Raw genomic sequence first — 72,089 nt, 5'->3', positions numbered from 1 at the left:
GACCATTCACTGCCATGCTTTGTGCTGCAATGATTCCAGACTACTTGCTAGTGGCTTGGCGTGGTAAAGTGTCCTACTGCAAAGGCTTTCAGAGTACCTCCAGGAGAGCTTCATGGAGATGTCCCTGGAGGATTCCTGCTCCATCCCCAGACACGTTAACAGACTTTTCCAGTAGCTGTACTGGGTGCGAATGCATCCCAATTCTTCAGGGCAAATCAAACATTAAACACTATTGCTTTTAAATCCTGTAGTGTAGTTACAAATGTGCACTCAACAGAGGTGCCTTCTCCGCCTTCAGGGTCCGGGGACCCACCTTGGGAGGGTATTGGCTCCAGGGTGATGAAAAGGTCCTGGCTGCCAGGGAGAATGATTCTCTGCTTGCCTGTTGCACATTCTCCTCCTCTTCCTCATCCACAAAATCCTCCTCCATGTTGTGTGAGACTCCCTCCTTGCAGGTGTCCATGGACAATGATGGGGTACTCATAGGGTCCCCCCTTAGAATGGCATGTAGCTGATCATAGAAGTGGCATGTATGGGGCTTTGACCCAGAGCGGCCGTTTGCCTCCTTTGTCTTGTAGTAGGCTTACCTGAGCTCCTTAACTTTCACGTGGCACTGCTGTGTGTCCCTGGTGTAGCCTCTCTCCACCATGCCCTGTGCGATTTTGGCATATATATTAGCATTTCTTCTTTTTGATCAGAGTTCTGTCTGCACAGATTCTTCTCCCCATACAGCAAGCAGATCCAGTGTCTCCCGTTCGGACCATGCTGGGTTCGTTTGCGATTCTGGGACTGCATGGTCACCTGTGCTGCTGAGGTTGCCATGCTGACCAAACAGGAAATGAAATTCAACTCCGATGCACTAGCCAGGTACACAGAAAAGGCCCCGGGAACTTTTGAAAGCGCTGTCCAGAGTGGTCACATTGGAGCACTCTGGGATAGCTCCCGGAGGCCAATACCATTGAACTGCACAATGCTGCGTCTACACTACCCCAAACTTGACCCAGGAAGGTCAATTTTATCACTACTCCCCTCGTCAGGGAGGAGTACAGCAGTCAATTTTAAAAGCCCTTTAGGTTGACGGAACGGGGTTGGTTGTGTAGCCGCATTGCTTATAAAATCGACCTAACGCAGCTAAATTCGACCTAACCTCATAGTGTAGACCAGGGCTGAGTAACAAGCAGGCATGTTGCCTGCCCTTAAATCCATCTTGCTGATGTTCAGCAAAGGTCCAATTGTCTGAACCAATCACATCACGTAATGCTGCTTAGCAAGCCTTTGCAGATAGGATTGCTGTTTGTAGTGGAAGAGTGGGATGGACAGTTCAAAGACATTATGTTCTGGGGTCGTTATGTTCTAGATCTGGTAACAGCAGGAGGCAGAGATGTGTTTGTATAATTCCTAGCACAATATGGCCCTGATCCATGACTGCAGCCCATAGGTGCTATCATTGTACAAGTAAATTACACTAACCTGTTGCTGGGACCTAGCTACCTGCTTCTGAACTGAGCCCCAAGTTCATTGTGTAAGACAGGCCAACGACAAGAGAAGGCAGGAGCTGAAAATCAGAGGGAAGCTGGAACAGGTAGTCAGGTCAAGAGGGCACAGGGAAGGGAGTAAATGTTGCACCAGCTTTACTGAGCATGTGTTGTCAGATACCCTCATATAGATTCATCCAGCTAACAAAACATCCATATCCCCTAGTGATAAGTGCCCCTCCCCTCATTTTAGCCATAACATTTCTGTAGACAAAACCTCCCTATCTCCTTCTCTTTTCCAGATGATAAATCTCTTAAGAACTTTGGTCTGTTATAACTGACCAATAGTGTTATTTTCACTTAAAGGGAAACCGTTAAATAGCTTGGACATCAAAACACCTGAGTTCTTCTTCTTATCATTAGCAAATGCACAAGTGGTACAATAAAGATGGAAAAAAGTTCAAAATACAAATTATAAAGTAGAGAAAACAGTGATGTACAAGTCAAAAAAAGAAGAAAATATCCAAAGGGCTTAGGTAGTTATTACACGCTTTAGCCTTGGGGTCAGCTGTGTGGAATCTGGAAAGTCCTTTTGATAGACCAGCACAGGATAAACAGCCATCTAGTAAGTGTGTAGCATCCTCAACCACTTTGCAGCTAATCCAAGTGATGATATCTACTTGCTTTGCGGCCTTGAGCAAAATACTTAATTCCTCTGTTTTAGTTTCCCTATAAAATGGGAATATTGATAAATTCTTTCTATCTTGTTGGTCTGTTGTGAGTATTCATTAGCTAATGTTTGTAAAGGAAAGTGCTATTATTAAGAGGGATTCTTCAAACCCTTTTGTAGAAAAGGTGAATGTTGTTATTTGGTACCAGCATTTTAACATTCCGGACTGCAAATGGCCTGGACTAGTCTATTAATTTTAAGATGCGAATATCTAAAACTGACAAAAGCAGCCTTTTGGAGCTATAGCTTTGGACAAAATTGTAAAATGAACAAATTCAGCCTGCATGGCGTTATCTGTTATTAGAGAGAGGATCAAGTTTTCAAAAATAGATACTTCAGTAACTTACATTTTTGTGGACAAACAGATATTTTAATGTGTAAAACTGGTATCTAATTCCATATGCAAACTGGCACAAACAAAAAAAAGGTGTGCATATAAATTTTGCAGGGCAGTTTAGTTTTCATAAGCACCTGGGGCTTCAATTTAGGTTGACAGTTTTCAAAAACTGACCCAGTGCCTTTTTCTCTTTTTTTGGATTATAATAAAGAATGCAGGAACTAAAGAATATGACAACTCACACACTGTGCCCCTTTCAAAAAAAAAAAAAAAATTAAATCAAATCAATCAAGCCATGGAACTGCTTTAAATTTTCAAATTCAACTCATTCTGCATACCTTCTGTTCATGTGTGGTAGCCCATTCAGTCACCCTAGCTTTCTCACAATTCATGGAGGTTATCTTTCAGTGATTGATACCGCATTCTGTGCCAGGCTGTCAGAACATCTGGGATGCCTTTTACCATCTTGCTATTGCCATCAGCAAAATTGTTTCAGCTGAAAGCATGAGGGTTGTAAGTAACTGCAGCTTGATTGAAGCATTAACTTTTCCAGTGATCAATTTTGTGCAAACCCTGTGGAGTCTTTGACACAGGACTTTTATTGTTAACAAGTAAGAAAAATCACCTGAGTTTTCATCATCGCTTAAGTTTACTCCATAAACAACCTGACCTATCTAGTTTTTTCACCAGAACTTTCAGTATCCTGTTAATTATGAAAGTAAGGGGCTATCCTTAGCAAATACTCTGGAAATCTAATAGTATAGCTTTACTCATTCATAGTGTGGTATCCAGTGAAAAGCTGAACCCATCCCTGAATTCCAAGAGACGAACAAGAACTTGCAAATCTCTCATTCATTTTCATTGCTTTTTTTTTTTTTTAAACAAATGAACTATGTACTATGTTAGCCCTGGATGTGAGCTATTCCAGCACAGGCTAATATTTGACTTGACTCACTAGCGTTGGTTAGTTTGCTTATTTTATGAAATGATCCATTTTACAATGACCTATCCCCATACTGTTTGCAATATCAGGATCCCCATAACCTCTCTTTCCAGTTTGACTAAACCTGAATAACACTAATGTTCTTAAAATGCCATTCTCAAGCTATTGTATACTGGGTGGTCATTTAGCAGTGAGGAACTCTCCTTGGTCACAGCCTACTCTTCCTAACCTAGTGATATCAGCATTTTGTGCTTCCCTGTTTGCCAGTCTATGTAATATTACATGGAAAAATGACATCAAAGTTATGTTAATAGGCTGTAAAGTCAAGCACTCAAAAGTTAGGAAATGCCAGAATTAAGGTTGTCCATGACTTGTGCATACCAATTCTGTTAGTCTTTAATCATATGGTCACATACTATTTTTTTTCACAGAACCCTTGCATCATTCAATACATAGGCTGAACAGTGGGCTGGGGGTGAATCAGGGTTGTATAGTGAAGGAGAAAGTTGTTTGGAGGATCCTCGCACAAGTTGCAAGGAGTATAGTGAATGAGGCAGGTGATAGGCTAAGAAAAGTTGGTCTCATGATTCAAAGCAGTTGAATACCGGCTTAGACAATGGTATTCTATCTTTGCCTCTGCCACAGAGTTCCTGTGTGATGCTGGGCAAGTTACTTAAACCAAACTCTTCACATGTGGTCACTAATGTGCCTCATTTTCTGGGTGCCTGATTGAGACCCTGGTGTCTGATTTGCGCAAGTGCTGAACACTCACTGCTGTAACTGAAGTCAAGGGGAGCTGTGCTTTGAACATATAATGCTAAGTACTCTGGATAAAATCAGGCCCTAGCTGTCTCAAATTGGGCTCCTAAAATTAGTGGACATGTTAAATATTAACTGTGCCTCTATTCCTCATCAGTAAAATGGGAATATTACCATCCCCCCACCTCACAGGGTTGTTGTGAAGATAAATTAATAAATATTTGTGAAGCACTCTGGTACTATAATGAGGAAATTAATAATTCTGTATACAGCACTCCAATTGAATAGTGTGCAGTAAACAAGGCCTGGGGCCACACTTTGAATAATGAGGATAAAACAAATTTTTGAATGGCTGCTCATTCCTTGAGGATCGTCCATGTTATGCTCTGAATGAGGCAGTGGTCCTGTAGAAAAAATAATATAATCTAATTATATAATTAAAAGCTGTTTCACAATTTGGCCTTCTTGTGGTTATGCATTAAGGTTACACAGTCTTAACTTTGGCACTTCCTAACCTTTGAGCACTTGACTTTGCAACCTTAATGTTCTTTTACATAGTATTTGTGTGTGTAATACAATTTAGTCTAGCTTGTACGTACAATATCTACTATATTTAAAATCTGTTGTGAAATATATATACACTAATTTAATAGGTTTCTCTAAGGGTACGTCTATACTTACCTCCGGGTTCGGCGGTAAGCAATCGATCTTCTGGGATCGATTTATCGTGTCTTGTCTAGACGCGATAAATCAATCCCGGAAGTGCTCGCCGTCGACGCCGGTACTCCTGCTCCGCGAGAGGAGTAAGCGGAGTCAACGGGGGAGCCTGCCTGACGCGTGTGGACCCGCGGTAAGTACCTTGTAGTTCGAACTAAGGTACTTAGACTTCAGCTACGTTATTCACGTAGCTGAAGTTGTGTATCTTAGTTCGAACTGGGGGGTTAGTGTGGACCAGCCCTAAGAGTGTATCTTCTTTGAGTATAGATCTTATATTTCCATTGAAATGCCACTGAATTTAAGGTACCAGTTCTTTTATTTTCAGCCACTGATTATGAACACTTTGCTTCACTCCTAATCCAGCAACTTTTGAATTTAGGGGCAGATCAAGCTTCCTAGATAATCTCATGAGCAAATAGCAAGCTGCCTTGGCACTAATCCATCCATTCAGTTTGCCATACAAAGCAATGTCCTCCCAAACCCCACACATTCTTCTGACCATTTCATGCCAACTGAAAGTTGTTTTTGTTTTTTGTTCATTTTTTTTGGGTGGTGGAAGATTTTAGCAACTGTACTATTGCAACAATGTTTAACTTATAGAAACACATACACCTGCACATAAAACTCTGCAAAGCCCATATCAGGGCAGAACACAGCGCTCCTCTACACAGCTGAAATGGAGAAGCACAACACTGGTGCCACCAAGTGGTAAATTCTGAATTATACCAGGAGGTATCCTAAGTTTCCCTTACTGAATGTCTTTGCCTTTCAGTAACACAATACAGCATATTGCTTTGATTTTATATTTCTGTTGTTGAAGAGGGAGAATATTTCTTAATTTTTTAGTCTGGAGTTTCTCACCATTGCATCTGATTAGTAGAAAAAGGAACTTCCCACTAGCTTTCTGTAGGAAGCACAGACATTGCTAAAGGGCAAATCCCAAAGTCAGGTCTGCAACTATTTCATGCTGAAACGTGGCTTAAATGAGGGCTGTGGTGGGTTGAAGCATTTAATGTGTGTAATGCTGGGGGTTGGGGTGAAATCTCTTTGTAGCTCCTTTAGGTTAAATGTAAGACTCAGTTAAGCTCCTTTATGGAATGCGATAGCTGAAACAATAGGAGCCACTGCCCAAACACAGGCCATGTACAAGACAGCCAGCACAAACACTGGGAGCATGGCCCTGAGAAAAAGCCAAGTGAGAGCTTTTTGGGTAGAATGCTGGCTGGAAGGAGACTTGGAACTGTGGTCAAAGAAACTGTCTCCTGCTGTTTTGATTCCTACAGTGTTCAGGGAAACAGAACTTTGTACATCCTCTGTAAATAGGATTGCATCAAATGAAATACCAGACTCCATCAAATGTCTCCTCCTAACAGAAACAACCTTCCAGACCCTGAATATTGGCTAATTCATCAGGTCAAATGGAGTAACAAGTGATATTCTCCAGGCTACTGTCCCATTCCAAAATCCAGTTCCACTTGGCTGCTGTGTAGAGGGAGGACTCTGGAAGTCAGTCCTAGTTAGAGGTGTGTTCTACACAACTCACAACTGAAGCCATTTCAGCTCTTTAAAAACTTCTTAAATGAGGCCCAATAAATAATAATAAATTAGGTGTAGAATAACTTACTTTGCATTTATGATATAAACAAGCATTATCTGACCTGGAATAACAGTTTCTATCCCCCCCTTTTTTTTCATGTGGAGCCAATAGAAAACTGATTGTCAACATGTGGCTTTGTTAGCACACATATAAAACTAAGTTGGACCTTTAAAGCATTGCCCCATAATAAGGGGTTGTTGAGGCCCATGGCCGAGCAGAAGCTCTGGGTACCATATTGCCTTAGGGAGGCACAATTCCTCTCTGGAGCAGCCTCTCCCACAACTATTTAGAGGATGCACCATGTGCATTCCCTATATGTAGGGGCAGCTATGATGGACAGCCTGGAGGAACTCCACCCTCATGTGCCTTTTGGGGAGATCAATGTTGCTGTCAGTGCTAGCCTTGAGCAATCTTTGTACTCCTTGAGTACGAGGAGCAGGATTGTGTCTGCAGGGGGCTGGAGGAGGCAGAAGTGGCATAAATGGTCAGTCGTTACTGTACTATTGGGGAGGACCTTTCATCAGAGTCCTGGAGGCTTCTTTCCTCTAGCAGATCATGGGAAGTGGGGGACTGTGACATTTCCCAGGGTACAATCTGGACTATTGAATAGTGGTGACCCCTTAACTCTCTAGCTTGGGTGCCTTTTACACTGCTTTGCTGCCAGAACAGCCACTCCTGGTCTGCTCACGCAGCCTTCAGCATGTAAATTCACTCACAGCTAAATACAGATGCACTCTTGCCAGTCGCTCATGAATTACATACAGGGCAACATCCGCAAATTGTTAGTACCAGACTTTCCCCCAGAAATGTAGATCTTGTACTGCACAGTATCCTCCTGGACAGTACAAGCTCACAGTAAGTCCATCATTTCATCAAAGGAAAATGATAATGCACCAACCTTTTAATCTCAAGTGAAGTTTCCCACACACTTTAATCCAAACACACTGGTTAATTGATTACAAGTGGTAATGCATAAATGTATTATGCATAAAAGTCAGGATTGGTTACAAAAGAAATAAGAGCAATATGCAAGCTAATACCTAATTTAACAAGCTAAGGGAACTTAAAAGCAAAGGTTTTGTTGTCTCCCAATACACTGTTGTAAATTTCACAGGCTGGGTCTCCTTCCAGCCTGGGACCACTCCCCCTTTAGTTCAGTTCTTTGTGAATTGTTGTCATGAACAGAGAGATGGGAGGAGGAGAGGTGAAGTCAAGTGTTTTCCTCCCCCTTTATAATTCAATTTCTTGTGCTAGAAACATCCTTGCTGAGTCATGGTGACATGTAGTCCGGTGTAGATGTGAGGTTTGAAACATTGCTGTGATGCAATGTAAATTTCTTATTCACACCTTCCCGTTGCTGGAGAATTGCTGCTTAAGTAAGTGATAGCCCACTTAACTTTGTTGATACACTGGCACCCCCAGACAGGTACTTTTGTCTCTGAAAAACTGATATGGACCTGCCTTTCTAACTCAGGAACATGTTATACAGTAGCAACTTATAACTTTACATACAATGTGGATACACATACTTTACCAAGACAATAATGCTCAGCGGATTATGAGTTGTCAAATGAAATACCTCTCAAGGCACACTTTGTATAAAATTTATCATAATCTTGTAAAAGTGGTCACCATAATAGTATAGATCATTACAGGGATGGGATGATCTTTCCTCTCCATGACTGACTGACTTGTAAAACAGAGCTAGAAAGAGAATATATCTCTTCTTCAGACAAGGAGAATAGTCACTGTAGCTTTTGTGCCTATGGCATCACCCATGGAGGATCCTTTTGACTGGATCATCCAAGGCTTGAAGTGGGTCAGTAAACCACAGTGCAGAAAAGGAGTAAAAGGCCTTCAGGGGCTCTGTGCAGGAAAAAGGAGAGATGTGGGAGAAGGAAGCTACAAGAGAGTCTGTGCACTGAAGGCTCAGCAGAAGTGAAAATAGGATGGGAGCTCAAGCCTGGAAGCAGCGAACAACTCCTGTTTATTTGCTTTCGGCATTTGTTAGGCTGATCCTTATGGGGCTAGTTAATTCTCTAGTTAGTTTTGAAACTTTCTGTAGTTATACTCGTTAAAAAACTACTGAAGATTCAAGTCCTACTTATTATTTTAAACACGTTTGTTGTATCTGAACTACAGGAAGAGTGTGATGGCACCAAAATGGTAGAAATAGAAAACAAAGCAAAATTATAATTTTCTAAACAAATGCTTTCATTAAGAATGAATTTCCAGATGGTTCCGGCTGTTTTAGTTGCAGATAATGGTACAAAGCACTCAACAATTCAAAAGAGATTCACTATCTCTTGTGAATAGGAGGAAAAACAGATTAGTAGATGAAATATTCCCAGAATAAACAATATCATTAGAGAAGGGGGTGGGGGAAGTCCTTCTGTCAGCTTCTAATAAAGTTAGAAAATAATTGATTGTTTATTTTAACATTTAATAACACTAGACAAAAACTAGTGTTTTTTTTTAAAACCAAATACTAGTGTTTTTCTATAAAACTTGATCTGTATCTCCTGTGGAAAGATGGACTGGATAGTGCAGGGGGTTGGATATTATATAAACCAAAGGGGGAAAAGGGACTCCTTAACTTTTAGGGCAAAATTTTGCTTTTGGAAGTGTACATCTATCGGAGCAGCAGGTTAAGGGACAGATCCTCAGCTGGTGTGTATTGTCATAGTTTCATTGACTTCAATGGTGCTATGTCAGTGCTGTATATATGGTGCTGAGGCTCTAACCCCATATATAGACATAAGTAACTGACTAGGTTCTATTCCTCTGAACAATGTCCCAATGTAAATACATTTTTTTATTGATGAGGTTAACAATTAATTGTCATAATCACATAAGAAGAAATATATAATTATATGGGCACTTCCTGCTTCCCTGATCCTATTTGGGAAGAGTCCTGGTGAAGATGGAACGATTACTTTTCATTGTCTTAATTAACAAAATGTGGCAGCATGTTAGTGAACACTCACTTGCACATGCCTAATGTGGGCATTAACAGTCACTTAACTAATGTAACATTTAGCCATAATTTATATACAGCCCTAGAGTAGCTCATTAGTTCTTTCCCATTCTTATTTATGTCCCCAATGGCTTTGTGAAAGGCTCTAAGATTGTTTATAGATATTTGTGGAGCAGAAGTCAAACCTATGTAGTGAAACACAGAACATGTCATACAAGGTGGCCTCGTGGTGGCAGCAGTGTCTCAGTTTACAATCTGAACCAACAGCTGTGGCAAAGAGGGAGGATTACTAACTATTCTCTGCAACTGACAAAGATGTGGCAGTATTTATCTGAGCAAAACCAGGATTCTCTAGTTTTTGTAGTAAAACTCACAGCATTTTAGTCACCTTAATTAAATGTCCCAGGCCATATTTCCTTTCTCCTTTAAGATATATTTTTTGTTACATTTTTAAGGCAACCAGAAACCTTTGGTAGCAGGATGCCCTATAAATAAAATGCATTGTGCATTTATTACCATTATGATAATGATGATCAAGAAGTTATTTTCATCACACATAGTATAAGAGTAAAAATGTTTTGTATGGATTATACCTCAGCCTCAGATTTTAGGATGTACTGATTTCTTTTCCCCCTGTGCCTAAGATACTTTATTAAACAAAGTTTAACTCATCATTCTGAAGTTGGAATGAATGATGATGACCTACTATCTATTCCCCTGTAAAGGATTAATACACATGATGAGACACAAATGCTGGGCCTGATTCTGCCTTCAATTACTCTTGTGCAGCCTTCTTGATTTCAGTGTCAAATGCATGATCTTTCAGAGGAAGAGGAAACCCCCACCTGCAGAAATGAACTTGAAATATTGTGAATTTAGGTTTGGCAGCCTTGTTGCCATGATGCCGTGTTGCAATATTGTGTTACAATTGTGTCACTTGCTCAGGAGAATGCAGGCTCCAGAAATTTATCCCTAAAAGAAGGTCCTAGGAGAGAATCCTCCATATGGTGGAAAAGTCAAACCTTTTCCTGTTGTCTACACTCAGATATAGGCTTCCAGCATGATCACATCTCTACTGTCATCCTGACTTTAATGGAGGTTCCATTCCTTCCTCCTACTGGCTCCCACCTGATCTGGATGAAATCCCTACCTGCTTCTCCAATCCCATAGATTGTATAAAGATATTAAAACTTAGTTTCATGTGTCATGTTAGCAAAAGGGATGGGAGGAGGAGAATAACACTCCTGGGACAATCTGCATGGACTCTACTACTGGTGTATGGTGGGAGTGACATTCCCAGGACAGCATGCAGGAGCATCATACCAATAGGAGCTGGCCATCCTTGTGGTAATGTGAGTTACCTTGAGAATTAGCATGGTAGTGTAAGAGCATGTTTGTGGTACTATACTAATGTGGCTGCTGGAGAACACTCCTAGGTTTTCAGTAGATGTCCCTAGAATAAAAGACACTTTTTGTTGTCTGGCTCTTTCCTCCACCTTTGTGCCTTCTTCATTCCAATGCCAATGATGTAATAGACACAAACCAGCCTCACCCCAGATTCTGACCCTTTATTTCTTTTCCTTTTCCTTTCTAATTTGAGAAAGAATAGGCTGGGACGAGGGTGCCCACTCTGCTCTATCTCGAATATCTCTCAGTGTTGGGACAGACCTCTGTTCTTTCTTTCCCTCCTTCTTTTTGTGACAGAATATTTAGTTCCAGGACTCTGAATGACAGTCCAGGGTTATTTTGTTGACTCATCTGGCAGCCAGAGCAGGCAGGTCTCATTAGCTCCAGTTCAGTTGAATTAGAGACTGAGGGCTTGAGGAGGAGCTCTGGGGCAGCTCATCACAGCAACCTTATTCTCAGTCACTTGGCCCCCTGGTACAGGGAGCAGCTTTAATTTATACTATTGAAGTAAGGGCCTCAAGGACTTTTTGTCATTGGAGAATCAGAGGTAGTAGAGCTTCACTCCACCATTGCTCTCCTTCCCTGCCATGTCTCTTCCCTGGCCCTGTTCCAGACCAAAAGACACAGAAGCTGCTTCTGTCAGCTTTATGCCAGTGGAGATTTCTGCGCCAAAAAAAAAAAAAATTAAATTCTGTGCACAATATTTTAAAATTCTGCAAATTTTATTTGTCACATAAATGTGGAGGCTCCAGCATGGCATTGGGGAGCACAGACCACTGGCTGCACAGAGGTGAGTGATCACTGTGCAGCTCCCCCCTGGGACATGGACTCAGCAGTGAGGCTGCACCCAACCCTGACACAGTGCAAGGACCCGGCGTGCCCCAGAAACACCCCAGGGCCCTGCCCCTCTGTATGGCCAGGCAGTTTCAGCAAGGCAGGATCCAAGTGCGGAGGGGCATAATGTGGGGAGATCCAGGTGTGGATTGAGAGGGTTCTGTGTGGGGCAATCTGGGTGCAGGCAGCTCAGTGGGGGATCTGGAGGCACAGGGGCTTGTTAGGGGGTTCTGGGTGCTACAGTAATGGGACTCTACAGGGGGGTCCAGGTGAAGGTTTTTGGGGCTCATTGGGGGGGGTTTGGTGTGGGGGGAATAGAACTTGGCAGGGGGTTCTGGGTGTGGGGGACTTGTGGGGTCCCAGATGCTGGGGGAGTGGGGCCAGGGCCGGCTCTACCATTTTTGCCACCCCAAGACTGTGCCGCCCCAAGAATGGACGGAATGCCCCCCCCTTAGTATGTGCCGCCCCAGGCATGTGCTTCCTCCACTGGTGCCTGGAGCCGGCCCTGGTGGGGCTCAGTGGGGTGGGGATCCAGGTGCAGGTGGCTCATAGGGTGATCCAGGTACAAGGGGAGTGGGGCTCATCAGGGGGCTTCTGAGTGTGGAGGGGTGAGGCTTGGCAGGAGAGTCTGGGTATGAGGGGGTCTAGATGCATGCGGGTTGGGTGGATGGGGGAGCAGCTCCCTGTACAGGGATCCCTCTCCCTGTACAGGGATCCCTCCCCCTGCAGCTAAGGAGCTATGGGTGCAGGAAGCAGGAGAGGGGAGGAGTTTGTAGAGCTTCCTGCAGCTGGCAGAGAAATCTGGGGGTTGCGTCTGACCCAGCCCGGATATTGTGCAGGGGAAGAGCAAGTCCCATCCTCCCCAGCCCAGCCGAGACTAGCAGCTGAGTCTGGCGCAGTGTAGAAGCCACCAGCTGGGTCTTCTGCAGTCCCACCCCCTGCCCCACAGTGATTTACCATTCTGCCGGCTGCCTTGGGCACCCAAAACATACTGCTGGGGAGGGTCGCATGACCGCTCTTGTGGCTTCCTTTTGCTTCCCTGTCAGAAAGTCATTTTTTCTGCAGGGAAGCAAATAAATCTGCAGGGGACATAAATTCTGCGCATGTGCAGTGGTGCAGAATTCCCCCAGGAGTAATACAGATGGCAGTTCACAGGGACAATCTCATGCCTGGGGAGTCTAAGCTAAAATGGGACTAGGAGCTGATATAAGGCTTGTGCGGGGGTGTGGGGGACACAACCTCCCCAGAAACAGGCAGCTAAGGAGGAAACTTGGACTAAGATTTGGGGGGTTTGATCTTAAATAAGGACTAAGGGACAACCCCAGAAAGGGGAATTCGTTTTTTTTTAATGAATTGGGTGTGCATGCGTGCAGAGTTGAGACTAGGGTGACCAGATGTCCCGATAAAATCGGGACTGTCCCGATATTTAGGCGTTTGTCCCGCATCCCGATCGATCTTCAGTCGGAACCCTGCACTCTGCCTTTTTTTTTTTTTCCTCCGCCAGCAGCACTTGGCTGTTCTCGGTTGTTTTTTTTCCCCTCTCCTGAAAACCAGAGGCTCCCCCACTGTAAACTGATCCACACATTGCTACCAGTCTGGACCCAGCTAGACTTGCATGTCAGAATGCAGAGTGAAAGGAAAAGTTACAGCGGTTGTTACTTCTCTGCTCTGTCATTATGGTGATGAGCATGGTGTAAATACCTAGATGCTGGAGGTATGCGTAGCTAAGGGCAGGTGCATAATCTCCGCTGACTGCCCGCAGCACTCGGCTGTTCTCGGCTTTTTTTTTGCTCCCCCTCTCCTCTGCCGGCAGCACTGGGCCACAGTAGGGAATTGGGAGAGGGAGCTATTTGTGTCATTATACCGGCAGAACTTGGCTTTTTTTTTTCTTTTCTCTGCCGGTGACCCCCCCCCCCTTGTGTCCCGATATTTTCTTCCTGTCATCTGGTCACCCTAGTTAAGAGTGGAGTTAGGACTCCAGCCATTCATGCCATTATTTCCCTCCCCCACTTTCAGGCTCTTTCTGCAACAGTTATTTGTTTGGAGAAAACAGTCCAAATTGGAGATTATCCTTTGATAGAATTATCCCCATCCCCATCAAACATACACTAGGAGGAGTTATGCTAATTAGTGGGTGGACCTGGATCCCTTGGATACAGATACAGCACTACTGCTAGTCTAAGCCTTGGTTAGCACTTGAAAACCTCATTTTGTAATAGAACTACACAAGCTTGGTGTGTTGCAGTAAAATATCTTGATGCAGAATGGTTGTTTACCATCCTCTCTTCTCTGCCCCCAGTCATACCAGGAAGTCTGATATCTCGGTCTCCACTGTGACAGTCTGGCACTTAGTCTGACACACTGTACTGTGCAGATCCATTTGTAAATAAAATAAAACTCAAAAAGGGATGTAGGCATTATACAACAGAAATTTAGATGTTTGCTTTTTGCGTGTGAGGAAAATTGTGTCTCAAGGGCTACCAAAAAAAAAAATGGTTCTCAGAATTATACTATAACACTAAAGATTCAGAATCTCAGTGGGGCTCTCCTCTGAATGTATAAAACTGAGAAAATAACTGAAGTTTAGTTATTCTATTCAGATTGTAGAAATCAAAGACCCTTTTACATATGAGGGACCAGATGGGAAAATGTGTGCAGTTGTGTATCTGGAACAAAAGATTCATGTTGCTTATACTATTGGTGGAAAGGCTTGGATATTTGCTTAGGAAAGATGTTCTGGTATTGTTAAAAAAAGTTTGTTTCCTCATTTGAAGGCTGTTACTGATATTGCATTTGCTGGGGTCTGTCATTGCAAAGGAGTTTCACAGGGCAATAGGCTTTACTATAATTTACTGTTGTCAGCTGTGTCATGTAAGAATTTGTCATATTAGCTAACAAACTACAATGACATTGTTAATAATTACTTAGATTAATACTTAACCCAACACCAGAACACACCAGAACATACTTGACATTCTATATCTCTTCTGCACAGGCAGGGTTTTGGAGATATCTGGCCTTTGCACCACCTCTTCCTCTCCCAGCATCAGCATGGGTGGACCCTTACCAACCTCAGTTATCTTGGTAATATCAGGTTTGGACTCTGAGCTGTATTTAGTGGAGCTGGGAATTTGACTGTGGGTATGGGAAAGAGTGGGTAGGTGAGTTAACGGACACAACGGATTATTGAGACAAATCATCACAATGTGGACGCAAGAGGACATCAAGGACAAATAACCAAAGGATGCAGTATATATGTTCCAGAGAAGTTTGCATATAATAAGCCAGACTCTGCTCTCACTTATGTTGGTGTAAATCCAGGGTAACTCCTTTAGAGTAAACTGGAGGTAATTCGGATTTACAGCAATGCAAGTGAGAGCAGCGTCTGCCCCCCTGAATGTACACCTTTTTTTATTATAAAGCTGTGATGACTCATGAGTTTCCCTTATAGCTGTGTTAGGTACCATTGAAAAAGGATATTAATTGGGAGTGTTCTGATTTATCACTCCATAGATTGAGCGTTGGTAGGATGTTTGATTTTTAAATGGGCCAATACCTGGATAACTGAACAGGTAACTGTCATGGTGTCTGCAATGGCTCATGAGCATGAGTGACTCCCTCAGGGTAGACTGTCAAAAACATGGCAGACACCCATCAGCTCAGTAACAAATGTGAGCTCCTGGATCACTAGAACAGTTTTACCATGGAGTCACAGACAGTCCCCATAGTCTATCTTGCCACCCACTCAAGCTGGACTTAGAGACGAATGGTCAATTACATCAAAAAATCACAAAATATTCCTGTGGCTTCCAGTCCCAAGAGACCAGTCACTTACTTCAGATCAATTGGTATCTTAGATCTCACACGAAAGACAATGCCTGAAGCCAATTCTGTAATAAACGAAATAAGGTTTATTAGCAAGGAAAAAGAAATAAAACTCTTATTTACAGGTTCAAGCAAGCATATAACACAAAGGAGTTCCAATCTAAACCCTAAGAGTGACAGAATTTTATAGTGATCTGTCAATTCAAGCTGATAACCCTGAGTGATCTCTTGCTTCAGTTAGAGTCTCTAGCCTCATGATGAGATGCTATGAAGATTTGTCATCTCTCTTGACAACTATTTTTATTTCCCTCTTCCAGCATTCAAACCAATGGGATGAGGCCTTCCACAAATATTTTTCCATGGGTGGATGGGGACATTTAACAAAGCTTTTGTCTTATAATGACCCACTTAATTTTTTATAGTCCTCCTGGATGGGCAGGGAAGGGGAGGAATGATTCCTGTGACTGGGTTCACAAGTTCAGAGCAAACATTTTCAAAGTGATAAAGCAAAACTTACATATTTCCTTATAGCATGGAATACAGACATTACAAGTAAGATTAATGCACGCAGCAATTTACAAGCATTTCATAGAGTCTAAACACTCAGTACATTCTTATGAGGCTAATACCTATTTTGAACAAAACTAACGTATAGATGAGCTGGTTTGGTTTCCAACTGTGAGTTTGTCCATTCTTAGCGAATACCTATGGCCTTGGCCAGAGCTGGCATGTGGTTTACCAGCATCACAGTAATATTTTCCAAAATGCCTAGGTCCCATTTCAAAAGCGATACAGGCATTTAGCCTCATTGAAAATTAATGGAATTTAGGCTCCTAAATATCTGTTGCTTTTGAAAGTGGGTCTTAAATTCCTAAATCACTGAAGCACCTTTGAAAATTCTGCTGTGACTTTTACTGAATGTCGATGGATATTAGACTCTAAATCACACAGGCATTCTTTAAATTTTTACCCCAATTTTTTTATCCCAAATCAGAGGCTTCACTGCCATTGACTGCAGTGGAGTTGCTCCAAATTTACACAGGTGGAGCTGAGATCAGAATCCAGTTCGGTAGTCACACTTGTGGCATTTCTTTTTCTTTATGAAGTCAAAATAATATTTAATGTTGTAAACTGAATTAACTTTTAAAATTATTAGATTGACCAGATCTTTACTTTTGTATTCCAAACACCTTACCTCACAGTTGTGCAGGGGCTTCCTTCAAAACTGCTTCATCTACCCATCATTGAGTAGTTTTTAACTTTCATTCTTAGTTAAAATGCAAATTGGAAAGTGTTCAGCAATCCCTATAAATTATTAAAATGCAAAAACAGGGCTGAGAGACAAAAGAAAAAGGCTTTCTACTAAAAGAAAAAATATTGCCATGTTTGCAAGTTTCACTAGTAGCTCATCAGAGACTACATTGCTTTTTGCTACTTCTTTTTAAATGTCTGTAGTGAGCCAAACTAGGGAAAACTGTAAAAGCTCCTTCATTTTTTAAAAATAAAAATGAAATGTAGTATGATTTCAAGTGAAAAGGTAAGCAGCTTCCTCAACACTGACACTGGGGGAGAGGGCTGAGGAAAGGTTTATTTGTCTACAAATGTAGTTCTGCTGGTGACCTGTGATGTTGCTCTCCGTGTCTGCAGCACTCCTTGTTATGAAGACTGCCAATTTTATCTCATTAGAGAGTACTATTTTATCAGCTCAGATTGTAACATTTGTTAAATCTGAATCAAGATGGCTCAGATCTCATATTGGTTCATAGTTTAGCACATGTTGTTGCACAAGCTCGCAGGTCAATGGGAATCTTACACAAGAAAGAACTGCAGGACTGAGCCCAAGTGAGCATATCTGATTCTTCTGTTTTCTATAATCCGGCAAAAATGCTCTCATGAACAGATTCAGTAATACTAGAATCTCTTTCCAAAAGAATGGTTTTCTTCTCATATGCAAATTTTGTATTACTTGTATCTGGAACATTACAGAAGTTTTCTATATGAGATTTTTCAAGGTCTTAAAATAATGAGGAGTTACTGGTCAAATATGACATTTAGCACATACTGATATAATTTATCATTTAATGTGTGTAGATAGATTCTGGTTGTTATAATGGAAGGATGCATTGCAAAGTTATTTCATACATGGGGTATTTTCAAAGTCCTGCAGTGATGACATTGATGTAGTGCTACTACTCTGTTATAATCTTTGTATATTATTTAAGTGTAACAAATACTTCATTCATTGCCTGCCCTAAACTTTGCATTTGGTGACATTCTTGCTGCTGTGTTAATATCGGGTCTATTAAGCTGGACCTCATGGTCCATTACCCTTTCTTTAGGCCTGACCTCAAGAAGTTTATGGGTCTTGAGCACAGTGTGAAAAAGCAAAGGGTTTCACTCTCACCCAAGGAGCTCATTAGGACTTTATAGAAACACAAAAAATACCCCCACAGTACCAACATTTGCACTGAGGGATACTCACCAGACAAACAGCCTGGTGTCAGGAGGTGTTCATTGTTCTCTTTTTCCAGTCCTGCACACCAATTTAGCAAGCTAACTAAAGGGAGTGCTCATTTGTAATCCAGCATTTCATCCTTTGTGGCAGAGATTCATTTACCAGCATCCCTTAACTTTGCTTCCTGAAATTCCAGTTTCATTTAGAGCAACACTTTAAATTAACTGACATGCTGAGGACAGGACTATGCTGCCACTTGTTAACGCAGGATTTGGTAACTGTGTGTGTTTGTTCTAAAGGCAATAAAACAATAATTCAGAGCCTATTTTTAACAGACTTTTCTGCAGAGCATTTGTAGAGTAAGGGCCATGTTCTGTTGTTTACTCACCTCCAATGGCACTGTACTGCTCCTTGACTTCAATGGGACTATTGCGGAGCCAGTCACTACTAAAGGGGAGTAAGGATCCCAGAATCTGGCCCTGAATATAGTGAGAATATAGAACTGTTCTTCTACCATTAATAAAACAGGCTTTTCCCTTCTTGGTCCATGTTCCATCTTCGCGGTCTCTTTTAAAATATCAACATCTTTGATACATTCAGTGTATGTCATTTTTTAGTATACAGCAAAAGTCACTGTTGGTTTTCATTCACTATAAAAGCCTCTATTTCTAAGGTACTAAGTGCTCTCTGGTGAGGGCATTCAGCCCCATGCAGGGTTGGTTCTCAACTCATAACAGTGTAGTCAATGCCCTAAGTATATTTTGAATTGTGCTTTGATATTTAAGGCACTGAAGAAAGTTCTGGTTTTTAATCAATTACAATATTTTCTTTGAAGGTTGAGCTCATTGCCCTGTAGAGGCAGCTGCTTGCAGGTCCTCTATTATTTTCAGAATTGCCACTCTCTCGGAAGCACAGTCACAACAAATTTGCAAACCCAAGTGGTCTCACTTTTACCAATCAAGCATTAAGTGTTGTGTGTTTGTGGGAAACAAGAAAATGTAAAGATAATTTTGCCTTTAATATTTCAACACAGAGCATCCTTCCCTAATAAAAATTCTATTTACCTGGGATAAGGGTTTTTGTCAAACTCATGCAGCAAGACTGTGATTTAAGAAAATAAAAATGGCCATGGATGTTTATGGGACTGCATTTTAACTTCCCACACTCAGTGAAAAGCGAAATTAGGGAAGTTTTATTTTATGTACAAATCAAAGCTAGATGGGGTAGTTTTCACACCTTTTTATCTCAACATGTATAATATATGGCAAGTGTTTGTTATTCTGTTGAATAGATCTACAACACATATCAAAAATTGAATTACACCTATACGGCCTGAGAGAAAAATAGCTTTGTTATTCCAATTGAAATTATTTTTTTTTACTTCATTAACGTTGCACTATGAATTCGTTTGGCCCAATTAGCACAGTAATCATACAAAATAAACAAACAAAAAAGCTAGACCCAGAATATGCTAGAGGAATGTCAAATCCCTGCAATTACACTGAGATGGAATTGTATCAACCAGAGAGGAGGGATATTGTACACTAACTGACTTATACATTGACATTTATTTCTCGGTCCATGCTCTCTGACTGAGTGGAGCCAATTTGTATAATGACTGTATAATTTATCCTCAATAACTGTATGATACACAAACTCCTGTACACTATCCAGCTGGGAGCCATTATAAACCAGAGTACTAGGATTTGTATAACCAAGTGCGAGGTTAATTTTTAGTAACTATACCATGATTCTACAATTCTCTCTTCTGATACACTGCAGCTCTCAGATTTCCTATCCATCTGCCCATGCAAACATGGCCACCTCAGCTTCCAATTCTCACCCTATCTTTCCATCTAACTCCAGATATTAAATATAATTTTTAAAGGAATTGCACTTAGTGGGAGAGAGGGGCCTTCTTCAAAGGGCAAATACAAGTAAGAGAGAAGTTACTGAGAAGGTCGCTCTTAGATAGAGTGGTGGAGTAAGGACGAGGCCAAAGGTTGACTTGGCCAAGTCTCCTCTAGCTTCATGGATGGAGAATTCTCATGGTAATAGCCAAGTAGTTTTATAGTAGCTAAGAGGAAAACGGGGCTGAAAGGACAGTGTACACAGTTCAGTATAATAATAACTTGAGGGTGCCTCCTTGATTTGGCAATATCTGTATTTTGAGCTAATTAAGTCCTTCACCTTTGACCTTCGAATGTATTTAATCTGAGATGTGGCCATTCCCCTGTAAAGAGGAAGCACCCTCAATTTATCACTTTAATAACGTGGAACTTTCTCTTAGTTCATTTAGGTATAGTGTCAACAAACATTTTTATAAATTGTATTTCCAGCTGCTGTTCCTCTTCAAGACTGAATAAAGACCGAAAGCCAAGTAGTTAATCTAACAGAATCCACTAAAAGTTGTTTTTCCTTTAACAGTAAAATTATCCAACGTGATGGCTTGTTAGATAAAACCTAGCATAAAAACATTAGTAGGTTGTTGATTGTTTTAATGTCTTGTGTTTGAAGTTATTTGCATTCTTGAACATGAAGATGGTGTACTGTTTTTGGACACTTTCAGTGCACTGTAGTTTGGGTAAAATGATTAGTCCGTGTTTCTGGTGAGGGCCCGCTTCTCATTCGGTTGTGGCTTCTAACCACTGCCCCATAGTAGGGTGTGGAGTGGAGCTGTATTAGCTCAGTAGGAACACTGGGTGGCAGTCTCCCTGAATTCCTTAGCATAAAAAGGGAATGCAGCTGCTGCTAAACCTCTGTAGGGGATGTAGTATACTTCTCTCTGCATAGGCTAACCAACTCTATAGCTCCTTTGGGTTAGCTAGCAGCACAGACGCCGACTCCCTGGGTGCTCCGGGGCTGGAGCACCCATGGTAAAAAAATAGTGGGTTTTCAGCACCTACCGGCAGCCCCCCCAATCAGTGCCTCCCCATCCCTTCCAGCGCCTCCTGCCCGCTGGCAGCCCCATCAATCAGCACCCCCCGCGCACTGCTGCCCACCGCGGATCAGCTGTTTAGTAGAGTGGAGGAGGCGCTGAGGAAGGAGGGGGAGGAGCGAGGGTGGGGCACGTTCAGGGGAGGGGGTGGAACAGGGCAGGAAGAGGAGGGGCAGAGGTGCAGGCTTGGGGGAAAGGGTGGAGTTCGGGCAGGGCTTGGGGTGGAGTGGGGGTTGAGCACCCTCCCGGGAAAGGACAAAGTCGACCCCTGTGGTTAGCAGTGCTGGCCTTGCACTCCCTGAACACAACAACTGTCATTTTGCTTAGCCCTTGCACCTGGGTGAGGGTCCTTGTGCTCTTTCCCTGTGCACACTTGGGCAAGGCACAATCTATCCTTGGGTCAGCAAGATAAATCATGTAAGGGAGAGGAGCTCACCAAGGTGAAGCAATGCAAGAGAACATCAGAGTGAAATCCTGGCCCTATTGAAGTCAATGTCAAAAACTCACATTAACTTCAATGGTGCCAGAGTTTCACCTCAGAAATATTGGGGCAGTGAATGGTAAAAATGGAGGTGCAAAAACAAGTCTGAAAATTAACGCAAATTGCCAATAGCTGTAATACACAAGAATAAAATTGTACAAATAAGATGGGGCCGACTGCCAGGTTTTGAAGATCCATGCTGTACTGTAGGACTTCATATGTTGTTTCATGTTTAATTTCTTGAAATAGAAATGTTTTAAAATATCATCCTTGGGACATCTAGAACAATGCACCTATCATTGAGTAATACTTCTAAGGACTGTCATTTTCTATTTGTACAGTGCCTTGCACAATGGGGCTCTGACCTAGCTAACCTGCAGGTGTTACCAGGATGTAAATGTTAAATAGTAATAATAATAGAGAAACTAAGATATGTTTTAAGAGAAATATGAGCCTGCAAGGGCCGCAAAGGTTAACCGTAGGGAGAACAACTAAAGCACTGAACATTGAATAGAACTAATACACATAACCAGAAAAATATCGCAAGTGATCAAAGAAAAATAAGATGAGTCTAAAAGGCATAATGATATAAAACTACTAAAATCCATGGTAGAATGTAATACTTAAGAGAAGAAAGGATTTTAATAAGGTCAGAAAGAGAGGTCACTGCATAAGATGTGAATGGAAAGACAAGTACATTGTATGAGGAGCAAGAGGATGGTGAGAGAAACTTAAGGTTCCCCTGTGAAGAAAGGGTGAATGTTGCAGGTATGGTGAATACTTCTTCACATCAAGGTTTGCCAAGCAGAGATGTAAAAATATGCTACAATACAGATACATTTTTGGCAGCTGGGGAAGAAAACAAACAACAACAAAAAATCTGGAAATGAGTCAAACCAGAATAAGAGAAGTTTAACAGTAAACAATAATAAAACGGACCACCTGGAAACAGATGAGGCTACAGCAGTGGATGATCTGTACCCTGTAACTGTCAAAGGGAAGTCACTGTAGAGGTGATCTTTAACTCCATACCACATAGTAGCTGGAGAGAAGCTAACATGATACCTCTGAGGCAGGCATGAATGACACAACCAGACAACTAAATACATATAAACCTGGACTTATAGAGCTGGTCAAAATCAGAATTTCTGTTCTGTGGGAAATTCTGACATTTTGAAATTTTCTTTGATCTCAACCTGGAACAAAAAAAGTCAAAACTTCCTGTTAAATGAAATTTCTGGAAACCTTTGCAAATATTGAAATGATCTTATCAGAGCATTTGTTTTCGATAAAATTGAATATAATAGTTGAAATAAAGTCAAAATGAAGTGCTTTGACCTTATTGAAATGAAACATTCTGATGATTTTTTCATTGAAATTTTTGACTAAATTGATAAGTTACTACAAAACAGTCAACTGCAGGTTCAAGGCTTAAACAAACCAGACAGACTGACAAACAGTAATAGATAAACACACATTCAATCAAAATATCAAAACATTCATTGTCACGTTTTAAAAAATTAATTCTCTCTCCCCCTCCCCCCCCCAGTCTTTCACCACAACACAATGCTATTCCATATAGCCTCTACATCCCTACTGGATAACAAATCTCATCAGCCTTAAAATATTTAAGGAGCTCAACCTCAACAACCTGACTGAAAGAAAGTTGTCTCAGAAAAGCGTCCTCAAGGTTTTAAGACAAACAATAGTCACCGAAAAGATGGGCCAAGCATTTAGGCAATACATTGATTAACCAACCAGTTTTGTAGACTTTTTTTAAACAAACCAGTTATTTGTATTCAAATGTCAAAATGGCTAACACCCAAAGTTAAAAGGCAGAGCGAGGTCTTTAGCTTTCACCTTTGCCTTAGTAAAGGCTGTGAAACTGTGTTTATTTACACTGGTGAGCCTGAAAAGCACTAATGCTCATTCAGGCTGAAAGTACATTGATATTATTTATATATAACTTAAATGTACACATTCTGGTGATTATGACACAACAAAGATAGATAGGGACTATGTTAATGCCCCATATGGAGCTTTTAGTGTGCACCAGCAGGGTCCATGCAGCCTTGTTAGTGCACAACCCACTGATTAGAATTTCTCCCCACCTGGTGTGGACTAAGGCACCATAGAATCATAGAATATCAGGATTGGAGGGGATCTCAGGAGATCATCCAGTCCAACCTACTGCTCAAAGCAGGACCAGTCCCCAGGCAGATTTTTGCCCCAGATCCCTAAATGGCCCCCTCAAGGATTAAACTCACAGTCCTGGGTTTAGCAGGTTAATGCTCAAACCACTGAGCTTTCCCTCCGCCCATGTAGCCAAGACCTCAGATTACTTGCCCACACATAAAGGGATTAAGAACCTTTAGGCTACTGAGAATTTAGGTCTGGGCACTCAGGGGTAAGTGTGGCTATTTGCTCACTTAGTTCTTCCCTGGAGTAGGTGGGGAGTGGTAGAAATGGGTTGGAGTCTTGGCTACTCCCTTTCCCCTCCCACCCCATCTGCTTTCCAAAGTAGTTGAGCCAACATGCAGGGAGCAACTAGTTCCCAGCTGGAATAGGCAAGCAGTGAATGACTACTCTCTGGGAGCAAGGATAAAACAGGGATTGTGCTGGGTAGCACACATCAATGGTGTGTCTGAGAGTATGTTTATGCAGCAATCACAGGGCGAGATTGCAGTTTGAATAGGACATACCTGAGTTACCTTTAATCTACTTAGCTTGGGTCCCAGAGCAGTGAAGCTGCAGCAACAAGTGCTTCAGCACAGGCTTTACAAGCCCACCTGGAAGCCTGGGTAATTACTGACAGGCTAGCCCATGCTGAAGCATGAGCTACTGTGGTGTCGCTACTCCAGTACCCAAGCTAGATTAAAGCAATCTTGTGTATGACTACTCAAATCACAATTGCACCTCATGATTGCAATATACAAGGCTAATCCTGGAGTGCTTCAATTTATGCACCACCCCTTGCTTAGGTTTGTGCCTAAAGTCAAAATCTAGCCCAAAAAGGTTTTTAAGGGAAAGATTCTTGGTTGAAAGTCTCTCACGGGGTATGAAATGTCCTTAATGGGGAAAAAAAGTTGGGTATAGGTGGTAGCTCTCAGGTTCTATTGTTTTAAGTCCAGTGCTGTTTCTTCCTAAAACTAAACAAGATAAATGCACACAAAGAGGGAGAGAGAAATGAATGGCAAATGACAGGACCATGCAACTTCAGTCTCTGAGGCTTTCAATTACTGGAAGACCATAGGCACAGCATATAACCTATTTAGCCACTCCTAGACCCCAGGTTTGCTTCTCTGGCTCAGGAAGATATTTGGCTAGGCTGCCCTTGTTTTCCTTTGGCTAGGGTGTGGCAAACAAAGCTTATTACAAAGTTCTGTTTGCTTGGCAATCATTTTAGTAGAAGCCATGATATATCTTTTGATACAGCCCCACTTAACACTGTCATAAGCAAACTAAGGAACTGTGTTGATGAAATTACTACAAGGTGGATGCATGACTGGTTGAAAAACTGTACTCAGAGAGCAGTTATTAATGGTTCACTGTCAAACGGGGAGGACATAGCCAGTGGGGTGTGTCCTGGATCCAGTACTAGTCAACATTTTCATTAATGACTTTGATAATGAAGTGGAGAGTATGTTTATAACATTTGCGGATGACACCAAATTGGGAAGAGTTGCAAGCACGTTGGAGAACAGTCTTAGATGATCTTAATAAATTGGAGAATTGGTCTGAAATCAACAAGATTAAATTCAATAAAAACAAGTGCAAACTTCTATACTTAGGGAGGAAAAATCAAAGCACAAATACAAAATGGGAAGTAACTGGCTGGGTAGTAGCACAGCAAAAAAGGCTCTGTGGTTTATAGTGGATTCCAAATTGAATATGAGCCAACAATGTGGTGCAGTTGCAAAAAAAGGCTATTATTCAGGGGTGTATTAACAGGAGTGACATATATAAAGCATAGGAGGTAATTGTTCCATTATATTCAGCATTGGTCAGGCCTCAGCTGGAATATTGTGTCCAATTTTGGGCACCACACCACAGAAAGAGTCCAGAGGAGGGCAACAAAAATGATAAAAGATTTAGAAAACCTGACCTGTTAAGAAAACTCAGCTTGTTTAGTCTCGAGAAAAGAAGACTGAGAGGGGACCTGAAATAGTCTTCAAATATGTTAAGGGCTATTATAAAGAGAACAGTGATCAATTGTTCTCTATATACACTAAAGGTAGAACAAGAAGCAATAGGCTCAGGCTGCAGAAAGAGAGATAAAGATTAGATATTAGGAAAAGCTTTCTAACTGTAAGGATTACTAAGGGAGATTGTGGAATCCTCATTACTGGAGGTGTTAAAGAACAGGTTAGATAAACACCTGTCTGGGAATATGGTAGGTTTACTTTGTCCTGCTTCAGCACAGGGGTCTGGACTAGATGAGCTCATAAGGTCCCTTCCAGGCCTACTTTTCTATGATTTTTAACTAGCCAAATTTACCATGGCAAACTGTTAAAGTTAGATTTGTCCTGCTTGCCTAACTAGGATTATTATTAGACAGAAGGCAAAAAGAGAGGAGAGAATGAGGTGGGAGAAATAATGTGAAGGTGGAAATTGACACGATAGGGGTTCACATCTTGGATACTGCTGAGACCACAACCCTGGAGATGGTCATCTGGTCCAGTCAAAACATATTTCTAGATCTGGAAAAACAGTCACAAGGTCCCAGTGTGGAATAGTGGTGCACAAATGATGATGCCAGTGCTGATCAGTATGGTGAGGTTGCTGCTATTCAAAGCTCCCTGCCATGTTCAGTAAATCACCAAATGTTCCACCCAAAATAAATGCCCCAAAAGGTGGCAAACTAGTTGCATTAACATTGTACAATTAAAGCACATTCTGGTAGGCTATATAAGATTTCCTCTCATCCTGACACAATTCTGCTTTGTTGGTAGAACAGCTTTGCAGAGTTTTGCCAGATATCTTGAAAATCCCAGATTAACAGCTTTTTTCATCCAGACAAGCTCAGAGCACACTATTTATTGGAGTTCATTCCATGTTTTCTTTCAATGACAATTGTACTTAACATATGTATAGATTAAAATAACATCCTGCCACATTTCACGTATGCTGGACAATTTATTTTTTAACCAAAGTTTGGGTTCAACACAACACTGTTTCCCCCAAGCCCCGCTTTCAGCAAAGATTGAAATATTCTGCCATATGGAGGACCCCAGTTACAACATTATTAAAACTCGGTTCTGTCCCGTAGTGTAGATTAGACTGAAGTATATCTAGCCCTGCTCCTGAATCATGGTACATCCTTCAACTTTTAGCAAGGTTTAGGACCCAAGTTAAAATAGGGTTTGCAAGACCAAACCATGGGTTAACTACATCAGGGGACAACACGTTGTAACTGGGCCTTGAAACACAATGGGTGAAATCCTAGTTCCACTAAAGTCCATGGCAGAACTCCCATTGCTGACAAAGGGGCCAAGATTTCACGTCACAGGATTTACAATGTAGTTGGGATTTGACTTCATTGCTTTGAAGCATTATCAGTAAAACTGAACTACTTTGTAAAAATAAATTAATAAAGTATTTTTGATTTTTATAAGTCATGTTTGTTCACACAGGGCCTGATCCAAAGCCCATTAAAGTCAGTGGAAAAATTCCTGTTGGTTCCAATGAATATTGGATTTAACTCTTTCTTTGCAAATTCCCGTATTTAACTAGTTGTACTTTTATAATCTGCAATGGTCTCCCATTCATTACACCAAGTAACTGCGGTTCTGCTGTACTGTGACATACTTCTCTCTATTATTTTGCATTCATTTGTCTGCAGGAGATTTTCAAAAGAGAATAATTTTGAGCTGGTTCAGTATTTTCCCAGTTAACCTCAATCTAAATCTAAAATCTTTAGATTTTATTTTTGGGGGAATGCTTGTGCTTATTGCATTTGTTTTACCTTTTTAAAATCTAAATGCTCTTGTTTCTGAAATTGTCTTTCTACCTAGCAGCAAAAGAAATCCTGGGTTCCTGTAAGGATTAAGTCAGGAAGCAGTTTTTAACAACAAATTGAAACGTTTACATAAGGAAGTGTTGCTTTTATAAGTGATGGGAAACTTCAAATTTGATTACAAGCAACCTTTGGCTTCCTATCTGTTCAACAATAGGCCATGTTGTTAAGGGCAATTTCCATGCACAGCATGTGGGTCCCATTTTTTCATCCTTAGACATGGTTGTTTACTGTTCAGAACTGTTTATGCATTTTAATCAGGCTTATTCAGCAGCCCTTAATAAATCACTACTAAGTGAATGTACCAAAATAAGAACTATTATGCAGTTTTTGTTGCCCTTATGCAGTATTCGCTGCCCTCAGTTTCCAGTGGATATGAAAATAAAAAGCAGAAGGGTAAAGGAGTCAAAAGAATAATTATTAGACATATGATTTTAATGCCTCTTTCTGAACAATCATTTCCAGCTACTTCTGTTAACGACGGGAGCCTGACTTTAAATTCAGTCCAGGCAAGAATGACTTAACAATTGGAACCTGCCTTCAGCTCATGGCACTGAAAGTATTTTTGATGGGATGAAGCTGACAGGCCAGTTCCTGCCTGGCAGACGTTCTCTTGAGACATGGCTGTATTTGTATAGATAAATGCTTAAACATTCAGGTATCTTGGTGTCTGGAGACAATTGAAAAGAATATTATTGGTAAGACATTGATTTGCAGAAGTAAATATGTTTTTTCTGTCATTCATATTAGTAGCAAGCAGGACAATAACTGCCTTCTACTATTTGGCAAATACGCAGTACAAGAGAAACAGTTGAATCAATGCAACAGGGTTTCTGTGGTAGTTAAAGTTAATTAAATGTAAAGCACATCCAAAAATAGTGTTATTTAATTGTAAATCAGTTATAAATGAGCAATTAGCTTTGAAAGGTTTTCCCACATATTTAATGCCAAAGTTCTTACTGTGAAAAATAGGGGATTTTAAATATATTTTGAACATATACAGAAAATATCTGGAGCTAACCCCACATGGGGCATTATGTCATCAAAATAATTGTTGGTGCAAAATAAAACAAATGAAGTTTGGAAAAAATGTGCAGATTTACCCAGAAAGTGGGAGTTGAATTGCAAAACATCCTTTCAGGATTGTTCAATAGCATCTAATCCTGTTCCCTTTACTCTAGTGGTTAGTCCCACTGAAATCAATGAGATGAACTTAGAGAAGCTGTATTTGATCCCTATGATCTTCGTTTTCAGAAAAACTTTGTCTTCTTAAAGGCATTACCTGGTCAGTTCTGTGTTTGTGGAAATAATAGCCTTGTACAGGTGGCAGGTGTTATGCAAGATCCCCAACCTATTCTACTGTTCAACCTCAATTGTGACCAGAACTTTACAATAGTTTTTTTTCACTGCTCATGAAATATTTGTACTTGCTTCTTAAGAAGCAAGACATATTTGGTCTCTGCCTCAAGTCTTTGCTTGCTTGCCATGAAAATGAAAAGCAGCTTTGTGAGGGGGAAAAAACTGCTTTATGTAGCAAAACAACTATGAACGCAAAATTGTGAGATTTCCTTTGGGAAATTATAAGACCCAGTCTTGCAAAGCCGAACTCACATGAGTTAGTCCCATTGACTCTAATAGTGTTCAAATGCCTTGATAAGTATGGTATAAACTAGTTAGCTAGATAAGATATGTTTGGGTCTTTCGTATGTGCCAGAGAAAAACATTACTATTTTCTCATGGACCAAAAAGATGGCCCTGAATTTGCAGATACAGTGATCAGTTATTACCTTAGCAATTGCACCATACTCACTTTGAAAATGTATCCCAGTTTGTTCGCTTGCAGTAACAGAAAAACCTTGTGCTGGGTCAAATGAGTGGATTATTATGAAAAAATTGTGCAGACTTCAGCTTTCACATGCAAAATTCACAAAGAGAAAATAGCTCATTTTGTCCATCTCAGCTCCCACTGTCCTGTTTGCTCTGATCTTTGCCAACCATCACCTGCTATTCTGGTAGTGGACTTCTCTAGAGAAAAAATGCCAACATGCTAAGTTAGAGACAGGGTGGATGAGGTACTATATATGATTGGACCAACTTCTGTTGGTGAAAGAGAAAAACTTTTGAGCTCCACAGAGATCTTCATCAGGGCTGGGAAAGGTAATCATACAACATGCTAAATTGTATGATAGATTCGTGGTACAGAGAAATGCTCACCAAGGGCCCAATCCTGCAGTTCTTTACTCAGGGTAAACTCCCACTGATTTCAGTGAGAATTTTGTCTGAGGAAGGGTTGCACCATTGGGCACTAAAGACTGGGATGAGATCCGACTCTCAAAGTTTTGTTTCCTTTGGCAAATTGCAAGTCACAAAATAAAGAGTTATCTGCCTTTGCCACTCTCCATTATTCTTCCCAAGTAGTAAAACCTGCCACCTCCAAACCCATAGCCATTTGGGACCTAATCAAAATTTGAACCTGGATCTCTAAAGGTGAAATGCTAATACAGTAACCCGCCTACAGTAGCTCCCTAGCATTATGTTACTAAATTTAACATAAATTAATTAAGTAGGTCAAATAAAGCAAGCTAATGTTCTCCTTTTACCACAGATAGACTTTGATTCTGTGCTATTTTGGGAAAGAATTATTTCCAACATTTAAAGGTGTTTTAAAAAATAAATTAACCATGACTGTTTCAAAGAAACTGTGAACAGTTTATCCGCTCTGAGAAGCAGCCATGCACACACAAATCATAAAAGACGTATAGTGGGAAGATGAAGTATGGAGCATGCATATACTTAACACAAGATGTAATTTTTCTAATAAGTTTCCTCTGAAAAGTTAAGCACCTGTGGAGAACTTTCTTCATATTAAAAATCCATGGGTTATGTATGGAATCTTACATGTCCCACTCTATACCTTACCTTTATTGGCAACAATCCTATTAACCTTACTCAGGCAAATTTTCAAGTTCCTTCAGTGGGAATTTTGCCTGATGACATGCAACATAGGCTGAGAAAATGTAAATAGAAATTGTCTACCTTGCTGTATTGATCTGGATACTTTGGTCCAATCAGAAAGGGTCCTAGGTATTTGTGAACAGTGCAATAGCCCACAGAGCCCTCTTGTCTCCTGAGCCTTGAGTGTGGCTAAAGCTCAGGAAATGGTAGCTGTGGTGATAAAATAGATCATTTTGGAATCAGGAAGAAGATGGAATGAGCAAGAGCACTGGAGAAAGGCAGTAGAACGAGATGGGGACTGGAGACATTGGTGATTCTAACACTTCCTCCACACTATTTGAATCTGGCACAGATTATTATAAGTATGTTTAATAATTCATATATGGCTAAAAATACAGTAAAAGATACATTCCTCTAGAAAATTGCCCTGCCCTGACTACAAGCACAATGCTACATGTACTTCATCCAATTAGTCCAATATCTAAAATACCTTCACTAAAACAATCACACACGCTTGCAACAGCTTCACTTTCCTCAGAGTGAAAGGTAAACAGTACTAGCTTCTTGAAATACATGAGACACTGAAAACCTTCAGGAAATGTTTTCTTATACATCAGCAGACTAGTGGGAAAAACAACACACCTCTATGTTGGTAGTAATTCATACTGGTGTATATTAGGCTATACTGAAGGCTGTCACATAAATGTTCCTATTTTTGACTCTACTGACATGAAATGCAGTTACTATTGAGAATGTAACTCATCTTCAGGAACAAACTGTATGTTTCAAAGACTGTCTACTGAGCTCTTTATGTTATAGTTGGAATAGCAGATCTTGCTATAGTTAAAATTGGAATGCAACTTCCATATATAACCTCCTTTTCAGTTGATCATATTATTCTGATGTAAAATCCTTTTGTACTGAAATTTTCCATATGTGGTTTTTGCCCAGAGGTGCATATTTTTAAAAGATTCAGCAACATCCATGTCGCTACAGTTCCATGTGTGTTAAAATCACACAATAAACTTGTTTCATGTTTCAGTAAGAAATATTGTGCATATATAATACACCACCAGGGAACCAATTTTTTTTCAAACTTGGATTCTTTCTTGTTGTTTACAATTTGTTGAGATCTAAGAAACAAGCCAAGTTTGAAGGAAATTGATTCCATCATTTGAAATTAAGAGTACTGGAAGTTTATCATGGAATTGCAGTAGGAGTTCCTGTTAAGTATATTTGTTCAGGTGGAATCTGACACTTTTGGAGTCTCCCGTCCCCAGTAGAATTTCTTGTCCAGTTTTTCTGTTCATCCCAAAGTGGGTATGCTACCTGGGGTGATGTGAAATGCTTCAGCTAAATCTAACCTTTCAAGGGCTTGACAAACCTGGCAAACCTTATACAGATTTCAACATATCAGGGCTGTAAAATCCAGGCAGGGACTAGGAAGGGAAGGAAGAAGAGGGGCATAAATCAAGAACAACGCTCTAGAAATTATATTGCCTACAGGAATAACTACAGGGCATTGAGAGCCCAGATTTCTTGAATTATATTCACATTTGCCACTGACTGAGCTGAATAAAAGTTTGGGTGTATTGATATCACTTTACAAACATTAATTGGGTAGGTCTGACAACGTCTCTATAAAACAGATACATAATATTATCCTCATTTTACAGTTAGGGAAACTGAGGCTTGGAGACCTGCTAAAGATAATATAGCAACTCAGTGTTAGAGCCCTAAACACATGACTAATCTACTACATAACAATGCCTCACTGACAAGCTGTTTAATTTTCCTGTACCTCACCTTTCAACAGCTGTAAAATGGGACTGATGCTACTTTGTTATCTAGCCCACCAGGGTAGCCACTCCACGACTCCTTTGCTTAATGGAAAGCTGGAATTCACTTTGTTCTCATATACTGACTTAGTGTATGTCTACATAGCAAAAGCCTGAGTTAACTTGAATCCAGCTAGCTCAGATAACAGTAGCAGCAGGTTTCAGTGCAGGTAGTTCAAGCCTGACAGTGATCCTGTGTATGTATTCTACTCACGCTGAAGCCCATGCTGTGCTAACTTTTCACCTCTGAGCACACATGTAGATCAGTTGTCAGGTCACTGACCCTATGGTCCTGATTTTCAGGAAGGTCTCAAGCCAGCCTTTAGTACTGCAAGCCTAGTTTGAGGCTCACAAATCAAACATCTGAAATAAACCCTGGGACTAGATTAAAAAATCATTTTCAAAGTTGTTCACAAAATCCTGTTAACAGGTTATAAATATATAATAGTGGTCAGTGCTATTTCAGAGAAGGTTCCATACTGATTTCCAGTCCTGCTTTTACTCTTTCATAACTTTCTGAAATTCTCACCTTTCATCCTGATATTTTTCAGGCTTGGTATTTTACCAATGGTACATTTTTGGGGAAGTTTGAGCAAAAACATTCCAGATATTTGTATATAATAGAAAAATATAGTATTATATAAAATAAATAGTTGCAACCTATTGCAGCAAGTGAGGTTTAGGTTGGACATTAGGAAAAACTTCCTAACTGTCAGGGTGCCTAGGGAGGTTGTGGAATCTCCATCATTGAGATTTTTAAGAGCAGGTTAGACAAATACCTGTCAGGAATGGTCTAGATAATACTTAGTCCCGCCATGAGTGCAGGGGACTGGACTAGATGACCTCTCGAGGTCCCTTCCAGTGCAATGATGCTATGATTTTTGAATAGCTATACAGTTGAAATGGTTGAGATTTGAAAGCTGAAATTTCGTAGGGACATAGCTCTCTATAAGGATCCATGCACAACCTTGTTTCAGAGTAATTGGTTTTGATTTGACCAAATCATGAAAATTTAATAATTCCCTACTGAGCATGCATAATATTTGTATTAAGCTTGTTAAATTACATCAAAGGCACAATTAATTTAGCTGTGCAGTGGATTATATCATTGTCAGAATGACTCCAAACTGTCCAGGGGAAACCAAAAGTTTTGGCAAATGAGATCCACTCCTGTGTATGGATAAGCTCCTGAGAAGTTCCTAAGCACTGCTGGAGCAAATTTCCTCTACTGTTTTGCAGGATTTTAGCTTCAGCTCTGCAGAGTGAGGAGCATTGAATTGAAGCATGCAGGTAAATTACTGCCCAGATCCTAAAGTCTTCAGTAACAGGAGTGTAGTTTCAATCCTGAGGGCTTAATGAGCCATTGAAGCATCCAGGTAAGTGAAGAGTTCCTAGGCTCGGCAGGGGCAGAGCTCCTCAAGGCCTTTGGATGGAGACTCTGCAGCAGTGATGCATGAAGATAAACTCCTGACCAAATGCTAAATTCCTCAAGTGCAGGAGTTTAGCTTTGACACTGGTCTGCCAAGTACCTGTGCTAATGTTGCTATGTTCACTCTATTATACTTCATCTGTAGTATATTGTGTAAGGTACTTCTTCACTGCAGAGTTAGCCTGGGTGAGCTGCATCTGGGTTAGTCTAGTTTGGGTGTGAGCAGCCACACTGCATAACCGTACCTGAGTTACTGTGCCCTAATTGCTGCTACACTTTGCCATGTATGTTGCTAGAACATCCGGGAATCCCATGATGCTTTGTGCTGCAGTATGCTGAACTCCAACAGCAGGGAACTGACAGAACTTTTCCCTGCTGCCTCCCCACTGCCAGAGCCTTTCACTGCAACACCGAAAGGCTCTGGCAGCAGGGAAGCAGTGGGACACTACACTGCTAAAAACTGCTGTGTAGATGTGGGAGTCTTGGGCATGTAGTGTGCCGTGTTGGGTATCTACTTTATGGTTCTGGCATCTCTCTCCTAAGCAGTGCCTCATTATCTACACTGCCATTTGTACACATGCTAGCTAGGTGTGCTGTGTTTGTACTCTACATGCCACTGTAAGTGTAGACGTAGCCTATGATTCTTTCCCAGTGAATTGTGGGGAGAACTTATCTGTCCTTCGAGGCATGTGGGGGGAATTATGTGAAGGCATTGGATGACTATCAGCAACTAAATGATTTAGCCCCATCCTCATTGCAAAGCGAATGTGTTAACAGCCCAACTGAAAATGAAACCAGAGCTCTAATCCATATGCACAGCCATGCTGGTTACCCTGTGTTGAAAGCACCACCAAACTCAGATGAGAGGTTTTTGTGTATGGATGGGAGGCGGGGTTAGAGGCAATGCCTGAGGAAGAGCCCAGACTAACTTTGCCGTATAGACATACATTAAGTATGGTATTATTTGTGCTTTTTTAAAATAAATTACTCTTGCAGACTTTGTCCAGTCCCCTCAGAGCAGTGTACTGCAAGAGGATACAAATACTCTTGAGGCTACAGTTAAATGGTATGATATCTTACTTGGGAAATAGTATGTGATCATGTTATAAACAACAGTACTATAATGCATATGTACAAGGCATTTTTGTGACAGAATCGCCATGATAAGCACCAAGATGTTCTGATACAATTTGATGGGAAATATGTATTGCTGGTTTGGCTGGTATATGTGAAGCTTACTTGCAGGAAAAAAGACACATATTTCTGCAGGAGAGACAGTGCTATACCCTATCAGGAATCCTTGATGGTTAAGAGAAAATATAGGGGTAATAAAATGTAATGCAAATAATCCATTAAAAACTCTGAGTCCGGGTAGGGTAGTCATTAGTGTTTCTAGGCACAAGAAACATTAGAAAGTCCCCATTACCTCATCTCTGTCTTTCTGTTGTCTCTCTCTTTCATCTATCTATCCCCCCACTTTTGGCCCTACCAAATGACACATCAGTTTGAGAACCTGAGTCTGCCAAAGGGGAGTGTTGTGTGGTGGCAGAAAGCTCCCATCACAGATGCCAGTGGGAGCTAGGCCAGTGTATCTGTGGGCTAGATGTGGCAGAGTGTAAAGAGCATTTAAATTATTTAACGCTTATGAAATTATGATTTTTGGTGGTGACATTTTATCCACAACTCTTGGAGGTTTACAATCGGAGAAAACTGCGTAGGTAAGATGCTGAGGCTTGGATTTGGACTGGATGAGGTAGGCCTACTCCGATTTGCTGGTGATGTCATGTTTTATTCATGAGTATTTTTTATGACTGCATTCAGAGACACATTAGGTGAGTTCTAAAAGTATCTTCTAAAAGAATCTTCCCAAGTGCTGAGTTGTGTGTTTTTAGAGACTTTCAATGTATCAGCCCCCTAATGGGAGTTTGAACTATGGAAGAAAGGCAAGGATAAATCTTTCAATGTGAACAGATTCATGAGGGTTAGTTGGTAAGGCAGCTAGCTACCTGTCTTGTTCAACACCACATGCTCTCCTGGGAAGACTTGTATCTCCAGGCTTTTAAAAATGATAAAAATAAGTCTGTCTATTATTATTTATATTACAATAGCATTTAGAGCTTCCCCTCCACATAGGATCAAGTTAGGTTCTGTTGAAGTCAATGGCAACCCCTCCCCCTGACTTCAGTAGGGACAGGCTCTTACCCAAAGTGCCCCAGGACACATAAGGAGCCTTTGAGAGAGCTAGGAATTGAACACACTTCTTGTGAGTCCTAAGCCAGTGCCTTAACAATGAGGCCATCCTTCTTCTCACCTACCTAAAGATATAGCTGAGTCCACTATTGGGGTGATTATTGTTATTTGGTGTGATAATGCCTGGAGACCCCAGTCAGGCATCATGGTCCAATTATTGTTTAAATATCTATTAAAAGACAGTCCTTATCCAGAGTAGCTTACAAGGAAGGACTATAACAGGAGAGATATTTTGCTGCTGCTTGAAGTAAAAGAGTTCACATGAGTTTGGTGATCCCCTTCATTCCACTTTATTAACCTTGGGAACAGATTGCGTTTTGGCTCTCTTTGTGTCTTTTAACTAAGAAATTATTGTAGATTGTTGCCAAGTTTTCCTTTATATACCCTCAAACAATGGGAATCAGACAAGATTGCTGAGGATTATTAATAATGTAGTTTTGATTTTATTAGGTTTATTGATACGAATGTTTAAAAAGTAAACTAGATGTAGCAAGCAAATATAAATACCCAGAAGGAGAGAACTGTTTGCGAGATCATGAGCTTGAAGCAAGATCACTTCTTTGCTCCTTATAGATCATCCATTTTTAAACTAGTAACAGAGGCATCTTCCCATAATGATGGGGGGGGGGGGGGGAGGCAATGCCCATCTCAGCTACAAAGGTGGACACCAGGAGTAGTTCCTTTGGAGTTACTCTGGATTAAGTGAGGTGAAGATTTTGGCCAGGTTTTAAAATGTCAAGACACAGAGGATGTGAAGGGATTACATCTACTGGATCTTGATATAAAACAGGGAAATCCCCCCTCTCCTTCCTATCTTCTTGTAGAAACAAGCTTGCCAGGGAGCTAGGGCGAGTATGACCCGTGTCCTGTACCTCCCCCAGCCTTTGCTTCATAACGGGTTTGAGCCAGTTTCGGAACCCGATTGTTGTTGCCTGGACTTTGACACGTCGCTGCCCATCTTGCCCCGCAGGAGCATTTCCCCCAAGCCGCGATCGCTGCTGTCGCTGCCACTCCCAGGGGAGGGCGGGGGGACAGCAGCAGTTCAGCTCTCGGGGGAAGCCCCAGCAGTCCGGCGCGGTCGGCTCTGCCTGAGCTGGGCAAGGCCGGGGTTGTCCTGGGCGCTCGTGCCAGCGGCCCCGCTCCCGCCCAGCGCGAAGGCCCGTGGAGGGGCTGGACGAGCCCAATCGCTCCCTCCCCCCCAGGGCTCGGGCAGCCCTTTATTGTGGGCTGCGACCCTCCTGCCCCCGCGCCGCAGACACGCCGGCTGCGCGCGGACACACCTTCCCGCCCCTGCGCCTCCCCAGAGCGGCCCCCGGCCCATGCCTGCCCCCGACTCCTCAGCCCAGGGGCCGGGGCCGCGTGGCGGCCGGATCGGGCCCCGGGTGCTGGGCGAGGCGAGGCCAGCGCAGCCCCGCGATGCTGCCCACCGCCCTGGGCTGGGGCGTCGCGGGCTCCTCGGCGCTGCTCGACCTACCGGCGCCGCCTGGCTCCGGCAACCTGGGCAAAAGTTTCCTGATTGAGAACTTGCTGCGGGCGGCCCCGCCGAGCCCCGCCTGCCCCCTCCCCGGCCCGCTCACGCTGTGCCCGGCGGCGGAACCAGCCAGCCCCGCGGGGGGGCCCGGCCCGGCCCGATGGGCTTGTCCCCGGCTTCACCCCTCCGCCGCGGCCAGCAGCGGGCTGCCAGCGCGGGCTCCGGACAGAGCCACCGGCATCTTCCCTCCTGCAGCCACAGGTGAGCGCGCTCCCCTCGCCCCGCAGCAGCGCCCCGCCCGGGGTACACCGGCCCCCGACAGCGCCGGCCGGCAAAACTTCCCCTTGGGAGCTCGCTGGGCAGCGGGCGGAGTCATTCATCGATTAGAGACACCCTAGACTCCAGCCCGGTCCAGAGGCTGAAAGCCTGGCTCTGCCGCAGCCTATGGGGCTGGGATGTCCCCGAGGGTATTTCGCAAGTTCATCGCCCCCCCGCACAGAATAAGCTGTGGTTTAATGTTTTTAAATTGCTCAGTTCAAGCCCCCGACCCTTGTGCCCAGCTGTGTAATTGCCCACCTCTTGTCTTCCATTTAGCTGCTAATGTTGATGGCTGGTGATTTACTTGTGTGGCAAACACCTTGATAGGAGCGTTTGCGGAGTGTGGTTGGCCAATTCCAAAGTACTGGTATAAAGTTATACAATTCAAAGAAGTGCAACTGCATTTTAAAAAGCATTTTTTTTTGCATCAATTGGAAGATCAATACTCAATTGCAGTAAATTCCCCCCGGTTGTTCCCTTAGAAATATCGAAATAAATAGTATTCCTACGCAGAGTCCTATTGACTGAGTAAAAGTAATTGCAGTTTCTGCCCTCAAATTATTATCTATATGGATTATAGAGAGGGGGTGATAGATATTCACGTTTATAAAAATTACGCTCCCCCCCAAAAAAATCTACTGTCTTAGAACCAGAGTGGCTATATCAGTGAGGTTATTTTAAATATTTTTTCTTCTATTAATATTTTTAGTGTTTTCAAACACCTCTGGGAAAATCAGGATTGATGCTATGAAAATTGAGAACTATTCATTGGGCTGCTTCTGCTCCCACTGAAATCTCAATGGCAGTTTGGATGTTGATTTCATTGCAGCACTATCTACCAGGATGGATTAAAAACGGAGCCTTGTGTCCGAAGTAAAAGGTTGAATCTGCTGTTATGATATAATATACAATTATAAAGGGGTTTAAATCTTCTTAAGGAAAATTTCCCCCTGTGCAAGACCAAAGTGTTCTTTAAATCTGTTCTGAATGGTAGGGTTATGAAAGAAAGTCTGTTGTGGTCTTTCTCTTTGTTCAAGAGGGTAGTATAGAGTGACCAGTAAACATTAATCTGTCATATTTGACCCATTTCCTCATATAACATCTGATTAAAACTAGGTTACTGTCCTGCATGCCTGTGGATTAATAACCACAGCAAAATGTTTAACAATTTAAATCTTTATAATGAGGACTTTAAATTTTCCTTAGTCCTTGATCTTTCAGTGCTGCTAAATGATTGCAATCTGAAATGATATCAGAGGGTTAACCATGAACAAACACACATGATAGACCTGAAATCCTTCTGAGTTTAGGAAACACAAGAAAGATCAGATTCTTAGGTACAACAAAGGATGCAAGATTGGGCCTTTTGTAGCAAAAGGAAATTGAATTGAGACGTAGCTACAATTTTCTTGAAGTTCTGACAAAACACTAGAGGCAAAATTCACCACAAAAACTTTATTAGAAGTTTGCAAAATATGTCTAATACTATAATCACTTCTACGTTAAAATAAAAGCCACTGCTCTCAGTATCTCTATAGTCTAATAAAGATTTGTCACTTAAACTGGTAATGCTATTTGGCAGTAATCTGAACTGTGCAAAGTTTTGCTGTACTATTTGGCGATCATAGTTTTTTATTTATTATGGCCAAGTTTAAACTGCACTGCAAGTTTGAACCATATAAAGCTTTTCCAGACAAATTATGCTTCTTTAGTGTGTTACTTTACATGTGCATTTTGTTGTTAGAAATTAAAAAAAAAAAAAGGTTTGAGGATTATATACCTTGTCCAGTTATGGAAGTGTTCAAAGCTGGTTTAGAAATTAATTCATTAAAACTGGATAATGAATTAAATGTATATCTATTAATTAAAATTCCCACTAGAACATACCTACTTGTTCTAGACCAGTATAATATTTTCAGAGTCTTGGAGTATATTTAAATGAAAAGAAAAAAAATGTATTTAAAATCAAAGTAAACAAACAAATGACCACTTGGAGTACAGACTTAAACTACTACTGCAAAAGGTGTGTATTAAAACCAAAAATGAAAACATGGTATATTTTTTAAAAATGCTCTGGACTATTTTTTATTTTATTTTAAATGAAATCCTGCAAGTAGCTCCTACTTGTAGTTCCATTGACTTCAATGAGTCTACTCCAAGAAATTAGCAGGACTGGGCCAGGTAGGTGCATGTTTAAATTTTCAAAAAATCAAAAAAAAATTAAAACTATTTTAACTTACTTTTCCCTCTTACTTTATACTAACTCAGTTAAAAGCAGTTAAGGAAATGAGAAAGGATGCACATTTCACCTGATTTTGAGTAAATGTTGTTTATATTAAAAAAGGAAATGAATTCCCCAAAGATCACTATTTTGCATCACTATTTCTAGTTGTTAGAAACTAGGTGGAAGTTACTGAGTGCCCAGTCTTGCAAATAGTTGCATGATTAGTTCTTACTCTTGCTAGCAGGCCATGGGGACATGAGTTCTGGATACTCAGATGAGTAAAGGGTTGCAGGGTGAGACTCTTCAAGTGGCAATGGACCTGATCCGAGTTTCTCTTGAGCTCAAAGTTTCCATTGACTTCAGTAGGAACCTTGGGTTGAAGGATCCGTCCCTTATTACTTGAAACAAGGAATGCTGGATCCAATCCTTCCTTATTTACTCAGGCAAAATTCTCAGTAAAGTTTTAAAAAAAACGTAAACATTATATGGACAGTTTCTGATCTCAGTTACATCAGTGTACATGCAGAAGCTGTTGCCTTGTAGAAGGTGCCCTGAACTTTAATAATTGCAAATTAGTTCAGAAACTGGCCTTTACTACTGGATTCTACAGCCTATATTCAGGTAAGGAGTCATTTCTCATTAGACTAATCTCAATGGAACTACTCACTTGATTATGGGCTATATTTGTGAGTAAAGGTGCCAGGATCAGGCTCTTATGTTATTTTTCTTGTTGATGCAACCGTTAGAAGGACAAGAGTTTTGTCAGAGTAAGGATGGTAGGAGCAAAATAAAGGTGTTTTAACTAGAAGATTTATACTATATACTATACTTACTGACTGGTTCTTATGTGGTATCTAGGGATACTTACTTTTTTCCATTTAAAAAGCTTGGGTAATGTCACAATGTTTATTATAAGATTTTTCTTCACGTAGTAAATGTGCATGGAAGCGCTACTATATATCCCAGTAGGATAATTCTCAGAGGTCAAATTTTTCAAAATGACCACTGATTTTATGTTTTTGGATATGCAATGCGAGGTCACTTAAAAGGGCCTGATTTTCAGAAAGTGCTGGGCATTCACCCTCTGAAAATCAGACTCCTTTAAGTTGTCTCAAGTTCAGCACTCAAAACCAGTATTGATGAAAATCTTGGCCCAAGTCTTAACTAAAATGAATGATCATGACAAAGCGAATTGAGCTCTTACAGCTTTATGTATACTTTGAGCTAGTTACTGTAGCAGAATTTCTTAGCATTCAGTTATATTTAAAAGGAAAAAAGTATACTTTTCAATTAAGGGGAACTGAAATGTATCATAAATATTGTATTCATCCTGTATTGCTTATGTGGCCAAAACTTCCAGTGAAGTTAATGGGAGTATTAGGAGAGCAAGGAATGCACAATCAGTCTGGAAACTGAAAATCTGAATAAACTGAACCTTTGCTACAGTTCTGAAAATAACAAGTATCCACAACTTCTATAAAAAAATTAACAAATGGGCTTGATTTATAAAAATCTTTTAACACTGTGTAAGAACCCAAATCCTGGTTTCTGTTTGAACCTTAAAACTCCCAGCAATGCCTGCAAGGGATGCAGGATGACACCCTTTATCTGTGACATCTGTCCATGGCAACATCTGATTGCATTAGAGCTCGGTCATTGACTGCCTCAGCCATTGTGACTCTCCATCAGTGGTGCTTTATCGTGTGCCTTTTCATTCCTGTTGGGAATTACAAAGGGTCTACATTTATAGTTCCATATTTTTAGCCCCATGTGTACTTTAATAATAGTGCCAAAATGTCCCCAGTGAAAAGCTGGATGACGAACAGTCATCCACAAAACATCACGCTATGAGATGTCACACAGTGAGCAGTGTTCAAAGAGACATCCCTTTGCTGGCTATCAGGCCATTGAAGGGGTTAAAATAAATGCTTGCCTTCGCTGTATTGTACAACTGAGTTGTGGAATTTTAAGCTTATTTTAAATTATTTTGGTTTTTAATGATTACTACCATGTGCAAATAGTATACTATATAAAAGTTAAACCATAAAGGCAAACACAATGGGATCCTCAACTGTAGCTCTATTGAGTTCAATGGAGTTATGTCAATTTACACCAGCTGAGGATCTCTTGCACCACAACTAGTAAAGAAAAATATTGTAACTGTTGACTCTGACTGCTTAAACCCCTATGGCCATTAATTCTGGAATGATAGGCCTAATTAGTCTTTGGAACTCATAACCACAGGATATAGTTGTGACCTTGTACTTAGTAGGATTTTAAAAAGGATTAGACATTAATATTAATAACAAGAGTATCACGAGTTATCACAGTAAATATTAAAATAATAAAGAGGAGTTTTTGAGGCATATAAGCCTTCATTTTTCAGGGCATAAGCCAGCCATTAACTACTGGGAGTTATGAGGGAAGGTTCCCTGGAGGTAGGTTATTCCATGACCACCTACTGCTGGGTTTCTTACACCTTACTCTGAAACATCAGAGGATAGAATTTGTCCTACTCTTTATACTATGGGCTTGATCCTGATGCTCCACAGCTTTGTGTAGTCATTTACACCTGTATAAAATGCTGCCCTTCTGATCCGGTTAAAATTGACATCCACTTTACACTCACAAGTCTAAATGACTGCACAAAGTGCAAGGCAGTGAAGAATCATGCCACCTCTTTAAAATACTGAATTACTGCAGTGCGTGCTAATCTAACCATTACAAATTACAGCTGTTGTAGAACCTGGTGGCATGCTTATTAGGCAGTGTTTTACCCAGTGGAGCACTTTATAGCTATGCACTATCCCTTACTATGGGGGTGAAATTTAAGATCCTGGTTCTTCTGACCAGTCCTGCTTTAAATGGGAGGGGGCTGGTAAGAGAAGGTGTTCCTTGGCTCTGGAATCTGCTTCTGCCTCTAATCCACCAGAACCTGCGTGTGGTTCCCTTTAGAACTGCAACACTCATTTGTTTTCCCAAACATTTTTTGGAGTGAAAGAGTCACTTTAGGGGCTGATGGGATGTAGTTTGTTTTGGGGCTGGGAAGGCTTTTAGGAGGTCTGTTTGGCAGGTTTTCTTATGGCCTAATTTCCAGAAAGGCCAAGTGACCACAGCTCGTATTGATTTCAGTGAACGTTGCAGTTGCTCGACAGTTATGAAAATCAGTCACTAGAAAGCTGTGTACTTCTCAAGTAATCTACACAGTGCAGAATGACAGCAAATCCATTGGAGACAATGCATTTTCACTAGGGTAAATGTAAGCAAAATCAGGCCCTGTGCTTTTACATTCTGTAATGTGCCTAGAGTAATGATAAGCACATCTGATATATATTGCATGGAAATAAATAAATAAAATACAACAGCGGGCATGCTTGCATTACAAACTTTGCTGGGATACTGAACACATTGGATTTTTGCCTATAGTAAAATATGCACATGTATATACACAGAATGTATATAATAAATCAGACACATACTAACACAAATCTAGCTAAAGTATTTACAGGATTCTATTACCATAGTATCTGAGTACCTCACAGTCTTTAATGCAGTTATCTTCAGAACCCCTTATAAGATAGGGAAGTGCCAGCACCATCGTTTCACAGATGGAGAACTGAGGCACTATGTGACTTGCTCAAGGTCATATAGGAAGCTTGTGGCAAATTCACATTTCACTCCTTCTAGAATCTAGCAATTGGTAAATATGTTTTACTGAAATTAAATGATTTTTCAGCTCATATCCCTTTTTATGATTTACACTAATAAAAGCATTATTAATTATTTCTTCCAAACTGGCTGACAATAAGAATGTGTCCTCAAGTGACATGTAACTCTGTAGCTTTCATTGAAATTAAAAAGAAAAGAATCAAGTGCTTTTAACTATTAGAACTCTCTAGATTCTCACTAGGTAATGTAGACTCCCTGTTATAAGAATTAGGGACTCTCACAGATGCAGTATAGCAACCATGATTCTCTCTGGACATGCAAAGGATTCTGTGGTGACTAGGTACATGTAAAATTAATTTTCACATTATTCAGGACCTCTTCTTGCTCCCTTTGCAGTCTGTGGGCCAGTTCCTAAAGGCAGGTCTTTAGGTACCCAGCATAATGCAGTAGAGTGGGTGCAAAGGTGGCTTTACGCTACATTTGCTTTCCCCCTATGCTGAGGCTAGCCTAATGATGCTGTTTAGTTACAGCCCCCAGGGCCCATTGCAGCAGAGATCATCAGAGCATAGGGATAGTCTGGTCATGCCCCTTTCCCCCTAGCCATGCCTTCTGCCTTGCAGTCTGAGGAAAGGATTGGCATTGGACCTGGACCTTTAAGCAGCGTTTAAGCACTGCTGGAGAAGCACAAAGCAGCATTAGCAGGGCCAAGGATCTGGGTCTGTAGGAGAAAAAACAGGTTCTTAGGGGGGAAATGATGGAGTTAGTCATTTCACTAAATTTAGTGAAATCCGTTATTGTAACATGGATTTTATATTGCACAATGAGATGCTTCTGAAACAGGAACCTCAGGGCATATGCTTATGTTTATTAAGAAATAGAAGAATGAAAAGGGATAAAGATTAATCTGATCATGTAAGTTGCTTAAATTCCTGACTGCAAAATTATGGCTATTTCATGCCATGATTTTTGTGTGTGAAAAACTCCCATTGATTTCAGTGGGGGTTCTGTGCATGTATTGCTTGCCGAATGAGACCCTCAGGAAATTTTCCTTGGAGAACTCAGCTCTGCAAGCTAACAATTGCTTTAACTGTTCTGAGTGACACTTATGTGGCTAATAACCCTTGACAGCCTTAAGGATGAAAACATATTCCAATATATTAGACACTAGGAGGCTTTTTAAACATCAGACACTTACTTCTTGGGGTAGGAGAGTGGGTTTTAAATAGGAAAGGACCTGATCCTGCAGTACTTACTCCCACAATTCTCCTGTCAACAGGATGCCTATTTCTGTATATTACCAAATTATGCTGGTCTATCTAGGTTGTTATACGACATTTACAGTGTTGCCAGATGTCACCGTTTTATCATGAGTCTTCTGATATTTGGTGTCTTTCCTAAAGCCCCAGTTCCTGAAGTCATGAAATTATGATGAGAATCTCAGTTTTCATTTTAACAAGTGTAAATACTAGCCCTTGTGGTTGCAGCGAAAAGCTTGCAAACACAAACCTTAAAGGCTTAAAACAAGGCAAATAAAAAGAATCCAATATTTATTATTTTTAAAATCTCATGATTTTGAAGCCTAATTGGCAAATTTTGACCAAGAGAGACCCAGGACTAGAATAACAGGTGCATTTCAGTTGCACATGGTGAGAATCCTTTACTTTCAGTTATCAGAGGGGTAGCCCTGTTTGCTGCTTTTACAGATCCAGACTAAGAGTCCTGTGGCACCTTATAGACTAACAGATGTATTGGAGCATGAGCTTTCGTGAGTGAATACCCACTTTGTCGGATGCTTTTACTTTCGCTGCTTTTACTTTCAGTTGTAGCCCAAGGCAGGATTTTAAATCAGGTCTGCAGCAGCAAAAGGCAAGTTCTCTAATCGATTGTACCACATAACCCCAATTTCACTGGGGTTCAGGGAATTCTTTTTAAACAAAGACGTTTTATGAAGAATACAAGGAAAATCTGTCTCCATTTATAGCTGAATTCTGTTGTTTTGCCTCTTACAGTGTCCTTAGTAGTTACAAAGAGAAGGATATTCTTTTGCTGTTGTACATGGGTGCCTGTGTTTGTGACAAGTTTCAGAGTAACAGCCGTGTTAGTCTGTATCCGCAAAAAGAAGAACAGGAGTACTTGTGGCACCTTAGAGACTAACAAATTTATTAGAGCATAAGCTTTCGAGTGAGAGAGAGAGAGGGTGGGGAGTGGGCAGGAGGAACATTCCCACTGAGAACTCTAGTGTCACAATAAGACAAAAGATAAGCAGCAGGGAGCCCTGGCACAGTCATACATAGGTAGCATATGGGAGAAAAACAAGGGCAGGATGGGCCTGGTGGCAAAGCCAATGGATCCACCAGTATGTAGATCCCCCAGTTTTCTGTTTAGGCTGTGTAAAAGGAATTGCTAACACTGCATTTCAAAAATAAGGGACTGTTTTCTTAGTACCATCACGCCACCCCTTCTCCTGATATTATTTATTTAATTTAATTTAATTAATGTATTTTTTATTTGATTATTTATTAAGTAGTACTCATCTACATTCACCAAAGATATTTCTTGCTGCTTTTTGCAGCACTCTGCAACTCCTGATCTTGTTATACAAAGATTAAAAAAGAAAAAGGTATGTCCATTGTAATAAGGGACTGTTGGCAATCCTAATTTCAGCCAATAGATAGAAATAGCTTCCACAGAGCATTGTCACAGCTGTTTTGTGGCTTGAGCTGGAGGTTTCCTGTTCCTTCAGACATCTGGCCACGCTCTAGCATAGCTACTGTAACGGATGTGATTGGTCTCTAGTGTGCTAAAAGTGGTAGCTTCATGAGTATCAGCAGACAGTGCTGAGACTGTTTGCCTAAACCATGCCACAAAATCAATGAGTCTATATGTTCTACTATTGTTTTGCAGTCTACATGTGGTGTTAAAATTTGCAGAGTGCCTAATATGGTCACAGAAGTGGTTCTAGTTCCCATATGTGAAATCTATGCCAGCTATGCCATTGACCAAAGCCTGCCACATGGCATGCTTCCAGTGCACCCTTCTTGCTATGTAGATTGTCCCCAAGATAAAGGATACATAGAGAAATGTGCAAAAATGTGCATAAGCTCCTAAAGTGATAAGGAGCTTACAAAAATGAAAGAGCCTCAGATGTTGTCACCTAACCTTAGTTGTGTCTTTAACATCTGCCTGATTTTTGTGGCTGCAAGGGAGAGATCATTTTGCTACTTGCATATTTCAACCCCTTTTGGGTGACGTTTTTTTTTTTTTTTTTTTTTTTTTTTTTTTACAGTGTCTAACTGGCTAATTTTTGAAAGCCCTACTGAAAACTAACAACATAAAAATGAAAAAAACACAATTATTTCCATTAACTTTTTATGCAGGATTTTAAAATACTTTTTGGGTGTTTTTTTTTAGAAAGAACCGCAAAATACTTTTGAGGAATATTTGCTCACATTTTTAAATAGATCTATTTCTGCCACACATGCACTGCTTTTATGTTTGCTGTCTGAACATCAAGTTTTATTGACATGAATGTTCATGGAAAGAAAGGCATGTGTGAACATTCACAGAAATCCAAATTTAAATTTGCAACAGTAAATGCATCAGAAGAGCTTTACTCCTGGGGGAATTCTGCACCACTGCCCAGTGCAGAATTTTGCAGAAAATAATGTGTGCTCAGAATTTCCTTTTCCCCACAGAAATGGGATGCCACTAGAGGCCACTGGACCTGGTAGAGCCCAGCTCATACATAGAAGACACTGCTGGGGGGAGCAGGAGGAAGCTAGAGGGTTCCTGGCAGGTGCAGTTCCCCACACACCCTGAGGGAAGGACACGGTGGCATGCAGGAAACTCCACACAAGCCTGGGACCCAGCATCAAGTTGTTTCTCCCTCTGGATCCCTGGGCTCTGAGGGGTAAAGGGGGGCTGGTGTCTGGGCAAGGGGTGCCCCGCGGTTGGGCTCTGAAAGGGGTGCGGGTATCTGGACTAGGGAGGCCCTGCAGCTGGGGGGGGGGGGGGGGAGAGGGGGCAGAGAAACATGAACTTGATTGTCATAAGGGTTTCTTTAACTTTCTACTCCTGGGAGAATTTTTATGTGTGTCTGTATTGTCACAGACATACTTGCTGACTGGTATTTTGAAATAAATTACTAAAATAATTGAAACTGGTGTGATTATGTAGTGTTATTTTGAGAAATAAAATTTACAGAATTTTTCAGTATTTTAAAATATTATGCACCAATTTTTTTTTTTTTGGCACAGAATTTTTATTTTTGTGGTGCAGAATTCCCCCAGGAGTAGAGCTTGCTAAATACACTAGCCAAGTGCATGTGATTGTGACTCCCTCTGGTGGGAGATTTCAGCAACTCGGCAATCTGCTACTGTCTCATGGACAGGAAGTTCACCTTTAGGTCAAGTGGTGAAAGCTTGTGCTTTTGGTGCTGAAAAAGTCTTGGGATTGATCCCCTCTGATGACCATGGTGTGTGTAGCTCTGGTCCCTTAGACTTGAACATTCATCCAATCTGTGAACAGAAACAAGACCATGTGACTTATTTGGCCAACCACAACTAACCAATGCCCCTGGACTATCCACTATTGGATATTTGCAGAGAACTGTTCATGATTATTCTATAGAGTTAAATTTTGTTTATTGAAAATGTATTTTAATTATTCTGAAGAATGAAAAAATGTGAGGAAATCACATTTTTTTTTTATTATCTACTCCATGGGCAGAAAAAGAGGCTAAATTTGTCGGATGAATTATTTATTCAGGTCTAATATTTTGGAAAGGTATATTTTCAAATGTGTTTATCTAGGTCTTTAATCATGCAGAAAGGAGAGCCTCAATGCTGCAGCTGAAAGAATTAGGACTCCACATAGGTGCAACACAGTGAATTGTAGAATTAGGGTCTAGAATACTTCCTAACTTGTTTCAAAGTGCTAGAGTTTTAAAAAAATACCCCAACCCAGAAGCCCCTTGAAAACAAGTCACTTTAGAATTTCATAATGATTTAATCTAAACTCATTTCACGTGAATTGTACTTAGGAACTTGACTACGGAAAGGACTTTGCTTTGGGACCTCTGTCTGTATTGTAGACATGAGTTTCTAGTGTGGCAGAATTTTCAGTTTTAGAACTATTTTGTATTCAGATTTGGAAAGCATTTTAGAATGTCAGTGTCTGACATAATGTCTAAGTATTACCCTTTGCTGAATGCTAAGGTTCAGTTTACATGTACAAGTATACTACAGTATACTTAATTGCTTAGTATTTGTAAAATGCTTTGGGTTTATAAAGCTGAATATAAATAAGCATTATTAATTATATTTTGTATTCACCATCCTGTTACAATATAACAAGAATCTATCATCGTTTCAAATACTAAATCCTAGGAGATTTAGGACCAGGTACTGTCACTTTAAAGAAAAAAGCACATAAAATAATTTTTTAGCTCTTTCATATGTAATCAGGACAGTGGAATTTATTCCTTACTCTGACTTTTGAGTTTCATGATCTGTGTGACGAAACCTGCAACGCTTACGCCTATGTATAGTGCTGCTTAGTCCTGCACATTGTCCCATTTAATTCTATGGGAATGCTAGGGGGAGAGAGGAGTAGACACATGAGTAAGGATTTGCGAGATTGGCCCAAGTTAATGTTTAATTCACAGAAGGGTCTGTACATAAGCAGTTTTATGGCTACCATTTGCTTAATTCTGGCTATCAAAAACCCCCAGGTTTCCTAGCAACCAACCAGCATTGCAGCTGTTTTCGGTCTTATGTAAGGACTCAAAAATGTTTGGTTGAAATTGCTTGACCAACAAATAGATTGATTTACCATTTCGTATATGACAAGGAAATAAAATGTATATAATATTTGTCCCATCCTTATACCCAATATTTGTTTTACGTGATAGCTACAGTTACAATCATGCTGCATAAAATTCAGGAATAAATTAACCTGACCAATATGTATTGCATCATTTTGCGCAGACAGTTTCCATTCTATTATGCTGTTTCACACATGGTACTTGAAAATTTTTTAATAAAATGAAATTAAAACTATTTACTATATCTGTCATACATAAAAATGTACTTGTTTGAATCAAGATAAACCATCTATGGGATTGTTTAGTCTGCAGAAGAGAAGAATGAGGGGGGATTTGATAGCTGCTTTCAACTACCTGAAAGGGGGTTCCAAAGAGGATGGATCTAGACTGTTCTCAGTGGTACCGGATGACAGAACAAGGAGTAATGGTCTCCAGTTGCAGTGGGGGAGGTTTAGGTTGGATATTAGGAAAAGCTTTTTCACTAGGAGGGTGGTGAAGCACTGGAATGGGTTACCTAGGGAGGTGGTGGAATCTCCTTCCTTAGAGGTTTTTAAGGTCAGGTTTGACAAAGCCCTGGCTGGGATGATTTAGTTGGGGATTGGTCCTGTTTTGAGCAGGGGGTTGGACTAGATTACCTCCTGAGGTCCCTTCCAACCCTGATATTCTATGTTTTTATGGACCCACGGTCCCCCAGGGAGTGCTATACATCTACATAATGGACCTGAGCCTGAGCTGATGTAAATCTGTGTAGTTCCCACACATTGATTTCATTGGAACTACACTGATGTACACCTCCTGAAAATCTGACCCAGTGTCTCTAAGAATTTGCATGTAGATCTCTCATAGCTGAAAGATTTAAAAATGTTTAATGACCATTGGCTATACATCTAAGGCAGTGTTTCTCAAACTGGGGTCGCTGCTTGTGTAGGGAAAGCCTCTGGCGGGCTGGGCCGGTTTGTTTACCTGCCCCGTCCACAGGTCTGGCCACAGTTCGCTGCTCTAGGCCAATGGGAGCTGCTGGAAGTGGCACGGGCTAAGGGACTTACTGGTTGCCACTTCCAGCAGCCCCCATTGGCCAGCAGCAGCAAACCGTGGCCAGTGGGAGCCGCGATCGGCCAGACTTGCAGACGGGGCAGGTAAACAAACCGGCCCAGTCCCTCCCCGCCAGGGTCTTTCCCTACACAAGCGGCGACCCCAGTTTGAGAAACACTGATCTAAGGAAACTCAGGACCATTGTTTATCCCACAAGGTCTGGAATAGATTAATCTAAAAAAACAGCCCAGAAGACACCTGTTTGAGATCTGTGGAAGGATGTCATCTGCATCTTATTTCTGGGTGCATCATCACAAATACAACAGAGAGGCAGTTTTGGAGCCTGATCAGAAGACCACTGAAGTCAAAGGAAAGATTCCCACTGACTTTGTTGGACTTGAGAACAGGCCTTTAGAGATCTCTTCTTTTTGCAGAATCCCAGTGGATTCAGGTGCTGTCTGCAGCTTTCATGCAACTGCATAGATTATTTCAGGTTTTATAAGGCAGGATTGTGTTTTAGTTTCTGATTCTGTTCTCATTGAAGTCAATGGGAATTTTAACATTTACTTCAATAGACATAAAAGGACATAGACATAAAAGGAGCAGGCCTTTTATGTTTACAAGTCATGTATAGACGCATAAAGGTTTAGTGAATGGAGAGAACTCTATATGCAGGAATTTGCTACCCACCTCTCTGAAGTGATGGTATATTCAATTGTGATATATCCAGGTGACGGGAGTATAATATTGCAAGGGCATTCTGGGCACCATTATTCTCAAGAAGATATTAAGAAATTAGAGGGAATTCAGAGATGAGCAACAAAAAAGATCGTGGGACAGGAGGGAATGATTTATAAAGATAAAAACCTTAAATAGATATAGGGTGGCCTAGGGTGGGGAGGGCATCATAACAGCCCACAGATTAGATATTTGAATGATTTAAATACCAAGGAAGTGTGGTGCCTGGGGTATAGTGAGGACTAGTAGGCTGTGATTCAGAAATAGATAATTTAGGCTGACTGACAGGGAATACTCTCTGACAGCAAGACCTATATGGCTATAGAATAGTCTCCCAAAGAAAGCAGAGAAATCCCCTCACTTGGGACTCTGAAAACTACAGTGGACAAAACATTAGCAAATGTACTGGAAGGAATAGGCCTGCATTTTCAGGGAGATGGACAAGATGATCTAATAGGTCTTTTCCATCTCAGTCTTCTGTGATTCTGAAATTAGTGCCAAATCCTGCCCATCTTACTTGCCCCAGTAGTTCTATTGATGCCCGGTACTCTAAGTTCATTGTGATGCCAACCGGACTATTTGTATGAGTGAGGAGGGCAAGTTTTGACTTTATATTTTTGATGGCCTTTAAACTGCCTACCATAACTGTTTCTGATGGTAAAGAGTTCCATGTCTAATGATCCTGTCTGTTTGTAAATGCCTCCAAAGCACATACCGAGAGTTTGGACAACCAGCTTGCAATCAGTTACGTTAGTGTATTTATTTATATTGCACTTGGAATTCCAAAGTGCTGATGAACAGTTGCAGCTACAAAATAATTAACATCCTTGTAGCTGTATAATCAAAAGAGAAGAAATTTACAATAAGGGTTGTCATGTGTTAAGATAAATTTAACATAAAGGCCAAGATTTAAATAATGAGTTCTTAAAGTTAGGCTTCTAAGACCATATTTGATTACAATGGGAGGTGTGCAGCACATTTGAAAATCAAGCTACTTATGAAGGTGTCTGAATATGGAATGAAGAGCCTAATTTTGAGTGCTCATTTTAAAAATCATGTCAAATTTTTTTAAAAACCATATAAATGAGGCAGATTGATAGACAAATGCACTCATTTTGACCCATCTTTAGTTCTGATTATTAACTGCTTTTTACACTGCAGATCAAATTTTAAAAAAATATTATTTTTTCAATTACAGCATGTCTGCCTTCAACATGGAGGGGAAAAAAAGAGAAAACCACATTTTAATAGTTCATTGGTGCTGGCAAAAATATGAATGTAATCAAGAGTATGCTTAGAAAAAAATTATCTTTATGGAAATATCCTATAGAACTTACTACAGAATGTGATCTTTTCTATTGTGTGTTTTTTTTTTTTTTTTTTTTTTTTGCGTTCTGTAGAAATTAACACAGAATTCTATAGGCTGGTTAAAAAACCCCTATAGAGATGTAAAATTCTCTGAGCCCAGTTTTGTAGCTCTTAGTTGTATTTAATAGAATCATCCTCTGCAAGTTTTTACAAATAAATGGGACTATTTGTGTAGTGAGATACTATTTAACAGAAGAATGGCAGAATCAGGCCATGTCGTTTTAGAAGAATTTCTACAGAACTTAGTTGATTTACCTCTGTTACATTTTATAGGCATTTTCATAAAAGCTTGTTTATTGATTCCCTTACTCCATGTGAGTAAAAGTAAAAAAAACCCTGACCTGTAAATAAGATACTCATTGCCAGGCAGTGCCTGTCAGTTCTGTTTTTTTTTTTTTTAAAAGATATCCCTCCCCAGTATGTTTTACCTAGCAAGGTTGTATAAAATAACTTTTAGATGGATTTACAGTTAGTTATGAATTTTGGCCAATGTGTTCAGATATATTACTTAGGATGTATGGCACTAAAACAAATAAATATTGAATCCTCAGAATTGCAGTCTTGCGATAAATGTACTGTGATGCTTCAGTATGTCATAATTGAAGCAATAAATGAGTTAAAACTAGCCTTGATTAAGTTACTTAAAGATTTCTTGGCTGATTGTCCTTTGCTATAAAAAAATCTCTGCTTAAGAAAAGGGAAGCAGGGTTTGTGAGGCAGGACTTCAAATGCTGACTTTTTGAAAATTGTTGTTGTGAATATCACTTAAGATTAATGGATAATCAATTAGATCTATGCTTTATTTGCAGTTCTTTCCAAACATTTTTTTCTCCGAGCCCCACCATTCTACTCAGCATGCTGCGGTGGGTCCTGTCAGCACCCTGTATCCCCCACTGCTTTTCCAAGTAAGTTTTTATGCTTCATCAGTAATGCTTGAGTTATTCTGTAAACCAAAGCAGCAGGATTTAATGTGTTCTGGAAAACTAATTGGTGATGCAATGGCAGCAGCTAATTCCTCAGTAAAATCACAGCAATCCTATTCAGAAGGTTTCCAAAGATTTATCAAACTTAAGTACACTGAGCAATTGTGAGAGATTTCTAATGGCATTGAGACATCCAGACAGCTAACTAAGGAACGCTCCTTGTTTTCAGTTTGCTAGAAACGATCCTTTAACAGTCAATAACTCTTTTTAAAATCTGTATCAATACGCATTTGCAAACAGGAAAAGAATTGAAAGATCATAAAATGGACACTGCATATTAATGTCTGCTTGGCATAAATTATGATTCAGGAAACATTAACTTGATTTAAAAAATCCTCAAAACCCAACCATTCTGTTCATAGCAGACAAACACCTGTATCCATTTAATTTTTTTTTTTTAAGATTATAATGTTAAAACTGGAAGATGATTTGGTCCCAGTATTATACATTTGGGATGAAAGCTCTGTTTTATATTACCATTTAATCCAAGTCTAAATTTAACCTTGATTTTTGAGGTTTGTGCATCATATAAGATTCTTTATTAAAGAGTTTTGATGTTCATGACTAAGGAAGACAAGCAGAGGATACATTTTAGTTCCTCAGAATTGAGTAAAAAGCACAGAACTGTGTGTCAGGCCAAATGGAAATTGCAATTTATGCATTCTGCAGCATATATTTTTATCACAGTTGAATTCAAACCACTGCGGACTATGTGTATGTGTTTTATGAATGTTTCCGAAGGGCAGTTGCTAAGTCGAATGATTCCTGACAAGTGAGGCAGCAAATGCTGGCAGTTTAATGAGCTGCAAGTTTCTGAGCACCTCTTTAGGGAGTTGACACTTTCCCACAGAGCGTTTTACATGGCCCTGGCTCCATCACAATGGTTGACAGCACCATGACCAATCACCACTTTCACTTTACTCATCCACACGCGACCTCACCACAATTTTTCACTGTGCAGATGAACTTTAGGAACCATTTCACATTGAAAAGGCCTGGGCAAGGGTCAGTTGCCCTTTTGTATGGTCATAAAGCAATGCTCTATGTGCCAGTCTTTTCTCCTGTCTCACATTCCAAGAGAATTTCTGGACAGCATTTAAAGCACTTGACTGAAAAATAAAGCAGTGAATGAAACTGACTTTTATAGACTCATTCTAGCTCATCTTCCCATATAACCCTGTCTACCTGAAAAGGGATTTAGTGGATGAGCTGCGTGTATACAGGGATTTGCTGAATACATAGGGCCCATTATCAACTGTGGGGATTGTTTATTAACCAGGACTGATACACTACTATTTTGGAAGTGACCTATTAATTGTCCATTTAACTAGAATGTATTGAATTCAAATGAAAAAATGGAAACCATGACTAAAGCTTTTACTCGCTCCTTCAAGGTGGTCTCTGCCATGAAGGCAAATTAAGATTGTTCCACAGATTAAGAAGACATTTATCACCATATATTAGGATACGAAGGAAAGACTTTAAAAAACAAACAAACAAAAAACCCTATGCCAAACATTTGGTACCATATTAGCATTTATGTCAACACAGTATTAAACCTTTCAGTGTCTGATCAGCAGGACAGACTGCAGACTTGCTTCGCTTAACTCATTTTGACATAACTGTTGTGCTGTGTGTGTAAGCTCATGCCTCCAAGTAGCAGAAAAATAGACAATGTACACTCGGTGGATTTCACTTGTACGATTAGTGTATTCACTCCATCAACAAGATCATAGGTTGGCTTTTATGTGTAGTTTTGGTGTATTTTATATTGTTTAATATAAAGCAGTTAAAACAAAATTCCTAGACCATCTTATCTAAATGCTCACCTCCCCAAAAATGTCAGTTTTAAAACTTGACCAAGTGGCTGGCTCCACTTTTCACTAGTGCTTGTCTGTGGTTCTGCTCACCGTTAGTTTTTGTTTAGCTTGGCATTTATAGTACATCCATTACTGTGGTATACAAAGTCAGAGAGGTTTCTCCCCAAACTGGGTGGGTTCTTCCCTACTATATAATTCTAATATTGGTATTAAAACAGTCACCGACCTGCTTCCTGTGTATGGCAGGTAGGTGCATGAACTCACAGTGTTCTAGTGGCTGTTTCTTAGCTGAGTGACTGCCAGTCAATAATCAAGGAAAGAAAACTGTAAAGGGGTCACATAATCTGACACCCTGTCTTTGGCTGACAATTCCATTTTGGAGCTCAGCAAGGGAGGTGAGGTGAGGACCAGCCTTGTTGGCTAAGAAATTATTTTCTTTCTCCCCTATGGCAATTGTGGGGCTGAGAGGAGATATCTCTTCCACCTGTTTCACTGGAGGCTGTACAGACTGGTCAGGAACTACCACCCCAGCTATTTTTTAAACTGCAACCCAAACTTAACTCTTTCCCTCCTACTGCAGCCATGTATGAGGTGACTACAGCTTTAAGACTGTATCTCCCCGCTGCCTATGCTTACCTGTGGGGGACGGAGACTATCCTTGATCTGGAAGGTGTAATTGATGGGAGGCAACGTGTGGATTTACATGAGGTTCTTGCCCCCAAGAAGCTCTCAGCAGCAGAATGGGGTTTTAGAGGGTTCTATGCACTGGGTTGAAATTTTCCATGAATAGCTTGGCCTTCTTCAGAAGTCTCAAATATGGCTTTCTGGGGCTTGTGTGCCATAGTAAGCATATTTGAGTCTGAACAGAGTCCTATTGTGTTGCATTACATACATAAACATAACAAAAGTAACCAGTAAACTGATGTTTGTGTCTGAGTTGTTTGAAATATCAGTTTTAAAGTTGAAATGTGGCTGTACCAAGTTGTAACTTCATATATACTAACATTTAATTTTAAAACCACTCAGACACTCATCACAAAAATATCTAATAAACTGTGATATATACAATGGAGACATGTTAGGACTCTATTCAGACTAAAGTGTGCGTGTGTGCGTGTGTATCTACAAAAGCACGCACATAATCTGTATATAATGTGTCAAAGTTAAAGATTAGTACACCCCCAATTAGTGGTTAGTGAAAGCTGCAGCTGAATTTCACTAGCATTTCAATAGGGACATGTTTTTTTGTGAAAAAAATTGTTGAAATTTTTTTCACTGAAATTGTTAAAAAAAAAATTGTCAGAAGAAGGGATACATTTCCATGAATGGTTTCGTCAAATAATTCAGTTTTTTGCTGGAAAATTTCAAAACTTGAAATTATTTTGATCATCTCTACGTAGGATTTTTTTCACTGAATTCAAAGGGAGAATGATCAGGACCCTGTACTAAGAAGGCAATCATTCTGAAGTTTCTGTGAGAGAGAAGGTTATATCTAAGATGTTTGGATTGTACCGTTAGGGTCTAAAAATGAATGTGATTTCAAAACAAAGCCACCTCTATGGCTGCTGGCCCACAGAAAGTCCACAGGTGTCTAAGGCTTTGTGGATGTGGAAACTGCTTCTTACTCAAAGAAAGCACTTTCCTGTAGGTAGTGATTATGGAGTATATTTGTTCTTGCCCAAAAGCCACTTATAATATTTTGGGTTCAGCACATATTTAGTGGGCCTCTGGTACCTCCCCCAAGCCCTGCTCTCTGGAATTTGGTGCTTTTGGAGGTGCACTGCCAGAGCACTCCTAGCCAGCAGCTGCTTTGTGGATTCCCGTGGAAAATGGATCCTTCTTTGAAAGTGGGGGGAAAGGGCACATGAAAAAGTGATACAGGTCTAGGTTTTATCATCTTTCTGGGGCTGGTGGAGGGATGATGTGAATGTCCCTGCTCCATGAGTTGGATAAGCAGAAGGTCCCCTCAGAGCACAGATCAAAGGGGTGTGACTGGGCCCAGAATAAACTGCCATACTAGGGCTTGCTGAAAAGTGTTAAAGGATTAAAAATTAGACTGAATGGAATAAATTCAAGTACTCCAGAAAGCTTTTAATAAACCATCTGTGGTTTCCATCATAATCAAGATGTGAATGGCCAATTATTTTCTATGGAAAAGTCTACTACGAAAGCCTTGTCATTACATTTTATATATAGCATAGCTTACTTAGCCCCATCCTTAAACTATTCTTATCCCATTCTGCATTTTATACTGGGGCAGAATGAGCACCCATGAAAAACTCACTGCAGTTTGCTCACGCTGATCATATTGTATAAGTAAACGTGTAGATGTTTCTCCCTGACCATATCTGGATTTCACACTAAAAAGAGCTCTATATTCAACCCCCTACATAGACTCATCTGGTTATGCTTTTTATCACTCCAAAGAGCAGAATCTTGGCCATCTATAACACATCTAGATCCCAGCATTACTGAAGTTGATCAGAGCTGTATCCAGTGTAGAATCTGACCCTTATTGAACATGGCTGAATCATCGTGACACATTTGTAAAACCAACAACTCAAAAGTGAGACTCCAGTCTGATAGTGGTGTAAAGTATAATGCTTAATATTCTTCTGATATATGTTCTACATAGTGTAACGCTATCTTCCATTTCCTCTAGGAGAGGAAAGTGTTCTGCCTCTGTTGACCCAGGACTCCAACTCCAAAGCCCGGAGAGGTATTTTAAGAAGAGCCGTCTTTTCTGAAGACCAGAGAAGAGCTTTGGAGAAGATGTTTCAGAAACAGAAGTATATCAGCAAAACAGACAGAAAGAAACTCGCCATTAACCTGGGTCTGAAAGAGTCACAGGTATGGAGGGATGGGGAGACATTGTACAGTACTTAGCATAATGGGGTCTCAGCCCATGATTTAGGGCTCCTAGGTGCTACTGTAAGACAAGTAATAAATAATAATAATTCAAGCTTTCTGTCTTTGAAACAAAAATCTTCAAAATAGCTTTGCTGGAGAGGGATGGAGATATAAACAGCCCAGGACCAGTCCAATAGTCTTTACTTAGGCAAAAGTCTCAGTGAAGTCAATGGTAGTTTTACCTGAGTAAAGAATGAATAAAAGAGAGTCCCCATCCTGTAGTGATCTGCATTCAAAAGTTAATATCTCCATTTCCATACAAAGGTGGAGGAAAGTCCCCTCTGAACACTAGCACTCTCTAACCCCATTGCCCTAACTGATGGCCACTTTTGGCTCTGCATGCACAAAGCTCCGCAGGGATCTGGGAGCAGGGCACTGTCTTCTGGTCTGCTTCTAGGTGTCTGCACAGAAATCCAGGCTCAGAGCTGTTTTAGTTTTCTCTGTTTTTGCACCTGTTACTGAGCAGCCACCAGGGAACTATGCTAATGGCAATGCAACTGCTGCTGGACTCATGCCATCGAGGGAGATGGGGCAATGGAGGCAGCAACCTTTCAGCTGATCCTGGATCCAGGCAGAGGGAGACCTATGGGGTTGAGAGAAGCATTAGAATGAAAATTCCATGAGGTGACCTTACTGGAGGTTTCCAGCTCTCCTACTTGGCCACCTTCCAGGGGTTTTTCCCATATGGGAGTATGAGCTGTCCCAGAATAGAACTTCAGGATTTGGCCCAGTGTTTAATATCATTACAGTGTTACTTTTACCATATGCATATAGTAGGATGGTACCCAGAGGTGCCCGAGAACTTTGGGACCCCAGTGCATTGGTCTTTGTGCTAAAGTGATAGTACCTGCCCTGGAGGGCTTGCAGGGCAAACAAAAGGTGGGGACAGGAATAGAACACACAAGAAAATAAGCTTGTGTGATTGGCACAATTTCATTAATTACATGGAGGTAATGGTCAGGGAGAGGGGAAGTGGCAGGAATGGGGGAATGAGTGAGATAAAGGGAATAGGAAGAACAGTCCTAACATATCACCTGCTTTGCCATAGTCAGCAAGCAGGGTTTTGAAGGCATCTTGGGAAAGAATTCAAAAGAGGCAGAGATAGTGGCTGTACACTTTTAGAATGAGCTTTTTCCATGCATAAGGGGCATAAGAGAAAGCCCGGATGTGCTTGAGGGAGAAGATAACTGGGGGGATATAAAGGCTAGGAATGGTGGTGGAGCACTGTACATTACTGTAATTTTTAACATGAACACTTCAGTCAGAAACAATAAAGAATGCACAGACTGAGACCCTTTCCAGTCTATTAGCTGAAGCAGAGTAGTAATCACCATAGGACAAACTGTTTCTTTTCATGCTGACAGTGTACAGTCACACTCTGCAATGAGCTTTCTAAAATCTTCACAGTGCGTATTCACATACTGTACGTTGCAGGTATTTCCCTCCTACATTCTTTTGCCTTCTGGATATTCAGTTGAGCCCAGGGGAATAGGAAATGGACTGAGAGGGAGATGACTACTAATACTAAAAGAAAAACAATTTAATAAAAACAATAGGGCATCATTCCTCTCTAGGTTTTTCCTATGTAAAACACAGGAGAGACAAGTATCAGGGGGTAGCCGTGTTAGTCTGTATCTACAAAAACAACAAGGAGTCTGGTGGCACCTTAAAGACTAACAGATTTATTTGGGCATAAGCTTTCGTGAGTTAAAACCTCACTTCTTCGGAGAGACAGAGTGTCAATTTGTAGTTTGACTGGCTGTACCCTTCGGGGGCGAGATTTGCCATCTAAGGACTGGGAAGAGGATTTTGTCCCAAAACCCACATGAGAGCCACATGGATCCTAGGAGATCCCTGGAGCCTGCAGTGCCACCACTCTGCCTTTTGGCCTGCAGCCCACTGTCAATAGCCGGCAGCTGGGCCGTGCTCAGCTGCTCTTGTGGGTGTAAGAGCCACAGCTCCTGTAGCTATGCTGTGGAAAGTTGTTGTCTCCTTGGCCACCACCTGCCCTCTTTCCAGTCTGCTGAGCCAAATCCTCACCTCATCTGTGCTGGTGAAAGTAGAGGGGAGTGTTTGGTCTGACTGTTGTTAATAATAATGGTTGAATCCTCAGCTGGTGTTAGTCGGCATAGCTTTGCTGATTTCACTGGAGCTATGTTGAACTTGACTTCAGTCAGGCCCAGAGAGGAGTGTATAAAATTGAAGGGATTTCAAGAAAAAGGGGATTAAGGTAAAATTATTTTAAGGAAACAATAATAACCTCCAATTAACTTGGGAACAGGTGAAAATTTGGTTTCAGAACCGAAGGATGAAATGGCGAAACTCCAAAGAAAAAGAAGTGCTTTCAAACAGGTGCCTCCAAGAAGAAGGTCTTCAAGAGAACTATCTCTCAAGATCCACTCTGAATTTTACTTCCCCATGCCCTTCTATATGGGAAGTGTCTCAACAGCAGGCAAGTCCGAGATGGGGAGAGAATTCTGCAGAACCTTCAGAAAGACTGAATAATAGAAATAGCGCACAGCCACCTCAAGAAGCAGATTCATTTCAGGGCACATTGTATTTGTACCCTGAACCAGACACTGGAGACAAGGCAGTTACATTATCAGTATAAAGGAATGATGGAGTTCTGCAAATTGATCAAAGAACATAAATGGGTGGTTTTTTTAAAACTAACAATGTTTGAACGTTGTAAAGCTAACTAGTTTATACCTCCTCACTTACTAAAATCTAACACCATTAAAATGACAAACAATTAATGCTGCAAGAAATATTCTTTAATATTCAATCTTCTCTCATGTCTTTTCTGGACTTATGTTGAACTTATAAATGAATTAGGAAGGGATGGTAAGTAAAATGAAGCAAAGAGTATGAAACTGACATTTTGTTTTGATTTACATACTGTGCTGTATATACATATTCATTAAAACACACTGATACCATACTTTTTCTCTCTTATTGTAGTCAGACTCATTAAGCTCTTTTTGGCCATAGGATAGAGAAAAACCCTTTCTCTAAAGCTCATAATTTTTTTTTTAATTGCTTACAGCCTGTGACATTCACAATAGGTTTATACTGAAAACATCTAAGTATTTTTAGTGGTATTTCTCCATCTTTCCTCATTTATATCGGTATCCAGTTGTGTATACAGTACAGTGCAACAACTCAGATGAGTTATCCTAATGAAAGAATTGAATATTAAAAAAAAATAAATCCATGTTTACATCACTTTTATTTGGACACAAGCTAGGAAATGCCAGGAAATGCAATTTACTGAGTCAATTCTTTTGCCTAGGGATGAAAAATACAATGTCCTTAGCTTTAGTAGCCTTTGTCAGAGTGTCAGTAAAGTCTCTTTTATTGTGTTTTGCATTTAAAATTGGTGATAGCGCCAGAAAATTAGAACCTACATGGAATCGGCAGCAGTACTATAATTGTGCAAACTGCCACTCTTACTCTATATAAAAAAATACTTGACAGCTAACATGCTGTACCAGACTTATTCTTGACTGTTCATTTAAGCTGGTTCCAGTGGGTATGCATCTGTTCCTAAATTCAGTACAGTATTTTATGTATATAACTAGCCTGAAATAGTAGTATTAAAATAGCGTTACTTGAAATGATTTGCTTGCTTCATCCACTCTAAGGAAATCACTCCATTGGATTTAAGAATCAATTATTGTTCAGTTGAGAAGCTTTTTAGCTCCAAAAAAGAGGAATGTATTTTCTTATTGTATATTTTTGTGAATGTGTTTGTTGAGGAGACTGGTTAGAGATATTTTATGTCAGATATAATACCTGTTTGGAGAAATTTTGGACATAAAAGGGCAGAGTTGTTTGACTTCCTTCATAGATTTTTTTTTTTTTTTTTTAAGGCCAGCAGGGATCATTATGATCATATAGTCTGACCTCCTGCACAACACACTATAGAATTTCACCTAGTAATTCCTGCATGGACACCTATAACTTGTGGTTGAACTAAAGCATGTATTTTTGACATTCAATCTTGATTTAAAGGTTTTCACTAGGTGATCATTCATTACATCACAAATAATACAATATAATGCTAAACAATAAATATTTTCTACAATTTTAGATACATGTGTGTGTATATATAAGAAAACTTTAGATTGTATAAACAGACATTATATCATAATGCATATGCACAAAGAGGCAGAGTAAAAGTTATGTATTGATCTTTAACTTCTGCATTTCCTGACTTTTGAGTGCTTAACTGTGCAGTCTTAATGTTATACTAATGTAGTTTTTAACAGGTTTTTTAGAGGAAATGTGAAAGCAAAGAAAAATAAGTCCTCTGTTCTTTAAATAACAAGCACTAGTTGGCAAAAATCACCAGGTTCCTGTCATTGATATTAGTTAGCACACAAGGAACCTGATTCAGCAAACCATCGCTCATATGGGTAGTTGAGTCATTTGAGATGAAATTCTCTCCTGTACTGAGGTAGTTAGCACAGGGCCTATGCACCATGTAAATCCTTCATAGGCCCTATTTGAATGGATGGTTTATTTATAGGGGTGAACTTTGCCCTCGGATTGTCCCATTGAAATCATAGGGATTAGTCACATGTGTAAGAACTATATTGGGTCCATGTAGAGTTAACAGGTACTAATTGGCTAAAGGTCAATTCAGATAGCCTGTCTTTGTGTTTCTGGCTAAGTATTCATTTCTATACACTTATATCCGGGGCTGCCAATGCTACATGGTTTGCTCCATAACTTGCAGGTCTTCAGTGCCTCCTACCAGAGATATAGCCATAGACTCTGATTGGCTGCCTTCCCCACTCCCCTGCCTCTTGGGGAAGAGTAACCAATCAGTCCTAGGCTATGCATTGAGGGACTGACCACCTGGACTAGGCAGAGTTCCCACCCACCCAGGGCCGGCTCCAGCATTTTTGCCGCCCCAAGTGGCGGGAAAAACAAAACAAAACAAAAAAACCCACCACGATCGGTGGCAGCTTTGTTCTTCAGCAGCAATTTGGTAGCGAGTCCTTCCCTCTGAGAGGGACCGAGGGACCCGCCGCTGAATTGCTGCTGAAGACCCGGACGTGCCGCCCCTTTCCGTTGGCTGCCCCAAGCACCTGCTTGCTGCGCTGGTGCCTGGAGCCGGCCCTGCACCCACCCTTCTTCCCCTAAAGGACCAGAAGTGCTCAACCCACAAGCTGAATGAAACTCCTCCTCTCATATGTACAGCCCTGGGAGCCAGAGACTCCAAGCTGCCCCTGGGCTTGGTGAGAAGGGAGGAAGAGACTCAGATGAATTGCCACTCAAGATGGGGTACAAAGGTATCTAGGCACTGCAACACCTAACCCTTAGGCACCTAGCTGCTTACTGGAATTCACAGCCCTGAGTTAGGTGCAGTGATTCCCCATTTAATGCATGTGGAGAATTAGGTGCCTAAGAAAGGAGCCTCAGAAGCCAACAAGCTGAGGGGGGGGGGGCACATAATCCAGCTGGGAGTGAAATGCAGAGGATAGGGCTTAGGGTCAAATCCCATTGATTTCAGCTTTAGGAGCCGGATTCATGGGCCTGTGGGAGGCACCTATCTCTGCTTGAGAGTCTCGGCTATGAACCCTCTCCACATGCCCCACAATTATCCTAACCACTGGATTATTCTGACATTTGTGCCTATGTTTCTTGTGCAGGGCCTGAGCCTATAAGGGTATGTCTACACTGCACACAAAACCCCCCCAAACCTATGGCAGTAAGTCTCAGAGCCTGGGTCAACTGATTTGAGCTTTTGGAACTTGTGTATTGGGGCTAAAAATAACAGTGTAGACATTCCCGCTTGGGCTGGAGCCCAGGCTCTAAGCCCCATCTTCCTTGCTGGGTTAAAGAGCCTGGGCTCCAGCCCAAGTGGGAACATCTGCACTACCATTTTTAGCCCTGAAGCGCAGGCCCAAATCAATTGACCTGAGCTCTAAGACTTATTGCTGCAGAGGTTTTTTGCAGTCTAGACATCCCTTCAGTGTACTCAGAGCACAATTAAAGGGTCAGGCCCCACTGGTGAGATAGGCAGGGGCATGCCTAGTTTGAGAATCCTAATAGTTTGAAGCTGCTGGGGCTCTGTCTTGTGCCAGGACTCCGAGCAGCTTGTTAGCTGTGGGGTTGGTGTCAGGACTTAGATGGCTTTGTGCATGTCCACCAGAGGAAACATAGGCACTTACAGAGTTAGAGAGCAGCAGCCGAAAGAGGCAGTTAATCACTTCAGTACATATTTGAGGATCTGGCCATAAAATACTTTAGGTGTGCAACAAGACTTCCAAAAAGCAAAGGGAAAATTTTCAACATGTTGCTTTTAAATGTTCTCTTCAATGTCAATTTGACTTTCTTTAGTCCCCCAGAAACACTGTGTGAATTTGGGACCATAACTAGAGTGGTCTGAGTCCCTAACACCAAAATAAAATTAAACCTGTAAAACATACAACCTTGATCCCTCTTAGTTAATGCTATTTAAAGTGGAAATTTCCCTTCAACCTGCATTATGAAATTTCAGCAAAGAAGCACCACTCATCATGAATGTTGTAAATATCACAAGACATTTACTTTGCCATTCTCTCCTGAAATGTCATATGTTAGCGATGGATCAAATAGTATACATGCATTTTCTTTAAATAGTTTATAAACATCAGTTATGCCGGAACAAGGAGAACAGAAATGGGTGATACAAATTTCCTGCTGCATCTCCACCTTCCCCCGCTCAATTCACCCTCAGCCCTGCCAACTCATCCTGTCCCCATCCTAGCTCAGAACCTCCCCAGCCTCTCTCCACCCCTTGCTCATAGACATTCTGCATATACCTAAGCCCCAATGCTGAGAACCCCTCCGATTCCTACCAAACTTCTTCATAACTCTAAACCGCTTCCTCAGCTCTGTAACTTCCCCTACTCAGGTTCAGAATACCCCTGCCACACAAACCCCCCAGGTCACAAATCCAACCCCAGCCCAGAACCCTTCCCTTCCCTAGCTGGCACCCACCAACATCACCCAACTCAGAACCCCTTGCCTAGCCCAGCCCACTGTCACCGCCTTGCCTTCCCCTATTTCATGCTGGACCTGGAGATGCAGGAGCAGAAATAGAAAGAAAAAACTGGCTGCTGGGCACATGTGCAGGGAACCCTATAGGCTGTCTCTGTGAGGATGTAGAATGTTTGCTCTGCACCTTCTAGTGTTGCCACCTGGCCAACCAGGACCATCCCTTTTTTGAGGTAGCCATCCTGGGATATCTGTAAGGGTGCTTAGTACACAGCCAGGTGTCCAGTTTTATGGGTTCAGGGCCATCCGTGTCCTCTTTTTTTGTATCTCAGTGGTGGCAACTCTACCTCGGCTCCTTGCACGCCCTGTGTTGCAGGGACTTGAGGGGCTCTATGCTGCGGCATTCATGTGCAAAGAGCCAGGCATTCTGCCTCTGGAACTGAAGGAAATCATCCCCACAGAAGCCTGTATTCCCTGTTCTGTGCCGCCTCCTTCTGCTGCCTGCAGTATTTGTGCTGCAGGGCCCAGAGACCTCCATGACAGCCAGGTGCCCTACAGTCTTCAGGGCCTGGAATGGTTTCACTTGCAGGAGTCCCTTAGTGGCAGCAAGTGATAGTGCACCCTGCAGTGCATCAGTCACTGCTACACACACCTACAGTGTATCTGACAACTGTGGCGTTATTGGTGAGGCTTGGCCTCATTCGCCCCACTAACCAGCTGCCACAGATGCTGGCTTCCTCAGTGTCCTGTAATAACATCCTGGGCTTGATTCTGATCTCATTTATCTCCATGAAATAGTAACTCCACCACAGCCAATGGAATCACATGAATATAAAACCAGCATAGGAGAGATCAGAATGAATGAACTCCACTGTCTTAGCTAATTTCATATTTCACTTTGAAAATCCACCTGGTCAGAGCATTTAAATGACAAGGAGGGAAAACATTTTGGCCTGGCTCTGACACATTTCTGGCCCTGCAGCAATGGCAGCATGAGTGGAGGGAGCCAAGGATTACCTGGAGCACAAACAAAAAGATTAACTAAGAAACAGGAAATGAATCCCACCTGACATCTGTGATGTAAACAGAAGAGTGGGGACAGCATTCCAAATAATGTTTATTCAAATACAGGCAGCTTGGGCATCATATCAAAGGGAGTGAAAAGAAAAAATCAGATTTGTTCCTCACTATGCCCAGTGTACATCTTGTCTTTCTTTTAATTAGCCCATGTTGGTTTGAGAGATTCCTTTGTCCTTAATCCCTTTATTTGGCTTTGGTCTTTGCCACTTAATAAAAGAATGGCATTCTTTAAGCCTTCCGAAAGGTGAGACAATGTGTAGCCTCCTTTCTCATAAGATTCAATAAGATCAAAGACGTAGAAATATTTCTGTGTGTGGCTGACACATTCATATTATGTGCTTCATAAGTATGCCATTCCTTCATGCTGCACCTTTGCTGGTTCCATTTTTGATGATTTAACTCTTACAGTGTTTTTTACCTTTGGATTCCTGATGTGTGATACCTGTACTAAAGTACAAACCTCTGACTGACAACTTTGCAGAGAGAATATTGGTAAGTGGGCGGATTACATCAGAGAAAATCTTTGTGCCTTAATTAATGAGTGTTCCTGTTGTACTCTGTCTTTGTTGGCATCACAGAGAATGGGATCATCCCTAATTGGCACAGTATATGCTGCACATTCATTTGGGTTCTAGTACAGGTAAGTAAATAGCAATACTGGACCGCAGTTTAAAGTGATTTTTGCCCACAGTACAGTGTAAATTTGCTGTATTGGCTCATAGCTGTAGCCATATTTTTGATGACCAACTTTCATATTTGCTTGATGTCAACAGCATGTAGAAGAGGGTGTTGTGAATTGCTTTCTAGACCTGTTACTCAGGTAAAAGAAATGAAATCACTAGATCAGTACTGTAAACAATCATAATGATGGTGCGCTTATCAATTGTTACTGAATCTTGACAGTCATGAACACACAAATAGAGTTTTGCACTAGAAGAGCTACTTTTAGTAGGTGTCCATCTCCAATTCCCTCTCTTAACACTTGCTCTGAGGATACATTGCCTTAATATAGAAGGAGCTGTTTGGATGCCTATTACATTGAACATTTCAATGGGTTTTCCTCTTTTTTTCTAGTATCAGAGGGGTAGCCGTGTTAGTCTGAATCTGTAAAAAGCAACAGAGGGTCCTGTGACACCTTTAAGACTAACAGAAGTATTGGGAGCATAAGCTTTCGTGGGTAAGAACCGCACTTCTTCAGATGCAAGAAGTGAGGTTCTTACCCACAAAAGCTTATCCTCCCAATACTTCTGTTAGTCTTAAAGGTGCCACAGGACCCTCTGTTCCTCTTTTTTTCTGTTTTCACAGTTTTATGCTGGTGTCTTGATTTATTTAATTATCTATACAACAAAATCTAATTGTGATAATACAGTATTGTTAGTGAGAGATGATTTAAATGGCAATTGATGAGATATCCTTCAACTTTTTTTTGCTGATCAGTAAATAGCTATTCCCGATTGGTGACAGAGGCAATGTCACTGTTGGGGGAGAGGGGAATATAAAAAGGCATTGGGAGCATGAGAGAGGAGCATAGCCACAAGCTGTAGTTTTTCCATATGCTTACATTTGTCAGTCTCACAAATCTCTAGTTTTGTTATTATAAGAAGCCTGAGTTCCTTTAGAAAACACTGGAAATCAGAAATAATTACTTTTGTATTCTATAATATATATGTAATATCATCTTGTCTAAGGAATTATAGCGAGTAAGATCTTCAGTGCAGGAGCTATGTGTTCCTGTGTGTTTGTACTATGTCTAGGACAACAGGGCCTCAGTTCTGCTTGGGGCTTCTGAGTGCTTATGCAATATAAATAGTCATTAATAATTGCTATACTCCCTGCAACTGGCAATGTGAGCTCCATTCAATTACTGATAACTCCGTGAAAAGTGGGAGCGGGCATAAATGTCATGACTTGCCTCCTACCTCTATCTGTCTAACCAGCAAATGCAAAGATGGCCCTTGTGCAGAGCAGAATGGGCTGGGAAAGGAGTATTAATTGACTGTGCCTAGTCTTCTCTCCAATCAGAGGAGATACACAATGCAGAGCATGAAAAGGTAGGAGATGAACAAGGGCTTAGCCATAGGAAGCCTGATTCATGAAGACCATCTCCATCCAAGTAGCTCAAATCCCACTAGTAGATGAAAACAACATTCAGATGCCCTCCTTGGTTGTACCGTTACAAGAAGAGGACAAGTGGCAAGTTCAGGGAACTTCTTTGGTTGGGTCTCTTCCCTCTCACTGTATTTGCTGTGGTAGTATAAGACATTGTACATTTGTTGTGGTTAGCTGTAAGTTTTGGATATTCATAGGCTTAGTAAGAGCTTTGGATTTTGGCTCCTTCACCAGTTTTGCAATAACTTACCAAATAGTATAGGCACTCTGGGCTAGATTCACAAAAGGACTATGGGGCTGCTGCAATGCCTCACTTTTAGATGCTGTGTTGCCCAGTGGAATTCACAACCTTGAGTTAGGCACCCAGGCTCCCTGTACAATGGATGGGAAAGTTATGGGATTCACAGAAGCCGGCACACGGAGTAGGAAGCCATATAAGCTAGCCCTTAGGAAAAGCCAAGCAGATGGCTGTGGCATAAACCCTGCCCCTCTCACAGAACTATGTTCCTAACTCTGCTTGGGATTCATAGCTGTGAACCCTTTCCTGGAGAAAGTGCCTAAGCCACTTTTTGCAAGAAATGTAGAAGCAGGTACCTATAACCGTTAGCCCAGTACTTAGGGCCCTCGGCTGAGTTGTGGGAAGCCTGTGTTCAACCCCCTTTTCCTAATCATGCAAAGGAGGGAATCAAATCTGGTCTACCCACTGGCCTAAGAGGGGGTTCTCCTGCTCAACCTTGTGAGGCCATTTTGTGTGGGTTAAGACAGGAGAATACCTCATTTGTGAATCCCACTGGGGCTTAGGCACCAACCTGCTGGGTGGCATCAGGGCTAAGGCTGTGTGCATGCTCAGTTGCCTAAATTTAGGCCCTTTGGCAGGCCCTTAGGTGCCTAGGGATGTTGGGCGGCAGCTGAGTAGGGGGTTTGTGAATGCCAGAGGTGCCTAAATGTTTGACTTAGGTGCCTTATTCCCTTTGTGAATCTAGCTCTCTTGGGATAACTAACATTATGCTATTTGAAATGTGATCTTTTCCACTCTGCTGTTTGAAGACAACCTGAGGAAAACCACTTGGGCTGAGTTGCAGAGGTGCTGAGTTCTCGCAGATATCCTCTGAACAAGTCAGGCCAGCTCTGCATTATGGATGCTCAGACATAGCTTGACAAGTTGCTGCTCGGTGTTCAATTCTAAGTCGTCGCTTTGATTTTCTACGGTTTCCCACAGTAAATGTGCATATGCTTGCAATCTGTGTCCTAATTCCTGCAAAAATGTACTCTTGTAGTCCAAATGGCACTACTCCCAGTAATAAAGTTAAGCACATGCATGAGTATTTGCAGGATCAGGGCCCAGGTAATCATGAATGCCATCGCTGAGTCCAAATCAGTTATAAATGCCTACTCATATGCATCATCTGGACTCAGAAGGCAGAAATGTTTCATTCCCGACTAGTGTAAATTCAAATTATGTGGCATTCGTTCGTTATAGTTAGGAAAATATAAAATAGCTCCTCCCTTATCACTCAGATGAATCTAAGGTTTTTTCTATACCATGGAATTTACAGCACCCATATCTCGGCACTGACTCTGGATACGTGTGCAGGAAACACACCCCTATCCACCATCCAGACTTGGCACTGAGACTGAACCAGTAATTAGGCCAGGGGTGGGCAAACTTTTTGGCCCAAGGGCCACATCGAGGAGTGGAAATTGTATGGCAGGCCATGAATGCTCACAAAATTGGGGTTGGGGTGTGGGAGAGGGTGCGGGCTCTGGGGATGAGGAGTTTGGGGTGTAGGAGGGTGCTCTGGGCTAGGATTGAAGGGTTTGGAGGGTGGGAGGGGGATCAGGCCTGGGGCAGGGGTGCAGGAAGGGGTGCAGGTTCCATCTGGGGGTGCGGGCTCTGGGGTGGGGCTGGAGGTTTGGGGTACAGGCAGGTGCTCCGAGCTGGGATCGAGGGGTTTGGAGAGCGGGAGGGGGATCAGGGCTGGGGTAGGGGGTTGGGAGAGGCTCAGAAGGTGCAAGCTCTGAGCGGTGTTACCTCAAGCAGCTCCCAGAAGCAGTGGCATATCCCTTCTCCGGCTTCTCTGGAGGCACAGCCAGGCGACTCTGCCCGCTGCTCCATCCGCAGGCATTGCCCCTGCAGCTCCCATTGGAGCACGTAGGAGCCGGAGTGGGGCCATGCTGCGGCTTCTGGGAGCCGCATGTTGTGGCCCTGTGCCCCAGCTGGCAGTGTTGTGCGGCACTTGACCCAGTGCCCCAGCTGGAGCGCTGCCGAGCTGTGTGGTCCGGCCGCCGATCCAACGCCCCGGCCAGAGTGGGGCCGAGCCGGATGGTGCGGCTCACGAGCTGGCTTAAAATGGCTCGTGGGCCGGATGCGGCCCACAGGCCCTAGTTTGGCCACCCCTGAATTAGGCCCTTACTCATGTGCTATAGTACTTTTTTCCATAAGAGTTCTCAGTGGGACTACTCATGGAGTAAGGTGCTACTCAGTGTCAGACTATCAGACTCCTGCTTTTAGGGACTCCTGAAACTACATCAATATTTGTAAAAGCTTGCAGCAAGTTAGGAAAAAAGTTAGAAGTTTGATGGGGAAGAAGGGTAGTCAGAGGGTCATATATCCTCCTAAACCCATCAGTAATACCATACATTGAGTACTTTTAAACATAAGTACTTTTGTCACATGATAAATGAAACAACTTTTATTATAAAAATATACTTTATTTAAAGTCTATACATGTCTTGTACCAAGACTTAGCTAATTTATTGATGTTTAGCTTCAATGACAATATGTACACCTGAAAATGTGTGAACTATTTAAATTGCAGTTTGACATACTGTAGTAAATACAGAAACTGATTTATGCACTACCCCTGAAATCCACTCTTCCTGGTATGTGAAACCCACATACACACATTATGCCTTATGTAATATTTCAACTGTGTAGGTTAACAGTGTAAAATAAATAATTGGCAAAGCCATTCAAAACTAGTTTTCTTTGTTAATAATTTACTATTACTGTAAATGTCATAAAACCTTTATAAATTATTTTGTTCCATCTTTGCAAACAACATGTAGCTTTAATTCTGAAAATTGCCTGTCACAGATTAAAACTCAACAACTATTTCCTGGCCAAATCCTACATTTAAGAATTTTTAAGTAGCTTTGTACTTTATTGGAATCTCTCCTGAAGCAGTGAATAAACTCATAGTCACTCATCAAATTTGCTTCATTACTAATGGATAAACCAGCTGCTTCTGATGATCCCATTCCATTCAATGAATTGCTGATGATTCCCATTGATTGCATCTGTATTGAAAACAGAATATGTATGACTGTAACCTGTCAATGGATATAAATGTGCATAGAACCAAAATCCTCAAAATGCTAGTGTTGAAGCTAACAAAATCAGGGTTTATAAAACACCCATTAATGAAATCATCAGCTAATGTAGACTGCTCACCTCCAGGTTTTTTATGTAAGTACTGAAAAAAATTGTGCAAAGTTCTCTAGAGAAAGGAAATGCAATCCCAGCCTGCTACCCAGAGCCTACATAAGAGTCTAACTAGTCGGAAGTGGTTTCATATTGTTTCAAGAAA

At 41.1% G+C, this 72,089-nt stretch overlaps 2 protein-coding genes across 2 annotated transcripts in view; one reads left to right on the top strand and one right to left on the bottom strand.

Moving 5' to 3' along the window:
• Positions 1 to 37,379: 37,379 nt before the first annotated feature.
• DBX2 (developing brain homeobox 2) lies at positions 37,380 to 62,383 on the top strand. The gene is made up of 4 exons (XM_054016195.1): positions 37,380 to 37,695; positions 53,417 to 53,512; positions 58,073 to 58,260; positions 60,602 to 62,383. The coding sequence occupies exons 1-4, from the start codon at positions 37,380 to 37,382 to the stop codon at positions 60,929 to 60,931; spliced, it is 930 nt and encodes a 309-aa protein (XP_053872170.1). The 3' UTR covers positions 60,932 to 62,383.
• Positions 62,384 to 71,195: 8,812 nt separating this feature from the next.
• LOC128830619 (prolactin-like) overlaps positions 71,196 to 72,089 on the bottom strand; it is an 8,006-nt gene continuing 7,112 nt past the window's right edge. Inside the window, exon 5 of the mRNA XM_054016487.1 lies at positions 71,196 to 71,799. Within this exon, the coding sequence (XP_053872462.1) occupies positions 71,605 to 71,799 (195 nt within the window). The 3' untranslated portion in view covers positions 71,196 to 71,604. The remainder of the gene's footprint in view (positions 71,800 to 72,089) is intronic.

This window comes from Malaclemys terrapin, chromosome 1 (genome assembly GCF_027887155.1).
Source record: "Malaclemys terrapin pileata isolate rMalTer1 chromosome 1, rMalTer1.hap1, whole genome shotgun sequence".
NCBI classification, from domain to species: Eukaryota; Metazoa; Chordata; order Testudines; family Emydidae; genus Malaclemys; species Malaclemys terrapin.
This window is presented reverse-complemented; position numbering and strand designations above follow the sequence as displayed.

Bases quoted from the DNA above. Each gene is read 5' to 3' on its own strand.
- DBX2 (XM_054016195.1), top strand. From the start codon at position 37,380: ATGCTGCCCACCGCCCTGGGCTGGGGCGTCGCGGGCTCCTCGGCGCTG. The intron at 37,696-53,416 runs GTGAGCGCGCTC...CTTTATTTGCAG, and splicing joins CTTCCCTCCTGCAGCCACAG to TTCTTTCCAAACATTTTTTT. The intron at 58,261-60,601 runs GTATGGAGGGAT...ACTTGGGAACAG, and splicing joins TGGGTCTGAAAGAGTCACAG to GTGAAAATTTGGTTTCAGAA.